At 44.2% G+C, this 72,089-nt stretch overlaps 3 non-coding genes across 3 annotated transcripts; all 3 read left to right on the forward strand.

Moving 5' to 3' along the window:
- Positions 1-13,231: 13,231 nt before the first annotated feature.
- On the forward strand, positions 13,232-13,304 carry Trnak-cuu (transfer RNA lysine (anticodon CUU)). Its single transcript has one exon. It is a non-coding gene; the product is annotated as a tRNA-Lys (tRNA).
- A 5,532-nt stretch (positions 13,305-18,836) lies between these two features.
- Trnak-cuu (transfer RNA lysine (anticodon CUU)) lies at positions 18,837-18,909 on the forward strand. Its single transcript has one exon. It is a non-coding gene; the product is annotated as a tRNA-Lys (tRNA).
- A 12,328-nt stretch (positions 18,910-31,237) lies between these two features.
- Positions 31,238-31,309, forward strand: Trnat-agu (transfer RNA threonine (anticodon AGU)). The gene has a single exon. It is a non-coding gene; the product is annotated as a tRNA-Thr (tRNA).
- The last annotated feature ends 40,780 nt before the right edge of the window (positions 31,310-72,089 follow it).

The following is a 72,089-nucleotide window of genomic DNA, read 5'->3' on the forward strand; positions in this document are numbered from 1 at the left end:
TCGTGGCCGTATAGCCAACAGTATCTGTGATGACGAACAATTAGCGACAGGCGTTTTACTAAGAATTACTCTCAGATGTGATTAAGGCGGATGGCGCAGATAAAGCATTTTTTTTTAACTTTATTTCAACATCAATAATAGTTATATATAATAACCCACTCCCTTAGTTGATTAGTGGGCCTGTATTATAATACAATGATTATTACAAATATGCAGCTCTTAATTCTAAATTGTAAGTGAGCTACAGGTGTTTCACAATAATGGGCACCACTAATATTATTGTCTATACCTACAATTAAATACTACTTCTTATCACTAAGTTCTAACATCTGCAGCGTCACATATGTGCCAACAGAGAGTATAAACCTACTGATAATTGCCTTGCTCTTCGAGCTAAACCCGAAGAGCATGCCCCTGGCACTGGGCAGGCCAAGATGTTATTTCGCTGCACTTTCCTAAACGTAAATATCCTAGTCTAATTCCTACAAACTAAGCTTATCCTAAGTCAAATCCGGTGCTTTCCATTTTGGCAGAGTTGACCCCTACTCCCCCTATTCCTGCACGCGGCGGATCCCAACTATGGTGGAAAGTCGGCCAGTCCGCGCCCAGGCGGTATGGGAACAGGGATCCAGACGAAATCGGTGTATATTTCTGAGTTTATTTTAATTCATGTCCCTCAGATATTCCATCAACACCTTACGTGATACCTCGTTTGCCAGAGTGTTAAGCAGTTGAAAGGTATCTTCGCGTCTTAGAAGTTGGTATGTGTCTTGGTTTGGTAGTCTGTCTCGGAGTGTGGTTGCAACATCATTGAAGAGAGGACACTCGTAGATCACATGTTCAGGAGTACCTTCCGGAACGCCACATTCACACGCGGGCGTTGCCTTCTTCCCAAACCGACATAGGTATGTCGGGTAGGGTCCATGTCCAGTGAGAAAGTGGATCAATCCCCTTGTTGGCTCAAAATACTTCATTTGCAAGCGTTCCCTCACGTCCGGAATGAACTGAAAAGTTCTACGTCCGGTTTCCTCCGTTTCCCAAGTCCCCTGCCATAATTCTTCTCCCCTTCTCATAATTTCCCTCTTATTTGCCACCCTCACCCCCATAATGTCTTCAATTTTGCCTTGATTCCCCTTTTTTGCCCAATACCAGGCTGTTTGCTCCCTTATCTTTATATCTAGTGGGCAGAGCCCCATTATGACTAACAGGGACCCCCCTGGAGACGTTCTATAAGCCCCCACAGATCGTAATATCATACTTCTTTGCACCCTTCTCACTGCCATGACAGGCACAACCCTCGTGAGTCTGTGCGCCCAGACTCCCGAGCCGTAACCCACCACTGAGGTTAAGATACTATTATGATATAGTTTAATGAGGTGTGGAGGGAGGTGAAATCTTTTCTGTCCTATGGAAATGAGATTATTTATAATTTGTAGGGCCTTTTGGGTTACGGTTTCAATGTGCCTCCCGAAGTTCCATTTCTCATCAATGATGACTCCTAAGTATCGTGTGTCACGTCTTCGTAATACTGGTGAACTGTCGATTCTAACTGTCGGGTTCCTGGTTAGTTGTCCTTTCAGCAGTAAGTAAGTTGACTTACTTGGTGAGACTGTCATTTTGGTGGTGTGGCACCACTGTTGAAGTTAGTCTATGGCCCTTTCTATCTTAGGTTCAATTTCATCTCGGCTCCGGCCATCGACCAACAGGAGGAGGTCATCTGCATAGGCTATCACCTCTAGCACATCCTCGCATTGTTGTAGGTTGTCCAATAAAGGCTCCATATGGATGTCCCAAAAAAGCGGTCCAAGGACCGATCCCTGGGGACATCCTTTCGTGATCACCTTACTAACTCTCTCGCTAGAGGATGATAGCCAGACCTCTCGTTCCTCGCAATAGCTCCTCAGGCAACCATATAGCGGCCCTGGACACTCTTTCTCCCGCAAGCAGGAGAAGAGCGAAGGCCACCACAGGTTGTCAAAGGCGCCACTGATGTCCACCATGATGCCCACCACGTATTTATGCGGGGTTGAGCCGCAGACCTCGGCTGCTAGGGCGATTGCATCAGATGCCGATCGCCCCGGCCTGAAACCGAATTGCCTGCTGCTCATCCCGCACAAAACTCTGTGTGCCGCCAGCCTGTCAGCCAGCAACTTCTCTAATATTTTACCAAGCAAGTCCAACAGGCAGATTGGCCTGTATGACTTCACTTCCGCTGGATCTTTATCTTGTCCTTTCTTTATAATGACAACATTTGCCTTTTTCCATCTCCTTGGGAACTGTTGTTGCCTTAGGCATTCATTATATAAATGCGTTAATGGCGCAACCAGCTAGGGGGCCAGGAATTGCACCACCTCCGCCACAATTCCGTCTGGCCCAGGAGCTTTCCCTCTTTTGAGAGATTTTATGTGTGCCGCCACCTCCTCTTCCGAGAAGGGGTAGACCGCTGCATCGTTGTTATATTGCACTTGATCCTCCTCTCGCAGTTGCCGCTGTGCTTCAGTTTCCCCGTCCGCATAGTCATCAGGCAACAGGGACTGGAGGAGGACCCCAGCAGTTTCCTGCCAGGACTCCGTCATCCCGCCCCCGTGCCTGACAGTTGATAGCACCATAGGAGAGCGGATTTTTTCCCTCACTAACTTGTAGGGAAGTCCCCATGGATCCAGCACAAGTTGACTGAGCACGTAGCGTTCCCAGCTCCGCATCCTGACCTCGCGTAGTTCCTTTTGGAACTGTTGCTTGGCCTCACTATACCGCAACTGCCATCTTTGTTTCTCCTGCCAGACGACACTGCGCTGGTAGTACCTCCTTAGCCTTCTGACAGACTGACGCAATTCCTCTAGTTCAGGCGTCCATGGTGACGGAGAGGCCGCCATGGCCCTCTTCCTGGTTGGTACAGCAGCCCTCACCGCTCTAGTTATGGCGGTCACTATGTCGTCAGTTCTGTCGTTTACGTCTATATCTTGTTGTGCGTCCCCTCCCGGTAAAGGAGGAATTTCGCACTCCCTCGCTAGCCGCTCCCAATCTGCTCTATTAAAGTTATATTGCAATTCCCACCCCATGGCCCAGCGGCACTCTCTATCCCCTATGGCGAAAGTTTTTAAATTATGGTCGCTTGTGGTGCCATTCCCTATTTCCTTCCAATTTTGGAGTATGTTTGTAACATTCGGTGTTGTTAGAGTTACGTCAATATTTCTCCCTTGTCTTCCTCCCGCCGTGTAGGTAGGAGGATTGCCCGGCCTATTAGCCACCACAAGTTGTGTTGCCATAATATATTCTTCTACCTTCTCACCATTTGCATCTCGCGTGCCACTGTACCACAGGGGGGATTTGGCATTTATGTCAGCTGTAATTATCAACTTTCTCAACGCAACGGCGTGGTCACTCTCGTTAGGTGATCTAAGTGTGTTTCAATATTATCACTGTACTGAAAGTACATGTTTATTATGAAGACGATTCCAGTTGGGGAATGCAACTCCACGACGTTGCAGTGGGTAGTTGTGAATTGAGAGAGCGTGGTGACTCTCAGGAGCTTATTTGTTATTATTATCGCCGCTTTCGGGACTTCTCCTTTACTAATTATCTGCCATGTTGCGGCAGCAAAAGCGACCTTTCCAGCTTGGGAGTATGGCTCCTGTAGACAGAGCACATCTAATCTCCTCTCCTCCACCTCCCTTCGGAGTTCCTGCATTACGAGTCGGCTGTTATGTGTATTTAGTTGTCCTATGTTAAACTTTGTCATCAAGGGAAGTATGTATGTATGCGGTCATTTGGCCAGGTTTTAGACCAGTCAAATGCAATTCTTCCATTGGCTAGAACTGCCTGCTCGTAAATGTCGTCTAAGTCGAATTTCTCCCCTCTCCTTTCGAAGACTTTTCGTAGCAGGTCCCGCAGGGCTCCGAAGTCGGTGGGGAGATTCACTGATTTTAGTTGGATTCTGTCAACAGCCTCCATCACCGAGAAGGTTACCCTTCTTCCTTCTTCATGTCCTACACGAACCACATGTCTCAGGGCTGTGGTCAGGGTAGCCGGCTGTTCAAGTCTTGCTAGCTGCATAGTATATTCCAAATTAGGGTAGACCCTCACAGGATCCACAGGTGGCAATCTGACCACTGGAGTACTCTGTTCGGTAGAATTTATGCTGGAGCTAGTTACTTCATTTTCTTGAATCGGTTTCTCATGCTTGTTCTGTTTCTCTCCAGAGACTGTTATGGCCGCAGGATGCCCTTGCCGTTTCTGATGTTTTATCGGCTCTGCTCCCCGGCTTTCAGAGGAGGGAGCTGCTGCTATAGGGAGATCTGTTTGTATTGCTATGTTCACCCTTTGGGGCTCAGTTTGAATGGCTATATCTGTTGTTTCAGTTTTTTCGGCGCCCGTAAGTGACCTCAGAAATAACTTGAATTTACTTGCCCTCATAGCGTCCCTCCTCCTCTTGCTCGGGGACTTATGCTTCGGCATCCTGTTCGGTATGCCGAGTTCAGCCATAATCAGTTCTGGAGATTAATCTTTGTTCCAACATTCTGTATTTTGGGCAATTCCGACCTACGGCTCCACAAGACTTCTTCCCTCTGCTTTTGCATGGTATGCAGATTTGTGTACCTTTACAGACCTTGCGATTATGGCCACTTTCTCCGCACTTGGTGCACGCCGGCTCCCTGGTGCACAGCCTTAGAATGTGGTCCAGGTCACCACAGTTGTGGCAACGAGGTACCACGACATAGTCTCTAGTGTTGATGGCATGGAAGCCAACATAGATCCTGCCCATTGTTGTGATATTCTTCCACATCTGTGCTGTCACTTCAGCGACATGATGTACAACATCACGACCTCGTGGACCCGTTTTAAATCTAAGTTTAAAACAATTATTAAATTCTTCAACGCTTAAGTGCTCAAAATTTTGTGCCCTGATTGTCTCTGACAGCTCTTCGTTCATCATAATAGATGGCGCGTCATAAAGTATGACGAGAGGATTTATTTTTCTTGGTGGCTCACATTTCACCACTGAGTTCAGCTTTTGGTTCTTCAACAGCTTTTCTTTATGCTCTTCCGAGGCAACTTCTACGATGACTGAATTCCTACTCGGTTTGATTCTCTTTATCTTTATTTTTTCCTTCACAGGGTCCACGGTTTTCGTGAATAACTCCTGTATTTTCTTTATGCTTGTGTCTTGTCCAGGAAGTGTTCTCAAAAAGACTGCCGTATCTGGCCTCTTAGTTACCTTGTCTATAGTCTCTCTGGTGGTGTTGGGCTTGGTGGGAGCTTGCGCTGCCACTGCCGCCCAAGTTTTCACTGGCTGCTTTCTTAGTCTGTTGTTTTCTTTTACTAGTTCTTCTAGCCTTCCTTCTAGTTTTGCATGGACGATGGCCCAAGCTGCCAATTCATTTTTAATGGCTGACATTCCGGCTTGGCTGATCTTGCCATTTTTTACAGATTGCTCCATGAGCGTAGTTATTCTGGCAAGCCTTTGCATAACTGTCTCATTCTCGACCTGTCCCAGCTCGTCCTGAGGAGAGGGATCAGCCGCAGTAGACGCACGTTGAGGCGCACTCAAATCACTCATAACTGCCGTCGCCATGATTTACGAGTGACCGTGTGGCCTAATGGATAAGGCGTCGGACTTCGGATCTGAATGCTGTCACGCTCGTGTTTTTCCAGTTCTGAAAAAGAAACATACCGTTTTAATGTAGCAATTGAGCAGTAAGAAACCGTCTGAATGTTGCTGTTGACCATTTTTTGCTTGGAGTTGCTCTTGAGCCTGAAACACACACAACAAGACCGGTGTTAACTAGCGAAATGGTCGGCAGGGTGCCGTCACCGCGAGTTTTGACTGGCACTTGCACATCTAAAACAACGGCGGAAAGTAAATCGTTCGGCTTTTGAGTCACATCAAGTATGTGTGTTAATTTTGACGCCACTAGCTCTGCATGTTGTCATGCAATTAGTTTACCTCTCAGAAATGATTATGAAATAAAAGTTAAGTACGTGACGAGTGTGACGTTAGGAAAACATTAGGCAGCATGGAGAGAATCTGTATGGGACCACCCAACCCAAACGAGTACTGTGTGGCGTGCTACCTGGCAGGTATTAACCGAGGCAGCCGGCTAGCTAAGTCGGTAGAGCGTGAGACTCTTAATCCCAGTGTTGTGGGTTCGAGACCCACGCTGGGCGGAACGGAATTTTGTTCCGCTGCAGATGTAAATTACCGTTTTCTGATTAACGTGATATAATGTAAATAGCAACTTTAAACTTTGCCTACGTCTCTGTCAGTCCCAAGGAAACTGTATTTGAACGTGAAGGTGATTTTGTAGACATGTGTGAAAGACATGTTCTGAAATGCAAGTGTTGTTGTTTGGAGAGCACATCGGTTAAGTGTCAGATGTGTAGCCAAGCAGTAATGGGTCGCCATAGCTGCAAATATTAGAAGCTAATATGAAGTGTTGTCAGCTGAAGTCTGATGATGCAGGCGACCGTAAGGCCGAAGTACGCAAGAGTACTGCTAGGCCGCGCCTCTTTAGCTCAGTGGTCAGTTCCGCTTCAGACGCCGTGCAGTGTGGACGTGCCTAGTCTTCCGCTCCGCCGTAGCGTTACGTATAGTGGGATATCGTTTGTTTACGTGTAGTGTTGTACCTTCTGTAAATTTTTCTCCGTCGCTGTTTCGTTCCTTGTGTTACTTTCTGTGTGTATTTCAGTGTTTTTGTTTAGCGGTTTAGACCGCGTAGTTTTTGAAAATGTCGTCTCAGGTTATTCCTCGTCAGGCTACAGTTAGTTTTGCTTTCGACAAGTCCACCCGCCATGTGCAACCTAGTTCCCTTGAGATTCATGATTGGTTAGTAGATACCTTTGGCATTAATTCGGATCAGGTGCACACTGCATATTGTGATACAGAACTCTATGTTTTCTTTGTTAAATTTATGGACCCCCTTCAGGTTGATAAATTTATTTCCAAATTTGGTCATCAGGTTCTCTTTCGGCATCGGGATGATTCTGTCAGTACCGTACTGCTTTCAAATGCTTCCATTACGTACACCAGTGTTCGTGTTTACAACCTTCCGCCGGAGGTGGATAATGTGTATCTTAAGGAGGGTTTACTCAAGTATGGTGATGTTAAGAGTATTCGCCTTGAACGCTGGTCCAGCCAACATCGTCTGCAGTGTTGCAGTGGTATTCGTTCCGTCGAAATGCACGTGAAGCAGAATATTCCCTCGCACCTGCAGATCGGTGGATATCGTGTCCATGTAACATATAGTGGTCAGGTTGGCACCTGTTTCTTGTGTAATGAGAGTGGCCACGTGCGTACCGACTGTCCGCGGAGGGTTTTTGTGTTAAAAAATTCTCTCGAACAGCGTCGCAAGTTAACGGTCGCTGACCTCGTTGCAGGTGGTTCTGCTCTTGGTGTCGAACAGTCCAGTGGTAGTAGCGCCCAGTCGCAGGTTTTGCACGCCCCTGACACAGAATTTCCTCCTTTACGTGCCAAATCTGATGTTGTTCCGTCGGTTCCTCAGGTGGGTGTGCCGCTTTTGAATAATAAACGGCGTCGCGCACAAGATGGAAATAGTACGGATGAGGATCTCCCCGAGATGCCCCAATCCGAGAGACCGACATCCTCCGAGCCACAGAGTAGTGTAGATGCTCCCTGTTCCCCTGAAGTAGCTGTTCCGGTAGCGGCTGCTGACGCCCCTCCTGCTTCCGACGCGGCTTCTCTCGAGTCGGCTCGTCGGTCGGGCCTGTTGGCGCCTCCTTCCGAACCGACTTCGTTGTCACGACAAGTTGAGCCGCAACAACTTCCTGCTTCGCTGCCCCATACCTCTGCCAGCGGAGCTGCTCCGCCTCCTTCCAACTTAGCAGCTTCGGAGCTTCCTGCTCACGTTTCGCCTCCGTGTAGTCCATGTTTGCCGGAAGCTAGTATTGGTGTAGACCAGTCCGTTTCGTCGGATGTTTCCCCCGCGCCTCCGGACCCTGACTGTGGACCGGCGCGGGTGGTGTCGGATACAGAACTTGACCCTCCTACGTCACCGGCTGCTGCCGCTTCCTTGCCCGTCAGCCGACGCAAGTTGCGCGTTCAGCCGAACGTCAATGCTGTTCGTAAAAAACCGAAACGTAAGGGATCCGCGGAAGGGGGTAGCAGTCCCCTTCCCTCGGATGCCTCCGTCTCCCCTGCTATGGACTGTGATGTTGATGCGTCGGTGTAGGTGATTTCCTCTCTCGATTTTCTCTCCATGGTTCAAGCATACACCTTTCTTACCTTAAATGTTAACCGTATTGAGTCCGACGTTCGCATTGCCTCTTTGCGGCAGTTTCTCTACGACTCCTGTGCGGACGTAGTATTTTTGCAGGAAGTATTGTTTTCTGATCTCTCTCTACCTGGATTTCAAACTGTTTTTAATGTCGCACCGGATAATTCAACAGGAACTGCTCTTTTCTTTCGAGAAGGTATTCCTGTTACTGACATTGAATTCCTTGACTCTGGCCGTGGGATTGGTTGTCGTCTTTTTGATCTCTGCCTAGTTGTTTTGTATGCCCCCTCTGGTTCGTGTCGCACTGTGGCTCGATCGCGCTTTTATAAGGAAGACCTTATTTATCTTTTGCGCAAGAGTCCTCGGAGTCTCCTGCTCGGAGGCGATTTTAATTGTGTTTTACGCCCTGAAGACCAGTCCCCCAATTTTAATTATTGCCGAGATTTACATGACTTGGTTCGTACCATGCACCTGCGTGATGTTTGGGAACACAAATATCCATCCCTGGTGATATTTACGTATTTTACCGCGTCCTCATGCAGTAGACTCGTCAGATTCTACTTCTCTGATTTTTTATGTTATAACATTCTTTCTGTCGATGTTATTCCTACTAGTTTTTCTGACCATTGTGCTTTTACTGCAACTGTAAATCTTAGTCACCAACCAGCAAAACTTTATCGTTCCCAGTGGATGTTAAATGTTTCCCACCTTGCCGACAGTGCCATTGACGAAGTTGTAAGTGCAGTGTGGGAGCGATGTCTTCGCTCTGTCCCGCGTTACCCCTCCTTGCTCGTTTGGTGGACTGCGTTTGCCAAGCCCAAGATTCGTCAGTCTTTGATTTTTTACTGTGCCGCAAGGGCGCGTGATTTTAAGAACACGTATGAATTTTACTACTCTGTCCTGCGTGAACTGTATGACGCGGCGGGTCCTTCTCCTCTGCGGATCCATGATGTTCGTCGTATTAAAGCCAAGCTCTTGACCCTCAAACGACGACAGTTGGATGGTCTGCGAGTAAAGTCGAAATCTCACTCTCTTGTTGAAGGTGAACTGACTTCTTTGTACCACCTGCTGCGGCATCAGACTCGACGTCGTCGCACCTTCATCTCGTCTTTTATGGTGGATGATGGACGACAGCTTATTGCACAGGAGGATATGACGCATGCTCTTCATCAGTATTACGCTAGTCTCTATTCTGCCGATGATTCTGGTGCGTCACTTTCTGATGATGTCCTTGAGGATCTTCCTGCGACGATCACGCCTGACGCGAACGGCGACTTTCTCCGGGAGTTCCAGGTAGATGATGTTTTCTATTTTATTCCTCGCTCTCCGTCCGGTAAATCGCCGGGTCCAGACGGCCTGCCTAAAGAATTTTATCTCCGTTTTTGGCCTCTTTTGGGTGGCACTTTTACGCAGATTTTAAATGAGATTGTCAGGGGGATGGATGTGCCAGCCGATTTTAAAGTAGGGAAAATTGTTTTAATTCCGGAGTCCACTGGTCGTTTATCTGCTGCCAATCTTCGTCCGCTCACATTGCTGAACTTTGATTATAAGACAGCTGCTAGAGCGCTCAATAGTCGATTGTCTTCTCTGCTTCGGGGTGTGATTGGTGCACATCAATGTTGTTTTCCTGGTAGATCTATTCTGACCCCAGTAGCCGAATATCGGGATGTTGTCTCGGTTGCGGCGGTTACAAACGTTCATTGTGCCTTTGCTTTCCTCGATTTTTACAAGGCTTTTGATCACGTCAGTCATGTGTTTTTAAATCGTGTTTTAGATACAATAGGTTTTAACGCTTCATCACGTGGTGTTCTTGGTAATTTGTATAGGGGAATAACTGCTCGGGTGTCAGTCAATGGGCAGCTGACGCCGCCCATTGCTATCCGCCGAGGGGTACCTCAGGGTATTCCGCTCTCTATGTCTCTATTCATATTGTCCCTGGAACCGCTGCTTCGGACTCTTGCTTTCAAGCTTCAGGGTATGACCCTCTCTGGTGGGAAGCACACTGTTAAGGCGTACGCGGACGATGTCGTTGTTCTCCTCCGTCAACGTGATGATATCACATTGTTGAAAGGGGCAGTTGATGCATACTGTTGTCTCTGGAGCGCGTCTCAATCAGGGTAAATGTAAGTTCCTTAATATTCGAGGGTTTCGCGATGCTGATGTCCCTTGGGCCACTTTTGTCGATCGCCATACCTCATTGGGGATTAGCATTGATCGGTGTCCCATACAAATGGCGGCTCTTAATTGGAAATCTGTCACCGAGAAGATACAGGGGGCTCTGATGGTCCATAAGCAGCGCTCTGCGGCCATTTTGCAAAAAGTAAGAATTTTAGACACGTACGTGTTATGTAAAGCCTATTATGTTGCTCAGCTGATCCCACTTCCCATAATGGTGGCGAAAAGGTTGCGCCAATTGTCTAGCAGGTTTATATGGAAGGGTCATCTATTCAAGTTGCGTTACGAGGTTATGACGAAACCGCGTATCTCCGGAGGCTTGGGCCTCACTGACATTACTCGCAAGGCATCTGCCTTGTACGTCCGCCGTACGACTCTCATTGTTACGCAAGAAGTGACTTCAATTACATCCAGAATTTTTACTGTTCTGCGTCCGAAGAGCCTTGCTCCACCTGTCGACGTCGGTCGCCTCAATTTTAAGTTGAAACACGTCCGGGAATTTTATATTGCGGTTAGTTACCTCGGTGACGTCTTCTTGCGACGACCGGTGCCAACGACCAAGAGCTTGATTGCCCGTTGTGAGGGGCTGGCCGGTCCCAATCCAATCGAACTGGCGTCTCCATCAGTGTCCTGGAGGAACGTCTGGAAGAATGTTAGTCTGCCGATCAACTCAATGGCTGTGGCGTCCACATGGTATAGGGTAATTAATAATTTGGTCCCCACCAACGTACGACTGCACCGTATTGGTCTTTCTGACACGGACAACTGCACTCGGTGTGGTCTCCTGGACACACTTAGGCATCGATTCACCTGCAGTGGGCACCTTGCTAATTGGCTTTGGCTCAGGAAACAACTGGCTTTTGTCACTAGGACTGCCGAAACCGCTTATACCATTGACATCATCGTACGGCCCGATTCTTCCTTTTATCCGCGAACGAAGCTCAATACCGTTATGTGGTTGCTTGGACACTTCGTACATTTTGTCAATAGTTGTCATGAAGAGGATGAACACCTAACGTTTCGGCAGTACATCGTTACTGCTTACTGGAACCGATTGCGCTTGCCAGGACTCCTTAAAGATTTTGCAAATATGCTTAGCCTGACATTTGAAAGGGAGGGTGTTGGCTAAGGTCACCTGTGTGAGCCGATTTCTTTTACACTGTAGCTGGTTTTGTCGCCTTTATGTAAAATTCTTCTCTACACCTGGACTGAAGTTTACGTGGACCTTTAGGGCGAACAAGAGAAACAAACGTAAGACCAAGAACCAAAACAGTAGGGGAAATTACGACGCCGTTGTACAGGTGCCATTCGGAAAGAGGACGGTGGAATCATCGTGGCCAGGCCTCGGGTTTCGACCCCTGCCCGCTTTGTTTCCGTAGGCCTGAATCTGATTGTCACCCCTAACTTTCAAACAATGGCAGACGAAAACGACACAAAATAATGGTAAAAAAAAGAAAAAACGGGGCAGAGCACTGGTCTTGTAAACCAGGGGTCAATAAAAAAAAAGTGGCTAGGATACCTGGCTCTCACCCAGTATTAAAAAAAAAGTGGTAGAGCACTGGTCTAGTAAACCAGGGGTCGTGGGTTCCATCCTCACAGGAGGAAGACGAATTTTGGAAATCAGTTGCCCATCGTGGCCGTATAGCAAACAGTATCTGTGATGACGAACAATTAGCGACAGGCGTTTTATTAAGAATTACTCTCAGACGTGATTAAGGCGAATACAAAAAAAAAAAAAAGAAAAAAGTGGTAGAGCACTGGTCTAGTAAACCAGGGTCGTGAGTTCCATCCTCACAGGAGGAAGACGAATTTTGGAAATCAGTTGCGCGACGTGGCCGTATAGCAAACAGTATCTGTGATGACGAACAGTTAGCGAAACGCGTTTTATTAAGATGTGATTAAGGCGAATGGCGCAGATAAAGCATTTGCCAAAGCGGTACAGCATAAGGTGGGACGAGGCAGTCTGAATTACATTTTATAGATGCATTTCTCACATATCTCAGAGCTTCTCGCGGTCGTCGTCGTCGTCGTCGTCATCGTCGTCGCCGCCGCCGCTTCTGCAGAAGTAGCAAATGGCCATCGTAGCAAATGCGGCGAGGGACGCCCTGCCTTCGATTCCGAATGCACAAAGTTTGTGTTCTTGTTTCCCAGTCTATAGTTGGTCGGTCTCGTAAGAGGTTAAATGTAACTAATGGGTGGGAAAGAGCAAGGGGTAGCAGCTGTGTAGAACGAAAACACAAATTCTCAGGGGTGTGAGCGTTTCGAGATGAGTCGTATACAAGTTATACTTGGTCGTCAGGGACCGTGTGGCCTAATGGATAAGGCGTCGGACTTCGGATCTGAAGATTACAGGTTCGAATGCTGTCACGCTCGTGTTTTTCCAGTTCTGAAAAAGATACATACCGTTTTAATGTAGCAATTCAGCAGTACGAAACCGTCTGAATGTTGCTGTTGACCATTTTCTGCTTGGAGATGCTCTTGAGCTTGAAACACACACAACAAGTCCGGTGTTAACTAGCGAAATGGTCGGCAGAGTGCCGTCACTGCGAGTTTTGGCTGGCACTTGCACATCTAAAACAACGTCGGAAAGTAACTCGTTCGGCTTTTGAGTCACATCAAGTATGAGTGTTAATTTTGACGCCACTAGCTCTGCATGTTGTCATGCAATTCCTTTACCTCTCAGAAATGATTATGAAATAAAAGTGAAGTACGTGACGAGTGTGACGTTAGGAAGACATTAGGCAGCATGGAGAGATTCTGTATGGGACCACCCAACCCAAACGAGTACTGTGTGACGTGCTACCCGCTAGGTATTCACCGAGGCAGCCCGGCTAGCTCAGTCGGTACAGCATGAGACTCTTAATTTCAGGGTCGTGGGTTGGAGCCCCACGCTGGGCGGAACGGAATTTTGTTCCGCTGCAGATGTAAATTACCGTTTTTGTGATTAACGTGATGTAATGGAAATAGCAACTTTAAACTTTGCCTACGTCTCTGTCAGTCGCCAGGACATCTTTCGATTGTCAGTAGCACCGTTTTCGTTAAATTAGCGAGATCCGACATGTGCGAGAAAATTGTTGCATCTTGTGGTGGTATCCTAACGTTTAAACATAGCGATGGAAATGTGGGAGAAGTTGTTGTTTCGCATGCCGGCCTAGGAATACTGACTGTTCGAATTTTTGAACTTCCATGTAAAATAACCAGTGAACAGATAAACGCAGTGCTTTGTCTTTACGGTAAAATCATAAGCAATATTGCGGAACGCTGGTCTAGTGCACATAAATTCCCAGTTCTTAACGGGGTGCGGCAATTAAGAATCGAGCTGCAGAAGCACATCCCGTCTTATGTTCACGTTTGCGGGTATCGTGCGATAGTAATGTACGATGACCAGCCTCGAACATGTGCAGCATGCAACTCGACAGGTCACGTGCAAGCCGAATGCATGCAGAGGAGAGTGGCGCAGCTGCCTATCGGCGGGGCTGCCACGCCCCCCTCAATGACAACACTGTCTGTAACGTATGTGGCCGTGGCGCGTGGGCTTTCGGCTACACCCACGGTCCCACAAGTTAGTGAAACCACTTAACTGCCTGCGACTGTGAGACGAATAGAGACTGCTGAAACGCCTGATCAGAGTCAACCTAAACCAGCAGAAATATCGACGTCTATCGTAGTCACCGAAGAACGGGCATCTGCGTTGCAAACGGCTGCGTCTCCACCGGCCGATGCTACTCCACGGGGGGAATCTCAAGCAGGTGATGATAAAAGCCCACAAAAGTGTGCATCTCCCAGAAAAACTAAAAAACGGAGAGTTGCCCGCCAGGATGCCGAACTGATTGCACCGGTTCTGCGCGAAAAGGCTAAACAGATCGGTGAACAAATCAGTGCAAAAGCATCTGATAGCACAAACCATGATCATCCCTCAGCTAGTTTACCATCAGTCCTTGACAATGTCTCAGATGCTCTACCTCTGAACCCCGAACAGTCAGCTACACTTCGAGCCGACCGTGATAACCACATGATCGACCTCTATCCTGTTGAAGCGTCAATAACCACCTCGACAGGCCCACAGCCAACTAGTTGGGCAGACGATACAGAATCCAATGTCGAAGTAGACAGTATGGATACTTCAGAAACGGTGACAGCCATAACTTCGGTCCCCAAGGACGACGATGTTAATGAGAAAGGTAACGCCTCGACAGAAACTACTGTGCAAAAAGAACTCGCGACTGATCCATTTTCAAACGGAGAATATTTTTAACTCTGCCTTTACAGTGACTGTCCATAGATGTTTTTAAATTGCTTGCACAGTGCATTTTCGACGTGGTTTGCTTTTCCAGCGCTATTTATGATTGATATTGGACGGATTTTAGGCATTGCTTTTGTTTAGTCACCCACAATTCAGCCACAGGCCTATCGACTTGCTACTCTAAATATTAATAAGATACGTAGCGCTTGTAAATTACAACATTTAAAGGACTTTTTATATGCAGCTGATGTAGACATTTTATTTGTCCAAGAAGTAACAGAGGTCGGACTTGATTGCATACCAGGTTATAATGTGATTACTAATCCTGGAGCCGGTTGTGAACTAGGTACAGCTTTTATTGCCAAGGAAGGTATTATTATCACTGACGTCACAGAATTGCCGAACAGTAGGGGCATTGCGGGCACTTTTTATAACAACAGACTAATTAATGTATATGCCCCATCCGGTTCCAGTAATAGACGTCAAAGAGCAGATTTTTTTAAAGGAGAAATAGTTCCAATCTTTGGCGTCCGCCACGACAATGTTATCTTCGGAGGTGACTTTAACTGTGTCATCAGTGCAAAGGACCAGACTCCCAATCTTAACAGATCACTTGAACTGGAACGAATTGTACGAGACTTAGGCTTAATTGACTCTTGGGAGCTCAAGCATGGGGCTGCACCTGGGTTTACCCATATTACGACCCATTCGGCAAGCCGTCTCGATCGAATTTATGTCACACCTAATTTGAGGAATAACATTCTGCAGTCAGAAGTATGGCCAGTGGCGTTCTCAGATCATGCTGCATACATCTGTACTATCACTCTAGACCGACAACGAACGTATCGATACAGGGGCCTGTGAAAATTAAATATTTCACATCTTCAAGACTCGGCGTGTCAAGAAGCCTTCCTCCAAACCTGGCGAGAATGTGAACAGAGATTTGCCTCTTACAATACAGCCATTGATTGGTGGCTCAGGTGCGCCAAACCTAAAATTAGGTGGTGTTTCATGAACTACGCACGGGAAAAGAGCTTTTGGCTTCACAGGACGATCCATTTCTATTTTCATTGTCTGCGGGAACTGTATGCGCTCGGCACTTCGGCCGTCGAGCAATGTAAACGAATTAAGAAAATCCAGGCCAAAATCCTAACCCTAAGGAGGACGCAGCTAGAAGGCTACAAAGTCAGGTCGCGGGTCCAGACTACTGCACACCAAGAACTCACCTCAGTCTACCATATGATCCAAGAAAGTAGGAAAGGATCCCGTAAAATTCTGACGGAGTTAACTGCTGAGGATGGCGCAACGCTGACTACGCACAATGAGATTAAGGCGGCGGTGCTTAACTACTTCACCACCTTGATGTCAAAAATAGAAGTTAACGTGCAAGTGCGGGACGATCTTTTGAATAATTTGCACAACAGAGTCAGTCTCGCGAACGCGGAACAGCTATTAGCCGTGGCAACCGAAGACGACGTGGGATATGTCATCTGGGAAAGTGCTAAGAATAAATCCCCCGGACCTGACGGAATTCCCGCCGAATTCTATCAAAAATTCTGGAACACCATAAAGGCGAAGATCACTTGCATGTGTAACGAACTTCTAGACCACAACAACGTGATCCCCACCAGCTTCTGTGAAGGCGCAATCGTTCTAATTAAAAAAACTCAGGCGGTGCCAACGTAAAAAATCTAAGACCGATAACGCTGCTCAACAGCGACTATAAAATCTTTGCGAGACTATTGGCCCAAAGGCTTAAATCCACGATGACCAGCATCATTGGCCCTTACCAGACCAGCGTGGGCAAGGATCGGAAAATTCAACAGACTCTATGCGACTACCGTGATTTAATCTCCATTGCGGAAGTCTGTAAACTGAAATGTGCCATCATGTCCTTAGATTTCGACAAAGCCTTTGACAGGGTAAACCACCAGTATCTCTTTCGTACCATGTCTGCGATGGGTTTTCCACCTGGGTTCGTTGCCATTATACAACAGATGGTAGCGACTAATTCATCCAGAATCATCATCAATGGCCAGCCTACCCGAGCAATAGAGATAGTCAGTTCCGTCAGGCAGGGCTGCCCAATGTCCATGGCGCTTTTTGCGATTGCCATTGAGCCTTTGTTAGCTACCCTGACGAAAAGTTTACAGGGCATCGTCATACATGGATCCCGAGTTGTGTGCAAGGCGTATGCAGACGATGTCGGTTTCCTTATCATAAATAGAACTGAAGTGGAAACCGCACTACAGACAGTCAGGCAATATGAGCAAGCGTCCGGTGCACAACTAAACTGGACAAAGTCTGGAATATTCAATATTGGCCGCGGCCTAGGATCGCGCCCTCACAGGCAACTACGTTAGCTGAAGATCTTCAAGTGTCTTGGAATTGATTTTCAGCGTAATATCCGGCACACAATTGCAACCAACTATAGAAAGCTTCTACAGACTATTCGTGCCGGCATACGGTAACACAGTGTACGAAAACTAAATGAAATTCAGAAAGTCACGGTCGCAAATGTATATCTCACCTCAAAACTCAATTATATCGCTCAAATTTTACCAATGTCTGCACACACTGCAAAACGAATTATGTCAGCATTAGGACAGTTTGTCAGCCATCGTCACATTTTTAAAGTTCAGTTTGACACCTTAACGCTGGCCACAAAAAATGGTGGCTTAAAGCTTGTCGATGTTGGAAAGAAGGCGCAAGCTTTATACATATCAAAAACTTTCCACCAATGGAAACACTCAGCAGATAGTCTCGCTGCTCACCTGCTTACTGAGATAGCTCCGGCAAACCTCAGTCCACCCATCACGGTGCAACATATTCCAAACGGACTTTATCATTTAAAACGGTTTTTATTGGAGTACAGTTATGCACAGACAAGGATCCCCGTACAAGCAATGACGGCAGTGAAACGCGTGTACCAGGAACTCATGAAAGATAAGAAGCCAAATAACGTCGAAGACAAATACAATTTTTACGACTGGAAGGTAATCTGGTTGAACATCCATTGTCCACACTAGCCGTCAGCAATGCAAGCCACTTGGTATTTCGCAGTTAACAGAAAATTGGCCACTAACTCCAAACTACATAACATACACCTCGCAGAATCACCTTTATGCATCACGTGTAATTTAATAGATACTGATGAACACAGATTTGTGTGCGACAAAGTAAAAGATATATGGGCATATATCACGAACAAGTTGGCGCTCATCAGCAGAACATCTCCCAGATATATAACGCCTGCTGCCTTTCTAACGCCGGATGATACTCCGTACCCACGGACGAGAAGGAACGCACTAAACTGGTTAAAATCCGCTACAGTACACTACTTATTTACAAAAGAAGAAAAGAGTAAAGAAGACTTCTGGGTCTATCTTACAACTCAGCACCATCTGCTAATGAAAACACAAAACTACAAGGATCACTTCGCCAACTACCTGCTCAAAACTGTGACGTAAAATAAAGAAACTAACAGGTCAACTGATTGAATTTCATGTTACTGAAAGTTCAGCAGATATTCACTGCAAAAAGGCGGACCATCTATAAGGCGAATAATATATCATGTTGACCGACTCCCAAGTTACAACCACACTGAAGGATTCGATTGGCAAGATTTTCAAGCTTCATTTCGTAAGCAGAAGAAAAATAATAATAATAAAAAAAATGGATAAGGCGGCGGTCTTCGGATCCAAAGATTGCAGGTTCAAATCCTGTCACGGTCGTTTTTTTCCAGTTCTGAAAAAGAAACATACCGTTTTAGTGTAGCAATTGTGCTGTACAAAAACCGTCTGAATGTTTCTGTTGACCATTTCCTGCTTGGAGATGCTCTTGAGCTTGAAACACACACAACAAGACCGGTGTTAACTAACGAAATGGTCGGCAGAGTTCCGTCGCCGCGAGTTTTGACTGGCACTTGCACATCTAAGACAACGTCGGAAAGTAACTCGTTCGGCTTATGAGCCACATCAAGTATGTGTGTTAATTTTGACGCCACTAACTCTGCAGGTTTTCATTCAATTCCTTTACCTCTCAGAAATGATTATGAAATAAAAGTGAAGTACGTGACGAGTGTGACGTTAAGAAAACATTAGGCAACATGGAGAGATTCTGCATGGGACCACCCAACCCATACGAGTACTGTGTGACGTGCTGCCCGGCACATATTTACCGAGGCAGCCCGGCTAGCTCAGTCGCTAGAGCATGAGACTCTTAATTTCAGGATCGTGGGTTCGAGCCCCACACTGGGCGAACCGGAATTTTGTTCCGCTGCAGATGATAATAACCGTTTTTCTGATGAACGTTATGTAATGGAAATAGCAACTTTAAACTTTGCCTAGGTCTCCGTCAGTCGCAAGGAAACTGTATTTGAAGGTGAAGGCGATTTTGTAGACATGTGAGAAAAACATTTTCTGAAATGCAAGTGGTGTTGGTTAGAGAGTACATCGGTTACGTGTCAGATGTGTAGCCAAGCAGTAATGGTTCGCCAAAGCTGCAAATATAAGTCGGTGATATGAAGTGTTGTCAGCTGAAGACTGATGATCGAGACGACCGTAAGGACGAAGTACTCAAAAGAACCGCTAGGCCGTGCCTCTTTAGCTCAGTGGAAGTCGCGCCTGTGACACCGTGCTGATCGGACGTGTAAAGTGCTCCACTCCGCCACGTGTTTACAAGTCGTGATAACAACTTAAGTGTTCTCTTTATCGTGAAGTGTTTTTATTTAGTGTATATTGTTCTTGAGTTTGATTTTCATTCTTGTGTTCTTCTAGCGGTTCCTTTGCTAGTTATCGTTTTGCAATGTCCAGGTTATTTCCGAGAAAGTGTACACTCTGATTTGAATTTGACAAGTCTACCGTTCTGTGCAGCCTAGTGCCTTGGAAATACCAGATTGGGTTGTGGATGTCATTGGAATTACCTCTGATCAAGTGCACACGGCGTATTATGATACCGAGGAATATTGCTTATTTGTAAAATTGCTGAATCCTGTATTACTGGAAGAGATTCTGACGAAACACGGAGGGAGAGCTGTTTTTCGACACCGGGACGAGTCTGTAAGTACTGTGCTCATTTCCAATGCCGATGTGGAGTATACCAATGTGCGTATCTTTAACCTACCCCTTGAAGTAGAAGATTGTTATCTGAAGGAAGTTCTGTCCAAATTCGGGGATATCAAGCAGATTCGTAACGAACGGTGGTCAAACCAGCACAGGTTACAATGTTACAGTGGCGTCCGATCAGTAGAAATGCATATAAAGCAGAATATACCCTCGCATGTTACCGTTTGTGACTATAGGGCTCATGTTACTTACAGTGGCCAAACTCCCACATGCCATATATGTAATGAGAGTGGTCACCTGCGTCATGACTGTCCCAGGCGAATGTTTGTGCTAAAAAATTCGCTACAGAAGCGTAAAAGTCTTACGTTGGCTGATGTAGTTTCGGATAACCCTATCGTAGAGGGTGAGGTCCCTAGTTCTGCCGTACCTTCGGAAGAGCTAAAAGAATTTCGCCCTGAAGAGTTTCCAGCTCTGGTAAGGAGAGACAATGGTGCTAAGCCACCCGCGAAGGTCGATGCCACGACTAATAAGAGGCGTTGAACTTGTGACAGCCGTGACTCTGATGATAAAACCTTCAGTGCGCACGAGACCGCGGAATCGGTCGTACGGGGGATCGCTTCGGGTACTAAAGTTATAACCGGTGCAGCGATTGTGGACGATTCTTCTACCGCAATTTCAAGCGTCGATACTTCCGTCGACGCCGTTCAGTTACCACAGGCTCATGTCTCAGAACTTCCGCAACAGCACACTCAGGAAAGTCAACAAGTAGATATGGCTCACGTATCTACTGGAAGTACTCACATCGCGGCTCGCCGTTATGGTATACAAACAATGTCTCCGGGAGCGGACGGTACACAACACGTGGCAACTGCTCCGACCCTAGCCTCAGAACAACATGAATGTCATCAACTCCGCGACGGTATACAAACACAGCAGCCTGGGACTGTCAGTGACAACAAACAACTTCGGGCAGCGAGTGTTGCCAAACAAGCTGATAGTGAAAGTGGTGGCTCAGCTGATCGCTCGCCAGCGGTTTCGGCGCATGCGCTCCCGGCGCAAGATGTGTCGGGAGAGACGATTGACATCACCCAAGACCCTCCCACACCTCCGACTGCAGCGGTGCTGCAGAGTGTCCGTCACAGGATCCAAGTACCACCAAATGTTAATGCTGTCCGGAAAAAGAGTAAAAACAAAGATGCAAGAGATCAACTCAGTGACGCTCCAGACAGGAATTGCGCGGCCGCTACTCACATGGAATGGCATGGAGATGTGGGCAATTAACGGCAGTTGATCCCTCCTTCTCTCAGACGTCCTGTTATTATGTCACAGGCCTATACGATCACGACCCTCAATATTAATAAAATTTGATCAGAAGTGAAACTGCATGCATTAAAACAATATCTATATGAGCCCGGTACTGATATACCACTTTTGCAGGAGGTGTCGATGCCACAATTTACTCTTCCTGGGTTTGTCGGCATTGCAAATTTTTCCCTGGAAACGACCGTGGGCACCGCAGTCTTAATTAGAGAAGGGATTCCAGTTACTCAGATCGACAAATTGGAATCGGGTAGAAGGATCGGGATCACTGTTTTCGGCGTCACCATCATCAACTTGTACGCACCTTCTGGCAATACCTATAGAGCGGAACGAGCTACTTTTTTTCTTTCGGAAAAATCCCCGACACATTATCATTGGTGGTGATTTTAATTGTGTCTTATCCAGGAAATATCAGTCCCCAACTTTTAATTATTCGTCTGAATTAAAGCGCCTCGTGACCGACCTCAAACTTAAAGATGCGTGGGAAATTAGGTACCCGACATTGGTACGCTTCACTCACATCGTCGCATATTCCTGCAGCAGAATCGACCGGATTTATGTTTCCGATGTTATCGAGAATGATTTATTAAAAGTAGAGACGATCCCCTCCAGTTTCTCCTATCACAGTGGTGTCATCGCGTGCTTGAAATTACTTCCCCAACCCACGCGATGGTATAAAGATCAATGGAACCTGAATGTGTCTTTGTTATCGGATGTTTTGCTGGAGGAGGGGGTGCGTCGTGCTTGGGAGCAGTGCTTGCGCGCTACTCACAAGTTTCGCAGCACTATAGAGTGGTGGACTCTGCAGGCAAAGCCGAAACTGCGAAAAGTTATCATGTCATTCGGAATTGAAAGGGCGGCGGAAATCAAAAAGACGATGGAATTTTATTACACAATCTTACGGGACCTGTACGATCGTGCAGACGCGACGGCCACCAGAATTGACGACATTCGGAAAATAAAGGCAAAATTAATCAATCTGAAGAGGATGAAACTGGACGGCCTTAAGATAAAATCTAAAGTGACGTCGGTCAGAGATGATGAAGCAGCGACTCTGTACCACCTCCTCAAACATACAAGGAACAGGAGGCGGACTTTTATTGACGCCCTGAAACTCGAGGATGGAACAACGGTTGACACATAACGAGAGATTGTCACAGCACTGCACAACTATTTTGTCAAAACCTACGCATCAGTGATTCTACACGATGACTGCTATGATGGACTGTTTAGTGCCATTTCATCTACCGTAACTAGGGAAGACAATGACTCTATCTCGTTGGCCTTCAGTAATAAAGATGTTGTGGGGGTTGTCTGCAGTTCGCCGATTGGGAAATCGCCGGACCCTGATGGCTTACCAATTGAATTTTACAAGCAATATTGGCACATCATCGGGGACAAAATCACTCACGTCGTGAACGAAGTCTTGCAAGGAACGTCTGTCCCACCCTTCTTTAAGGAATGTAAAATTGTGCTTCTCCCTAAAAACAGAGGTACTAAAACTATCACCAATTTCCGGCCAATATCGTAGTTAAACTCGGATTATAAGATCGTGGCTCGCGCAATTAACATGAGACTCACGCCACTCACTGCTAAAATCATTGGCCAACAGCAGACATGCGCCTTCAGGAGAACAATTCTGCAAACGGCTGCTTTTTACCGCGACGTCATTGCGTTAACGAACGCTAGTAACATGAAATGTGGGCTGATCTTTCTTGATTTTTTAAAGCTTTTTATCTCGTAAATCATGCTTACCTTCTCGAGACTATGCAAAGATTGGGCTACTCTCGGAACACGATTGACATGATTAAAAACGCGGCCATGGGAATCACTGCAAAACTTTCTGTCAACTCACGACTGACGCGACCAATACCAATCAACCGAGGGGTTCCACAAGGGATCCCTCTGTCTATGTTGCTTTTGTACTTTTCCTTGAACCTCTGTTACAACAGTTGCAGACGAAACTCACTGGGATTACAATTTCTGGGGTAAAAAGTGTAATCGGAGCTTATGCCGACAATGTGGGTGTAGTGATTCGCGATGTCGATGATGTCACCGTATTAGAGGCTGAACTTCGGAAATACTGTCTGGTGTCAGGAGCGCAGTTAAATGAACACAAAAGCAAATTTCTGAACCTCTGTGGCCTCCAGCATTTGCGTGTTGATTATGCTAAACAAGTCAGAGAACACAAGGCTCTGGGGATCATGTTGATGGCGTCCTCTCTACAGATGATAGCGGCAAACTGGCGAGATGTAGCACGTAAAATAAATGGAGCCCTAATTGATAATTACCATCGCAGCCTCAACCAATTTGATCGCATTCAACTTATCAATGCCTGTATCTTATCAAAAGCCTACTACATGGCGCAGCTCCTGCCGCTCCCTGCTGTCATTGCTAGAAATACTATGTCGACGATAACAAATTTTATTTAGCGCGTGGAAATTTTTCGTGTATCTGCCAAAACTGCTACACTCCACCCCCTGAACGGAGGGATGGGCTTAGTCGACATCAAGAAAAAGGCAGCGGCTCTCTATGTCACAAGGACGGTCTCTATCCTTACCAACTGCCCTTCGGGCATTACGGCGCAATTATTCTATGCTGTCAGGCCGCAAAGCCTTGACCCCCCGCTGAACATTCAGACCATCAGTTACAAGCTCAAATACATCCGCGACTATTTCCTTGCATGCAGCTACATCAGTCAAGAGCTTAAATTCTCGACATTTAGCAGCTACAGCAATATTGGCATACTGGCGACAACATGAAGGACCAAATCCAATTGTTACGAAGTGCAGTGGCATCAACTGGGATATAGTGTGGCGTAATGTCAGTTCCAGGATCCTTACTTCAGCCGCTCGAACTGCATGGTACAAAGCAATCAATGAAGTGATTAGTACAAGTGAGAGGCTACATAAAATCGGACTCAGTGATACAACTCTGTGCCATAGCCGTCAACTGGTGGATACCGTTATGCACAGTTATACCTGCGGAGAACGTGCACGAAATTGGAGTTGGCTGAGAGAAAAACTAGCCATCATTACGAGGACCACAACCACCAACATACCTTCAACTATGTTGTCTCGACCCGACGTGCGATTTTATCCGCCGTCGAAAAATAATGTAGTTATGTGGTTGCTGGGCACCTATTCCAGCTATGTTTTTAATAAACTTGGTGGTGACGATCACTTAGAATTCAAGCTGTTTATGGACATCGAATTCGCAAAAACCTGCGGATATCCTAATCATGGCAACATTTTCGGCAATATGCTTAAATTAACATTTAATAGAATGGGTATAGGGTGAGACATGTGAGTGTAAGTGGGTGGGCCCGGGCCGCAGGACACCAGTGGTGCCGCGAAGAGGCCCCACTGCTTCTGTGACGCGTCCTGGTTCCCACCCCCGCCACTCGCAGACTCCAGTACGCCGGAAAATGAGGACAATTCTTGTGTTAGCAACGGAGCTATTTTTTTTCTATACTTCTCCAGAAGCAATCAGAGACAAGCAAAGAAGAGTGTTTTAGTTGTTGATAAAAAAAAGCTCAGTTGGGAGAGCGTTAGACTGAAGATCTAAGGGTCCCTAGTTCGAACCCGGGTATCGGCATGCGACCTTTTTGAAGCTGACGCCTATGGAATTGCTCTGCCTTTGTGACAATGCAATTACCGCTGAGGATGTGAATTACTCCGCCCTGTAGCTGTTCTGATTGTCTAGTGCTTACAACAAGAGGGATATAGTACACACAGTCTGTAAAAAAATAAAAATAAAAAAAATAAAAGTGGCGGAGCGCTGGTCTAGTAAACCAGGGGTCGTGAGTTCGATCCTCACAGGAGGCAGACGAATTTTGGAAATCAGTTGTGCATCGTAGCCGTATAGCAAACAGTATCTGGGATGACGAACAATTAGCGACAGGCGTTTTATTAAGAATTACTCTCAGATGTGATTAAGGCGAATAGCGCAGATAAAGCATTTGCCAAAGCGGTACAGCATAATGTGGGACGAGGCAGTCTGAATTATATTTTATAGATGTATTTCTCACATATCTCAGAGCCTCTCGCGGTCGTCGTCGGCGGCGGCGGCGGCGGCGCCGCTGCTTCTACAGAAGTATCAAATGACCATCGTAGCAAATGCGGCGAGGGACGCCCCGCCTTCGATTCCGAATGCACAAAATGTGTGGTCTTGTTCCCAGTCTATATTTGGTCAGTCTCGTAAGAGGTTGAATGTAACGAATGGGTGGGAAACAGCAGCTTGGCGTCGCCCGCAGCTGTTGGTACTGTAAGTAGTACTTCAAGAAAGTGATGGAAGATGTGTTGAGACGTTACACGCTACGATTTGGATTTCCGTATGGATATGCTTGACCTCAGGTTCATGAACTCGTTGACTGGTTTTACGATCGTTTAGGACTGCGAGATGAAGTAGTTCTTGGCTTTTCATATGATTTTCTTGCGAACGCTGTGTATGTAAAATTTGTTAGTGACGATCCTTGCGTTCGTATTATGACCCTCACGGAGGGCACAGCGGATTTTGTGAATTCTAAAGGCGAAATATGCAGTGTCTGTTAGTCATGCTGGCCTAGGGCTTCGAAACGGCCGGATATTTAATCTGCCTTTCGAAGTTAGCTTCGATAGAATTCGGCAAGCTTTGTCTCCCTACAGTAATGTCCTGCAAATTCATGCCGAGCAGTGGAGGGGTTACAGACATTTCAATGTAGATAATGGCTTTAGGAATGCGAAAATTGATTTGACGAAGCACATCCCGTCCAACATTTTGGTGCAGGGTTTTCGAGCGGTGGTGATGTACGAAGGACAACCGAGAACTTGCGTAATTTGTGGTTCTACCGACCATTTAAAATCTGCTTGTCCCCGTGTCCGGGCGGGTCGACGAAGAATGCAACATCGTCTTACGCCTCTCGATGGGCAAGATGACAATCGGTTGTCTTACGCCCAGACTCTGATGGAGTCGCCTGTGACACACCCGACGCTCCACCAACCGGCTGCGGTGACCCCAGACGCCGGCGCAGTTGTTGTCAACAACTCTGCGACAACCCCCCAATGTCCCGTTCGTAGTGATGTCACCGATGCCGACAGCCACGCTGCACACCTGCAGGTTTCCACGACTGTCGGCCGTCGTGCCGACCATGCAGGACCGACTCCCGTCATTACTCCAACCATGTACGCTGAGCTGAAAAAGTTGTCGGATGGTGGCGACAGGTCGCGCATTTCTTGCACCCCTGACGTTGCGCCCCACACACCCCTCCCTCCCGGCAGTGACCAATCTGAGGAAGGCTCTACGCACAGCCTCTTGACGGATACCAAAACCGTTTCTGACGCCGACGCACCTCCCCAAAGAACGGGGAAATCTAAGCGGGCGGCACGGAAGCAGAGTGAGGAGGAGATACGCACTGGAAAAGAAACTGCAGCGCACCATAAAGCAGATCCGAAAAGACGGCAGTGACCGCGGCAGCACAGATGAAATGGGTTCCGTCGCCCGCCACGTGGGGGAGGCCGATATGGACATGCATGTCGACCGTCCGAGTCCTGAGCTGATGGATACTGGCCATCAGCATACGCCATCCGAAAAGTCTTGGGCCGACGACAGTGAATAAAACGGACCCTTTCTATCCCCACCATGCAAGATTACACACTTGCCACAGTTAATTTAAATCGGATCGCATCCGATGTCAAACTTAAATGTTTGACCGACTCTCTACATGCAGCAGATATCGATATAGTTTTCTTCCAAGAAGTTGTGTCACCCAAGGTTAGAGAAATACCTGGGTATGATGCCATATTAAATCTAGGCACTGAGACGGGAACTGCGATTTTATTCAAAGCTGGCATCGCTTACCAACCTACAGCGATCTTAGAAACGGGACACGGCATTGCCGTCCAATTAGAGGATTTGCTTCTCCTGAACGTGTGCGCCCCGACAGGGTCCGCTGGCAGACGGGACAGAAGTGATTTTTTTAGGGCTGAAGTTGTGCCATTATTAACAAACATTCGTCTGAAGATCATCCTGGGTGGGGATTTTAACTGCGTTTTGCGAAAAGCAGATCAACGTCCGAATTTTAATTTTTGTCCCGAGCTACTAATGTTAACAGATGGACTGCATTTAAAAGATAGTTGGTGTCACCTTCGACCACACACGATGGGATATACCTATGTGAGCGCTGCTTCTTCCAGCCGTCTGGATAGGTTTTATGTTTCTCAAGATCTTTTAAATACCATTCGTGATTTTGAACTATGGCCGCTCAGTTTTAGTGACCACTCCGCATACCACATAACGTTACGGCATTTGCGACAGAAGACATTTTTGGGACGCGGCACGTGGCAGCTGAATGTCTCTCTGCTAGAAGAAGCGGACTTAAGGCGTTGCCTCGTTGCCACGTGGCAGCAGTGTCTCCAGAGGCAAGCTCGGTATAGGGAGCGCATCCTTTGGTGGACGGATTTTGTTAAGCCGCGGATTCAGAAATGTCTTTGCCAGTTTGCCAGGACCAGGGCTTATTGGAGGAAACAGTCTCTAGAATTTTATTTCCTCGGTTTACGCCAGCTGTACAGCGATCCCTCCGCATTGTCCGACAACCTGATCCGCATCAAGCGTATCAAAGCAAAACTTACAGCTTTAGTTCGTGAAGCACTTGTTGGTAATCGGGTACGATCGCGCTCTTCTGATGACGTTTCCCACGAGTCCACATCGTTATTCCATATCATACGGGAAAAGAAACGTGGTAAACAAAAACTTATTGCTCATCTTACGGATGCTGGGGGGCATCTGTACAATGAGCAGGGTGCTATCAAGGCGTATGTCTTCAATTATTTTCGAGAACATTATTCTGAGTCAGATACCGATCTATCGGCGGGGGATGATTTTTAACCGACATCGCCTCCACAGTGGATCAGGATGATAACGCTGATCTCTTGGCCAATGTCACCTACTCTGAAGTTAAGTCCATTATTGCGTGCGCTGCCAAGAACAAAGCTGCCGGCTTAGACGGCTTACCGGTCGAATTTTATTCACGGTATTGGGATGTGATCGGCGACGAATTGACCCAAATGTACAATGAATTGCTCTCGCATGCTGCCTTCCCCCCGCAGTTCACGCAAGGAATGGTTGTCCTGGTTCCTAAAACATCAAATCCGACTATGTTAAATGATTTTCGGCCCATTACGTTGCTTAACTCCGATTTCAAGATCTTGACTAGGATTATAAGCAACAGGCTTAAAGTGCTTCTTGGCAAAGTACTTGGCCCTTATCAGACGAGTGCAGTCAGTGGTCGATCTATGTTAAATGCCCTGTGTGAATATCGTGACCTGGCTTATTTAACTTGGATTACCAACACTGATTTGGCGTTACTGTTTCTCGACTTCGATAAGGCGTTTGACAGAATTAATCACGGATTTTTATTGCGCACAATGAGTAAAATGGGATTCAGTCAGCGTTTTCGACAGCTTATTAAGAAATGTATCTGCGGAACGTCTTCACGCGTGAAGGTTAACGGCCAGTTAACCGCCCCTGTGCCTATACGACAAGCAGTACGACAAGGGTGCCCCCTTTCCATGACTTTATTCTCGATTGCTATAGAGCCACTTCTTAAAAAGTTTTACATAACTTTACATGGGTTGCAAACGTTAAACAACAAAACGGTCTGCCACGCCTATGCCGCCGATATCAGTGTGATTATTACTACCACCGAAGAGCTGGGGTCAGTTCGTCGGATTGTCCATCAGTACTCTGTCGCTTGTGGTGCCAGACTTAATGAGCGAAAGTCCAAAATCATGCCGTTGGGTCGTAATCCGAACTCCATCGATATTTCTTGGTTGGAGAAGACCGAACATCTGTGGCATTTAGGCCTGGTTATATCACCACATCCCCAGGCAATGCTCAACGCGAATTGGGAACGCAAGCTTACCATCTTACGTGCGGTGATCAAAGAACATAACATGCGGTCTTTAGACCGGATGCAGAGGGCACAGTTTATTAATAGTTACGTTTTCAGTAAGCTCTATCATACTGCCGCTGTTTTACCAATCCCAACAGCCATTGCGAAAAAATTTTTAGCACTTGCTTGCTGGTATGTCTGGAGAGGGAACATCTTTAAAGTTTCCTTTAAAGCTACCTCGTTACTTCGTTCCCGAGGTGGCTTAGGCGTCAAAGACCTTGAATCCCAATGTGTGGCTACTTTTTTAACTCGTACTTCCCGCATACTACACAGTAACCAAAATAGCCTTACGGAACAGCTTTTCAAGACCTTACGTCCAAAGGAGTTGTCTGCGCCAACGTATGTGGGACACATTCATCCCGAGCTCAGCTATGTCTGGCGATATTATGTGGAGCTCAGCTATGTTCAGGATAACCCGCATCCGTTCCACACGGCGGAGATCTATCGTGCTCTTACTAAACGGCAGCTGAATAACCCAATTGAGAAGAAACATTTAGGCATAAACTATAGAAATATATGGAAGAACATTAGTTATCCGTTCCTTCGTTCCAGAGTTCGATCTGTTTGGTATGACGCTGTCAATAAGGTGATTCCCACTGGAGAGAAATTGCACAAAATCAAGCTGCGGCCCACCCCGTTTTGTGCCAAGTGTAACCTAGTGGAAACCCTGCCGCATCTCTTCCACTGCAGGGATCAAACACAGATATGGCAGTGGACACGAAAGAAACTCGCTGTCATTAATAGGACGTCGGATACTTCCATTCAACTTCAAGACGCGCTCCGACCGGACTGGCAGCTTTATCCTCAATCTAAGAATAATAGTTATGTCTGGCTCATGGGCCAGTTCGTCTATTACATGCTCGTCCATACAACGGCAACGCTACACGATTATCAGATGTACCTCATCGAAGAGTACTATGCGATTAAGAAATTGCGACAGTATAAAGACCAGTTCCAATATTTTCTCACTATTGCTTTAAGTGATGGAAGAATTTAAGTTTCTAAATCCATTGGGCGGAGTTTTTCTTTTTTTTCACTACTTTGTTATTATTGTTATTGTTTCCATGGATTGGTCTGCTCCGCACCGTCAGATGTGGGTGATTTGCATCATGGATCAATAGACGGTACAGAGTACATCGTGCACTCGGCCTCGAACATTTAATTGTATTTTGGTGTTCCTTTTCGTTTTGCAATGAAAGCACTTTACTTTTGGTTCCGCAGTGCGACACCCTGAAGAGGATCCTCATTTGTTTACTTTCATTTCGCATTATCTTTCATCAAAGCTGCACAAAGATTTAGTAAGAACCAGAAGTTTTCTGCAGCTTCTATTATTCCTATCAAGAGGACTTATAATACGGGAAATGGTTGTTTGGCATGTCCCTGCTCTATGGTGCCCCCACGTTACCAGCGCGCATCTTCAAACGCATAGCATGCTCAAGGTTTTGAGAAGCAGGAATCCACAATCAACCATCTGGCAACAGAATTCACCATACCAATAAACGACATGGAAACTGGGAAAATTATTTGTACGCGAAGACCAACTTAGAGTATCTGCTGTGCTGGATTTCATAGTGTGCTGCGTAATCCTAAGACCAGACATGGATTTATTTTAACATTCTGTTTATATGTATAAAAACACTGGCGCACATGATGCCACTTTAAAAATTAATACAAAAATGAATAATACACAAATAGCCATAACATAAAATCACAAAACCATGCGAATGAGTGCGGGGTATTGCAGTGACATCGTGGCCAGGCCTCAGGATGCGACGCCTGCCCGCCTTGCCGCCGACTGCCTAGCGCTGAGATGCATAAAAAAATAAACAATTAAAAAATTAAAAAAAAAATTTAAAAGGCAGCCCGGCTAGCTCAGTCGCTTGAGCATGATACTCTTAATCTCAGGGTCGTGGGTTCGAGCCCAACGCTGGGCGGAACGGAATTTTGTTCCGCTGCAGATGTAAATTACCGTTTTTCTGATTAACGTTATGTAATGGAAATAGCAACTTTAAACTTTGCCTACGTCTCTGTCAGTCGCAAGGAAACTGTATTTGAAAGTGAAGGTGATTTTGTAGTCATGTGTGAAAGACATGTTCTGAAATGCAAGTGTTGTTGTTTGGAGAGCACATCGGTTACGTGTCACATGTGTAGCCAAGCAGTAATAGGTCGCCAAAGCTGCAAATATTAGTCGGTGATATGAAGTGTTGTCAGCTGAAGACTGATGATCCAGACGACCGTAAGAACGAAGTACGCAAAAGAACAGCTAGGCCGCGCCTCTTTAGCTCAGTGCCAGAGTACTGGTCTAGTAAACCAGGGGTCGTGAGTTCGATCCTCACAGGAGGCCGACGAATTTTCGAAATCAGTTGCGCGTCGTGACCGTATAGCAAACAGTATCTGGGATGACGAACAATTAGCGACAGGCGTTATATAAGAATTACTTTCAGATGTGATTAAGGGGAATAGCGCAGATAAAGCATTTGCCAAAGTGGTACAGCATAAGGTGGGACGAGGCAGTCTGAATTATATCTTATAGATGTATTTTTCACATATCTCAGAGCCTCTCGCGGCCGTCGTCGCCGCCGCTTCTGCAGAAGTAGCAAATGGCCATCGTAGCAAATGCGGCGAGAGACGCCCTGTCTTCGATTGCGAATGCACAAAGTGTGTGGTTTTGTTTCCCAGTCTATATTTGGTCGGTCTCGTAAGAGGTTGAATGTGACGAAAGGGTGGGAAACAGCAAGGGGCAGCGTCTGTGTAGAACGAAAACACAATTCCTCTGGGGTGTGAGCGTTTCGAGATGAGTCGTATATAAGTCAGTGACCGTGTGGCCTAATGGTCAGTCTGCTTTCCGCAGCGCTGCGGCGAGGACGTCTTGTTTACGTCCCGTCCGCGTGGTCGCGAGTGCTCGTAGTTGTTTACTACTGCGTTGTCGCCTGTTTGGAGTCCATCACTACAGACGCACCATGGCACATTCATACAGACAAACCACCATCAAGATCAGTTTTCAACCCGATCATGCACGACCGCGAGCTTTTGAAGTGGAACGTTTCTTACGTGACGACGTTAAAATTTTCCCGCGAGACATAATTGGTATCCATCTCTCTATCACGAGCAGTGTTGTCTACGTCAAGCTAGTAAATGACGAGGTGTGCAACAGAATCGTGAGCGCACATGCGAACGGTCTTAAATTCAAACATTCTGATGGCCATATTGGGGCGGTCTCTATCGATCACGCGGGGCTTGGCCTACGTACGATACGCGTCTTCGAACTCCCTTTTGAAGTACCACCGGACGTAGTCGGCGCGGCTTTCCAGCCCTACGGCGGAGTGATCAGCCATATGGCAGAAGAATGGACCACCTTTACAACGTACCCCGTTAAGAACGCGGTACGACAGATTAAAATTGAATTGACCAAACATGTTCCGTCCTATCTTGTCATCGGCGGATGTAGGGCGATCATTATGTATGACGGTCAGCCACGCACTTGCTCTGGTTGTGGCCAAGTAGGGCACGTCCGTTCGGATTGTCCCCGACGACGGCTTACTCAAATCCCGACAGGTGAATCTATGACTCCTTCTACGGTGACGACCCTTCCTCTCAATTACGCCGAAGTTACACGGGCAGCAACCTTTACCGATACTGACGACATTAGTCCGATAGCCGCCCCCGACGGCGAGAACATAATGGCTTCTACAGTACAGGATCCGGTCTCTACAACGGCACCCCCACCTGAAGATAATCGCCGACCGACCTTGCAAGAAGGCGTGGATGCCAGGATGGACATTGACCCACGGGTTGTGCCGACAGCGGCTTTTCTTCCAGACACCGGAGCAGCTGAAGAAATCCACCCACATTCAGATACTGAAGCACACGACCGTAAACAGCGTTCCCCGCGAAAACACAAGAGACGGCGGCGTGCTCCATCGGAGGAGTGTTTGCAGCGATCGTCTGACATGGACAGTGGAAATTCCGACGACGGTACCGGCGGTACAGAGGCCGCTGTAACTTCAAACTCAACAGATCGCCGTGGTGACGGCTTCAGCCCCTCCGACCCCACAGAACAGCAGGATAACAAGCAGGCAGCCGCTGCCGATTCCCAGCCAGAAGAGCCGATGGAGTCAGCGCCGAGTGCCGCAGCAGCCACTAACAGCCACCAACAGCCGATGGTATTTCATGGCGACTGGGCAGACGACTGTGAGGCACACTCCTTGCCCATCGTGTCGGACGACACGGGGGGAAATTTATCCCACCAGTGCTGACCCTTTCCCGCCATCAGTTAGAGTGACGAGACAGCCTTACAGGGGTACTGATGGTCAACACGGATGCTGTGGATAGACCTCAAACTTATCACATTGCAACTATAAACATCAACACTATACGGACGCGCGCTAAGTTATCCTTGCTTCAGGATATGTTGAACTCTGCTTCCATCGACATAGCCCTCCTCCAGGAAGTGTACGTCAACGACTTTCCAGGCATGTACGGTTACGATGCTTGCGTCTCTCCAGCTTCCCCAACATGCAGCGGTGTCGCTGTACTTCTTCGGGAAGGGATAGTGGCGGACGATATGATGTTTCTGCCTGGGGCAAGAGGAATGGCACTCACAGTACTGGGTGTCCGCCTTATCAATATCTACGCACCTTCCGGGACGGACAAACGTCGCGAACGTTCACGATTCTTTGCGGAAGACGTCGCCCCGCTCTTCCAAGGCCCCCACGACCGTCTGTTGTTTGGAGGTGACTACAATTGCGTACTGGCGCCCAGAGACCAACTACCACGTCATAATCCGTGCCCGGAACTCGAGACGCTAATTCGAGACCTGCAGATGGTGGACACTTGGGAACATCTTCACGGCCACCGACCGGGATTCACGCACTTCACGAGTCACTCTTCCAGTCGTATCGACAGGATTTATGTCTTACGCTCTCTCGCCGCTGGAACACAGGATGTGGAACTGTGGCCTGCAGCATTCTCGGACCACTCAGTTTACATTCGTGCCGTCACCCTGCGGCGGCGACAAATGTGGAGAAGCCGCAGCCCGTGGAAATTAAAAATCGCTCACCTGTCGTACCCGGATTGCCGCCAAGCCGTTGAGGATACGTGGCATTCGTGTGAAAATCGCCTCCGTGCGTATCCCACAACGATCCGCTGGAGGTTGGACTGCGCCAAACCGGCACTGAGGCGAACGTTGATAATCTACGGTCGCGACCATGCTACTTGGCGAAGACATACACTCGACTTTTACTTCCGGGTCTTGCGCACCTGCGATGCTATGGCGCCGTCTCCGGAACGACAAACGGCGGTCCACCGTGCCAAGGCTCAGATCCTCGCTCATATGCGACGCCACCTAGAGGGGGTAGTCATCCGCTCGAGGACGCAGGATCGGATACCTAGCGAACGCCCGTCAATGTTCCACGTCCTTCGTGAACGTAAACGACGCCAACGAGCGCTGATACGCTTCATCGATACGGAGGACGGTCATCGCCTCACCACGCAACAAGACATAAACACAGCGTTCTACAATCATTATGCCCAGCTCTATTCCGCTCAGACCCGTGATCCGACAGCACTGGAGGACGTCTCTCAGACGATTTACGGCACCGTCACCCCGGTAATAAAAGCGGCCTTGATGGAAGAAATTACAGAAGAAGAAGTGATCAACGCCATTAGAAAAGGAGCTGTCAACAAGTCTCCGGGTCCTGATGGCCTCCCCTTGGAATTTTACCGGACTTTTCAATATTTATTAGCCTCCCGATGGACGGACATCTGTCGCGAACTACTATCCCCGGACGTGCCGCTCCCTGCGGCCCTTGTGGAAGGGATGATTATTCCTATTCACAAACCGTCTGGTGGCTGACGACTGCAGGACTACCGCCCGTTGACGCTATTGAACTGCGACTTTAAGATCTTTTCTCGACTGTTGGCGGCGCGGATACGCCAGACCCTACGCAATGTTATCTCACCCGATCAGACGTCATTGGGAGGCGACAATAATATTGAAACAGCACTCAGCGAATATCGTGACTTGATCTCACTGGCGAGGGCATGTCGTCTGAAGGGTGCACTGGCGGCCATCGATTTTAGTCAAGCTTTCGACCGAGTGGACCACAACAATTTGGAAGCGGTCCTCCAACATATGCGGTACCCACAGCCATTCGTCACTGTCGTCATGCGACTACTCCGTGGCGCGACGTCCAAGGTGATCGTCAACGGCCGACCTTCGCAGCCCCTCACAATTTCTCGATCGATACGCCAAGGCTGCCCTCTGTCCACTTTACTTTACGCTGTGGCCATGGAACCTCTCCTCTGCGGCCTGCGCCAACGACTAACGGGTATGACGTTACGAGGCCACACTTTCCGATGTAAAGCGTACACTGACTACCTGCTGATTGTCATCCGCAACGGTGACGACACCGCTAGCGCACTAACTTGGATAGCGAAATATGGCATGGCCACTGGTAGTCGTATCAACGTCGCAAAATCGGTGGCGATGAACATCGGGGTCGGATTGTCTGAGAACAGTGTCACCCCCTTACAGCTCAGTGATAGTTTGAAATGTCTAGGCATTGATTTTACAGACGATATACGACGGACTGCTGCTCACAACTTTCGACGGCTTTTACGAAATGTTCGGACTGCAATTGCCAACAACCACCTACGAGACCTGGATATCGTCCAACGGTCTCAGTATGTCAACACACATTTAGCGTCACACATTCCGCACTACACCCAGATATTACCTATACCGGTGATGTTAGCTCGCCGTATACTTGCGGCTTTTGGGTCCTTCGTGAGTTCTAGAATGCTTTTCAAGATCAAATGTGAGACTCTCACCCTTCCCCCGGATCGGGGAGGGCTTGGCCTTTATCACGTTTATGACAGAGCGGTTGCCCTATTTGTGAGCACATTAGTCAAACTATGGCACCGCCGTCCGGACAGTCTGACCAGTTTGTCAATAGAAGAACTAGCACCGCCCTCCCTGTTGCCGCCTGTGCCGATACACCACGTCCCCTCTTCGCTCTTATACATCGGTGTCTTTTACCTCGAACTCAGTTACTTTCGACTTGCCTTACCAGCGACTCAACTGGCGTCGGCAAAGACGGTTTGTAGGGTCCTGCAACGTGGACGACCCGACAACGTAGTGGAGAGGAAGCACCCGAACGTCAACTGGAGGGTAGTGTGGAGGACAATTCACCACGTAACACTAGACACTGACGTCACGGCGATGTGGTATATCACTGTCAACGGTAAGCAGGTGACCAGATCAAGGCTACATGCGATCCACATGGTAGACTCACCCACGTGCACGAGCTGTGGCGTTCAAGACAACGATGAACACCGTCTTAGCTGTGGCTAGTCCACAGCAGTGTGGCACTTAGTGAGGCAAATGTCAGCATACTTCCTTCCGGTAACGCCAAATCATATCGCCCCTAAGACTACCTTATACCCGGATGAAACGTATTACCCACGGACTAAAACTAATGCAATGACGTGGTTTCGTGGACATGCAGTGCATTATTTGTTTCAAGACGGCACTAAGGACACTTTAGACTTTTGGAACTATTTGCAGGAACGACATTGCAAGATCCTCCGTAACCCAAAGTAGCGACAATATTTTTCCAATTTTTTGTGGAGTGCGTTCCACGACCCTCCACGTAGCTGGAACGTCACGGATAAGAGAAGCTAAAATTACAATACGATAATAGAACACTACACGGTACAACGTGGGATTTACTTTCATCATTACGAGAAGTCATACGTGGATGATACAGCAGATGGAGAGTTTCGTTGTGAACCCTCACACTCTGTAGCAGTATTTGTCCCGTTTCCTCTTTTTGTCCCCGGTGCGAAAAGGTCTTCGCAGTTTTAGTTATCCCATCCGGTGCAAGATGTAGCACTGGTTAATTGTGGTATGGATTCCACCCTTCAGTTTTGTTTCATGGTTTCCTTAGCCCCGCACTTTGCTCTCTTTATTTATGCCTTTTTCTACAACTATTAGCATGGTTTTAGTTACGTGCGTCCCCAACTCGACGCAAGGAGTGCACTTACTAGTTTTCTGTTCCTCACTGTTAAAAAAAATAAAAATAAATAAATGAATAAATAAAAAAATCACAATAATACACCAACTGTATCCTTTGTACCACATCACATCCCCAGGATGGGAGGGGGCAGGCATCGTGGACAGGCCTTGGGTCGCGACCCCTGCCCACCTTGCCTCCGCCAGCCCCCTCCCTGCTCCATCAAATAAATAAATAAATATAAATAAAAATAAAAATAAATAAAAAAATAAAATGGATAAGGCGTCGGACTTGAAGGTTCGAATCCTGTCACGGTCGTGTTTTTCCAGTTCTGAAAAAGAAACATATCGTTTTAGTGTAGCAATTGAGCAGTACGAAACCGTCTGAATGTTGCTGTTGACCATTTCCTGCTTGGAGATGCTCCTGAGCTTGAAACACACACAACAAGACCGGTGTTAACTAGCGAAATGGTCTCGACAGCACGGTAGCTCAGCGTGTCCGGACACAGTGTTAGCTGCCCTCTGCAATAAAAAAAAAAATAAATAAATAAAAAAAATAAAAAAATAAAACTGAGTTAATGGATCAACGACGAACTGAAATGGACGTCTTACGACGTGCACAACGAGCAGATGAAACGAACAATACGATATTTTTGCCTGCACGGTAACTCAGCGTGTTCGGTCAGAGGGTTACGTACCCTCTGTCATAAAAAAACTGAGTTAATCAGTCATCAATGAACTTCATCGGATGTCTTACAACGTCAGCCCCGAGCAGATACAACGGAGAAAAGCACACAAAATGAGAGCTAAAAAAAAAAAAATCTGGATAAGGCGTCGAACTTCGGATGCGAAGATTGAAGGTTCGAATCCTGTCACGGTCGTGTTTTTCCAGTTCTGGAAAAGAAACATACCATTTTAGTGTAGCAACTGAGCAGTACGAAACCGTCTGAATATTGCTGTTGACCATTTCCTGCTTGGAGATGCTCTTGAGCTCGAAACACACACAACAAGACCGGTGTTAACTGGCGAAATGGTCGGCAGCGTGCCGTCGCCGCGTGTTTTGACTGGCACTTGCACATCTAAGACAACGTCGGAGAATAACTCGTTCAGCTTATGAGTCACATCAAGTATATATGTTAATTTTGACGCCACTATCTCTGCAGGTTTTCATGCAATTCCTTTACCTCTCAGAAATGATTATGAAATAAAAGTGAAGTACGTGACGAGTGTGACGTTAGGAAAACATGGGCAGCATGGAGAGATTCTGTATGGGACCAATCAATGCAAACGAGTACTGTGTGACGTGCTACCCGGCACGTATTCACCGAGGCTGAGAGAATGTGGGTTTGGTAATATATTCATATACATACGGCCTGGGAAATCAATAAAAAAAATTCAATGTTACTTTACAATCAATGTGAGTGGCGGCAATCGCAAGAGGCCTAGAACTATCTGCCCCTGAAATCCTTGCCGCCACCTGCCTGGCCCGCTCGATATATGTAGAAAGAGAGTGTTGGTTTGGTGATATGTTCATATACATATGGTCTGGGAAATCAATAAAAAAAATTCAATGTTCCATTTCAATCGTTGTGAGTGGTGGTGAGTATGAGGGGGGCACTGGATCCAGGCCTAGCACTATCTGCCCCTTAACTCCGTGCCGACATCTGCCTTGCCCGCACGATATATCTAAAACGAGAATGTTGGTTTGGTGATATGTTCATATACATATGGTCTGGGAAATCAATAAGGAAAATTAAATGTTTCTTTACAATCAATGTGAGTGGTGACCGGTATGAGGGCAGCTCTGGAACCAGGCCTAGAACTATCTGCCCCTGAAATACTTGCCGCCATTTCCCTGGGCCCTTCGATATATGTAAAAATAGAATGTTGGTTTTGTTATATGTTCATATACATGTGGTTTGGGAAATCAATAAACAAAATTCAATGTTCCACTACAATCAATGTGAGTGGTGACGAGTATGAGAGCAGAACTCGAACCAGGCCTAGCACTATCTGCCCTTAACTCCGTGCCGCCATCTGCCAGGCCCGCTCGATATATATATAAATAAAATGTTGGTTTGGTGATACGTTCATATATATATATGGTGTGAGAAATCAATGTAAAAACTTCCATGTTCCTTTACAATCAATGGGAGTGGTGTTGGGTATTAGGGAGGCACTCAGACCAGGCCTAGAACTATCTACCCCTGAACTCCTTGCCGCCATCTGCCTGGACTGCTCGATAAATGTAAAAAGAGAATTTTGGTTTGCTGACATGTTCTTATTCATATAGTGTGGGAAATTACTAAAGAAAATTCAATGTTCCTTTACAATCAATGTGCGAGATGGCAGGTATGAGGGCAGCACTGGAACCAGGCCTAGAGCTATCTACCCCTGAACTCCTTGCCGCCATCTGCCTGGGCCGCTCGATATATGTATAAAGATAATGTTGGTTTGGTGATATGTTCATATACATATGGTCTGGGAAATCAAAAAAAGAATGTTCAATGTTCCTTTACAATCAACGTGAGTGGTGATGAGTATGAGGGCGGCACTGGAACCTGGTCTAGCACTATCTGCCCCTTAACTCCGTGCCGCATTCTGCCTGGCCCGCTTGATATATGAATAAAGAAAATGTTGGTTTGGCGATATGTTCATATACATATGGTCTGGGAAATCAATAAAGAAAATTCAATGTTGCTTTTCAATCAATATGAGTGGTGACAGGTATGAGGGCGGCACTGGAACAAGGCCTAGGTCTATCTGCCCCTAAATCCTGCTGCCATCTTAATGGCCCGCTCGATATATGTATAAAGAGAGTGTTCAGTTGGTGATATGTTCATATACATGATGATGATGATGATGAGTCCCATACTCCGTTTACCGAGCGTAGGGGAGCGACGCGGGAGACCCGCGCCGCCATACTAGGCAAGGTCCTAGTGGAGGTGGTTTGCCATTGCCTTCCTCTGACCGTAATGGGGATGATTGATGATGATGATGAAGACGACACAAACACCCAGTCATCACGAGGCAGGTGAAAAATCCCTGACCCCGCCGGGAATCGAACCCGGGACCCCATGCTCGGGATGCGAGAACGCTACCGCGAGACCACGAGCTGCGGACCTGGTCTGTGAAATCAATAAAGAAAATTCAATGTTCCCTTACAAACAATATGAGTGGTGACAGGTATGAGGGCAACACTGGAACCAGGCCTAGAACTATCTGCCCCAGAAATACTTGCTGCCACCTGCCTGGCCCGCTCAAAACATGTATAAAGAAAATGTTGGTTTGGTGATATGTTCATATACATATGGTCTGGGAAATCAAAAAAAGAAAGTTCAATGTTCCTTTACAATCAACGTGAGTGGTGATGAGTATGAGGGCGGCACTGGAACCAGGTCTAGCACTATCTGCCCCTTAACTCCGTGCCGCATTCTGCCTGGCCCGCTTGATATATGAATAAAGAAAATGTTGGTTTGGCGATATGTTCATATACATATGGTCTGGGAAATCAATAAAGAAAATTCAATGTTGCTTTTCAATCAATATGAGTGGTGACAGGTATGAGGGCAACACTGGAACCAGGCCTAGAACTATCTGCCCCAGAAATACTTGCTGCCACCTGCCTGGCCCGCTCAATATATGTATAAATAAAATGTTGGTTTGGTGATATGATCATATATATATGGCCTGGGTAATCAATATAAAAAATTCAATGTTCCTTTACAATCAATGGGAGTGGTGTTGTGTATTAGGGAGGCACTCAGACCAGGCCTAGAATTATCTGCTCCTGAACTCCGTGCCGCCATCTGCCTGGACTGCTCGATAAATGTAAAAAGAGAATTGTGTTTCCTGACATGCTCATATACATATGGTGTGGGAAATTAATAAAGAAAATTTAATGTTCCTATACAATCAATTTGAGTGAAGACATATACGAGGGCGGCACTCGGACTAGGCCTAGAACTATCTGCCCCTGAAATCCTTGCCGCCATCTGCATGTCCCACTCGATATACGTATAAGGAAAATATTGGTTTGGTGATATGTTCATATACAAATGGTGAGGGAAATCAATAAAGAAAATTCAATGTTCCTTTACAATCAATGTGAGTGGTGACAGGTATCAGAGCAGCACTCTAACCAGGCCTAGAACTATCTGCCCCTGAAATCCTTGCCACTATCTGAATGGCCCCCTCGATATACGTAAAAAGAGAGTGTTGGTTTGGTGCTATGTTCATATACATATGGTCTGGGAAATCAATAAGGAAAATTCAATCTTCCTTTACAATCGATGTGAGTGGTGACACATATGAGGGCAGCACTGGAACCAGGCCTAGAACTATCTGTCCCGGAAATCCTTGCCCCCATCTGCCTGGCCCGCTCAAAACATGTATAAAGAAAATGTTGGTTTAGTGATATGTTCATATACATATGGTCTGAAAAACCATAAAGGAAATTCATTGTTCCTTTACAATCAATGTGAGTGGTGACACGTATGAGAGCAGCAGTGGAAACAGGCCTAGAATTATCTGCCCCTGAAATCCTTGCTGCCATCTGCCTGGCCCACTCGATATATGTAAAACGAGAATGTTTTTTGGTGATATGTTCATATACATATGATCTGGGATATCAAGAATGAAAATTCAATCTTCCTATACAATCAATGTGAGTGGTGACGGGTATGAGGGCGACACTGGAAATAGGCCTAGCAATATCTGCCCCTTAACTCCGTGCCGCCATCTGCCTGTCCCGCTCAATATATGTGTAAAGAGAGTGTTCGGTTGGTGATATGTTCATGTACATATGGTCTGTGAAATCAATAAAGAAAATTCAAAGTTCCTTTACAATCAATGTGCGTGATGCCAGGTATGTGGGCAGCACTGGAACCAGGCCTAGAACTATCTACCCCTGAACTCCTTGCCGCCATCTGCCTGGGCCGCTCGATATATGTATAAAGATAATGTTGGTTTGGTGATATGTTCATATACATATGGTCTGGGAAATCAAAAAAAGAAAGTTCAATGTTCCTTTACAATCAACGTGAGTGGTGATGAGTATAAGGGCGGCACTGGAACCAGGTCTAGCACTATCTGCCCCTTAACTCAGTGACACCATCTGCCTGGCCCGCTCAGAACATGTATAAAAAAATGTTGGTTTGGTGATATGTTCATGTTCATATGGTCTGGGAAATCAATAAGCAAAATTAAATGTTCCTTTACAATCAATGTATGTGTAACAGGTATGAGTGCTGCACTGGAACCAGGCCTCGAACTATCTGCCCCTTAACTCCGTGCCGCATTCTGCCTGGCCCGCTTGATATATGAATAAAGAAAATGTTGGTTTGGCGATATGTTCATATACATATGGTCTGGGAAATCAATAAAGAAAATTCAATGTTGCTTTTCAATCAATATGAGTGGTGACAGGTATGAGGGCGGCACTGGAACAAGGCCTAGGTCTATCTGCCCCTGAAATCCTGCCGCCATCTTAATGGCCCACTCGATATATGCATAAAGAGGGTGTTCAGTTGGTGATATGTTCATATACATATGGTCTGTGAAATGAATAAAGAAAATTCAATGTTCCCTTACAAACAATATGAGTGGTGACAGGTATGAGGGCAACACTGGAACCAGGCCTAGAACTATCTGCCCCAGAAATACTTGCTGCCTCCTGCCTGGCCCGCTCAATATATGTATAAATAAAATGTTGGTTTGGTGATATGATCATATATATATGGCCTGGGTAATCAATATAAAAAATTCAATATTCCTTTACAATCAATGGGAGTGGTGTTGTGTATTAGGGAGGCACTCAGACCAGGCCTAGAATTATCTGCTCCTGAACTCCGTGCCGCCATCTGCCTGGACTGCTCGATAATAGTAAAAAGAGAATTTTGTTTCCTGACATGCTCATATACATATGGTGTATGAAATTAATAAAGAAAATTTAATGTTCCTATACAATCAATTTGAGTGAAGACATATACGAGGGCGGCACTCAGACCAGGCCTAGAACTATCTGCCCCTGAACTCCTCTCCGCCATCTGCCTGGCCTGCTCGATATATGTATAAAGAGAATGTTGGTTTAGTGATATGTTAATATACATATGGTCTGGGAAACAATAAAGTAACTTCATTGTTCCTTTCCAATCTATAGGAGTGGTGACGGGTATTAGGGAGGCACTCAGACCAGGCCTAGAATTATCTGCTCCCGAACTACTTGCCGCCATCTGCCTGGCCTCCTCGATATATGTATAAAGAGAATGTTGGGTTGGTGATATGTTCATATACATAGGGTCAATAAAGAAAATTTAATGTTCCTTTACAATCAATGTGAGTGGTGACAGGTATGAGAGCGACACTTGGACCAGGCCTAGAACTACCTGCCTCTTAATTCCTTGCCGCCATCGGTCTGGCCCGCTCGATACATGTAAAAAGTGAATGTTGGTTTGATGATATGTTCATATACATATGGTCTGGGAAATCAATAAAGTAAATTCAATGTTCCTTTATAATCAATGTGAGTGGTGACGGGTATGAGGGCGGCACTTGCAAGAGGCATAGAACTATCTGCCCCAGATATCCTTGTCACCATCTGCCTGTCCCGCTCGATATACGTAAAAAGAAAATGTTGGTTTAGTGATATGTTCATATACATATGGTCTGGCAAATCAATAAAAAAATTCAATGTTCCTTTACAAACAACGTGAGTGGTGACGAGTATGAGAGCAGCACTCGGACCAGGCCTAGAAATCTCGGTCTCTGATCTCCTTGCCGCTATCTACCTGGCCCGCTCGATATATGTAAAAAGAGAATGGTGGTTTGGTTTTATGTTCATATACATATGCTCTGGGAAATCCAAAAAAATTGAAGTGTTCCTTTACAATCAATGTGATTGGTGACGGGTATGAGGGAGGCACTCGGAAAACACATAGAACTATCTGACCGTGAACACCTTGCCGCTATCAGCATAGCCCGCTCAACTTATGTATAAGGAAAATGTTGGTTTGGTGATAGGTTCATATACTTATGGTCTGGGAAATCAATACAAAAAATGAAGGGTTCTTTTACAATCAATGTGGGTGGTGACGGTTTAAGAGGGCGGCACTCGGACCAGGCCTAGAACTATCTGCCCCTGAACTCCTTACTGCCATCTGCGTGGCCTGCTCAATATATGTATAAAGAAAATGTTTGTTTGGTGATATGTTCATATACATAAAGTCTGGAAAATCAATAAAGAAAATTCAATGTTCCTTTACAAATAATGTGAGTGGTGACGGGTATGAGGGCGGCACTGTGATCAGGCCTAGAACAATCTGCACCAGAACTACTTACCACCATCTGCCTGGCCCTCTCGATAAATGTATACAGAAAATGTTGATTTGGTGATATGTTCATATACATATGGTCAATGAAATCAATAAAGACAATTCAATGTTCCCTTACAATCAATGTGACTGGTGACGGTTATGAGGGCACCACTAGGTTCAGGCCTAGAAGTATCTGCCAGTGAACTCCTTACTGCCATATGACTGACCCGCTCGATATATGTATAAAGAAAAACTTTGTTTGGTGATATGTTCAGATACATTTGGTCAGGGAAATCAAAAAAGAAAATTCAATGTTCCTTTACAATCAATGTGTGTGGTGACGGTAAAGATGGTGGCACTCGAACCGGGCCCAAAACTATTTGCACCTGAACTCCTTGCCGCCATCTTCCTGGCCCGCTCGATATATGTATAAAGAGAATATTGTTTTGGTGATATATAAATATATATATGGTCTATGTAATCAATATAGAAAATTCAATGGTCCTTTACTATCAATGTAGTGGTGACGGGTGTGACGCGGCACTGATTCTAGGCCTTGAACTATTTGCACCTGAACTCCTTAGTGCCATCTGCCTGGCCCTCTCAATAGATGTGTAAAGATAATATTTGTTTGGTGATATGTTCACATACATATATTCTGGGAAATTAATAAGAGGAAATTCAATGTTCCTTTACAGTCAATGTGAGTGGTGACTGGTATGAGGGCGGCACTGGGACCAGGCGTAGAACTATCTGCCACTGAACTCCTTACTGCCATCTGCTGGCCCGCTCTATATATGTATAAAGAAAAAGTTGGTTTGGTGATATGTTCATATACATATGGTCTGGGAAACCAAAAAAGAAATTTCAACGTTCCTTTACAATCAATGTGTGTGGTGACGGTATTGATGGTGGCTCTCGGACATGTCCCAGAACTATCTGCACCTGAACCCCTTGCCGCAATCTGTCTGGCCCACTCGATATATGTATAAAGAGAATGTTGGTTTGGTGATATGTTCACATACATGTAATCTGGGAAACCGATAAAGAAAATTCAATGTTCCTTTACAATCAATGCTAGTTTTAACGGGTATGAGGGCGCCACTAGGGACAGGCCTAGAACTATCTGCCCCTGAAATCTTTACTGCAATCTGTCTTGCCCGCTCAATATATTTATAAACAAAATGTTGGTATAGTGATATGTTCATATACATATGGTCTATGAAATCAAAAAGAAAATTCAATGTTCCTTTACAATCAATGTGAGTGGTGAGGTGTATTAGGGCACCACTAGGACCAGGCCCAGAACTATCTGCCCCTGAACTCCTAACTGCCTTCTGCCTGGCCTGCTCGATATATGTATAAAGAAAATGTTTGTTTGGTGACATGTTCATATACATATAGTCCCAATAAAGAAAATTCAATGTAACTCTAGAATCAATGCGAGTGGTTACGGGTATGAGGGTGGCACTGGGACCAGGCCTAGAACTATCTGCCCCTGAACTCCTTACTGCCTTCTGCCTGTCCTGCTCGATATATGTATAAAGAGAATATTGATTTTGTGATATGTTCATATACTTATTGTCTATAAAATCAATAAAAAAATTCCATGTTCCTTCAAAATCAATGTGACTGGTGACGGGTATGAGGGCACTACTAGGACCAGGCCTAGAACTATCTGCCCCTGAAATCCTTACAGCCATCTGTGTGGCCCGCTCGATATATGTATAAAAATAATGTTGGTTTGGTGATATGTTCATATACATATAGTCTGGGAAATCAATAAAGAAAATTCAATGTTCCTTCACAAATAATGTGAGTCGTAACGGGTATGAGGTTGCCACTGGGACCAGGCCTAGAACTATCTGCCCCTGAACTCCTTACTGCCATCTACGTGGCCCGCTCAGTATATGTATAAACAAAATTTTGGTTTGGTGATATGTTCATATACATGTAGGGTGTGAAATAAATAAAAAAAATTCAATGTTCCTTTACAAGCAATGTGAGTGGTGATGGGTATGATGGAGGCAGTGGGACCAGGCCGAGAACTATCTGCCCCCAAACTCCTTACTGCCATCTGCCTGGATCGCTCGATATATGTATAAAGAAAAAAGGAAATATTGGTTTGATGATATGTTCATAAACATATAGTCTGGGAAATCAATAAAGAAAATTCAATGTACCTTTACAATCAATGTGAGTGATGACGGGTATGAGGGCACCACTAGGACAAGGCCTAGAACTATCTGCCCCTGAACTCCGTTTTGCCATTCGCCTGGCCCAATCGAAATATGTATAAAGAGAATATTGGTTTGTTGATATGTTCTTATACATATGGTCTATGAAATCAATAAAGAAAATTCAGTGTTCCTTTACAATCAATGTGAGTGGTGAGGGGGATGAGGGCGACACTGGGCCAGGCCTAGAACTATCTGCCCCTGTACTCCTTACTGCCATCTGCCTCGCCCTTCGATATATGTATAAAGGGAATATTGGTTTGGTGATATACTCATATACATATAGTCTGGGAAATCAATAAAGAAAATTCAATGTTCCTTTACAATCAACGTCAGTGGTGACGGGTATGACTGCGGCACTGGGACGAGGCATAGAACTATCTGCACCTGTACTGCATACTGCCATCTGCCTGGGCCGCTCGATATATGTATAAAGAGAATATTGGTTTGGTGATATGTTCTTATACATATGGTTAATGAAATCAGTAAAGAAAATTCAATGTTCCTTTACAATCATTGTGAGTGGTGACGGGTATGAGGGTGGCACTGCGACCTGGCCTAGAACAATCTGCCCCTGAACTCCTTACTGCCATCTGCCTGGCCCACTTGATACATGTATAAAGAAAATGTTGGATTGGTGATATGTTGATGTACATATGGTCTATAAAATCAATAAAAAAAAATTCAATGTTCCTTTACAATCGATGTGAGTGGTGAGGGGTGTGGGGGCGGCACTGCGACCAGGCCTAGTAACTCCTGCTCATGAACTACTTACTGCCATCTGATGGCCCTCTCGATATATGTATAACGAAAATATTGGTTTTGTGATATGTTCATATACATATGGTCTATTACATCTATAAAGAAAATTCAATGTTCCTTTACAATCAATGTAAGTGGTGAAGGGTATGTTGGCACCATTAGGACCAGGCCAAGAAACATCTGCCCCTGAACACCTTACTGCCATCTGCCTGGCCCACTCGATATATGTATAAGGAAATGGTTGGTTTGGTGATATGTTCATATACATATAATCTGGGAAATCAATAAAAAAATTCAATGTTCCTTTACAATCAAAGTGAATGGTGACGGGTAAGAGGGCGGCACTGGGACCAGGCCTAGAACTATCTCCCTCTGAACTTCTTACTGCCAACTGCCTATCCCGCTCGATATATGTATAAAGAAAATGATGGTTTGGTGATATATTCATATTCATATCATTTGGGAAATCAATAAAGAATAATTAATGTTCCTTTACAATCAATGTGGTGGTGACAGGTATGAGGGTGGCACTGAGACCAAGCCTAGAACTATCTGTCCCTGAACTCCTTACTGCCATCTGCCTGTTGCGCTCGATGAATGTATAAAGAAAATTTTGGTTTTGTGATATGTTCATATACATGTGGTCTATGAAATCAATAAAGAAAATTCAATGTTCCTTTACAAACAATATGAGTTGTGATATGTATGCGGGTGGCAGTGGGACCAGGCCTAGAACTATCTGCCCCTGAAATCATTACTGCAATCTCTCTTGACCACTCGACATATGTATAAAGAAAATGTTGGTTTGGTGACATGTTCATATACATATAGTCTACGAAATCAATAAAGAAAATTCAATGTTTCTTTACAATCAATGTGAGTGGTGACGGGTATGAGGGCGGAACTGGGACCAGGCCTAGAAAAATCTTCCCCTGAACTACTTACTGCCTTCTGCCTCGCACACTTGATATATGTATAAAGAAAATGTTAGTTTGGTGACATATTCATATACATATAGTCTGGGAAATAAATAAACAAAATTCAATGTACATTCACATTCAATATGAATGGTGACGCGTATGAGGGCGGCACTGGATCCAGGCCTAGAAATATCTGCCCCTGAACTCCCTACTGCAATCTGCCTGGTCTGCTCGATATATGTATAAGGAAAACCTTGGTTTGTCAATATGTTCATATACATAGGGTCTGCGAGATCAAAAAAGAAAATTCAGTGTTCCTTTACAATCAATGTGGGTGGTGACGGGTGTGAGGGCGGCAGTGGGACCAGGCCTAGAACTATCTGCCATTGTACTAATTACTGCCATCTGTCTGTCGAGTTCAATATATGTATAAAGAGAATATTGGTTTGGTGATATGTTCATATATATACAGTCTGGCAATTCAATAAAGAAATCTCAATGTGCCTTTACAATCACTGTGAGTGGTGACGGGTATGAGGGCGGAACTGGGACCAGGCCTAGAAAAATCTTCCCCTGAACTACTTACTGCCTTCTGCCTCACACACTTGATATATGTATAAAGAAAATGTTAGTTTGGTGACATATTCATATACATATAGTCTGGGAAATAAATAAACAAAATTCAATGTACATTCACATTCAATATGAATGGTGACGCGTATGAGGGCGGCACTGGATCCAGGCCTAGAAATATCTGCCCCTGAACTCCCTACTGCAATCTGCCTGGTCTGCTCGATATATGTATAAGGAAAACCTTGGTTTGTCAATATGTTCATATACATAGGGTCTGCGAGATCAAAAAAGAAAATTCAGTGTTCCTTTACAATCAATGTGGGTGGCGACGGGTGTGAGGGCGGCAGTGGGACCAGGCCTAGAACTATCTGCCATTGTACTAATTACTGCCATCTGTCTGTCGAGTTCAATATATGTATAAAGAGAATATTGGTTTGGTGATATGTTCATATATATACAGTCTGGCAATTCAATAAAGAAATCTCAATGTGCCTTTACAATCACTGTGAGTGGTGACTGGTATGAGGGCGGCACTGGGAACAGGCCACGAAATATCTGGCCCTGAACTCAATACTGCCATCTGTCTGGACCGCTCGATATATGTATAAAGAAAATGTAGGTTTAATGATATGTTCATTCTCATATAGTCTGCGAAATAAATAAAGAAAATTTAATGATCCTTTACAATCAATGTGGGTGGTAATTGGTATGAAGGCGGAACGGGTCCAGGCCTAGAACTTTCTGCCCTGAACTAATTACTGCCATCTGCCTGGCACGCTAGATATATGTATAAGGAAAACGTTGGTTTGGTGATACGTTTATATACATATTGTCTATGAAATCAATAAAGAAAATTCAATGTTCCTTTACAATCAATGTGAGTGGTGAGGGGTATGAGGGTGGCACTGCGACCAGGCCTAGAACAATCTGCCCCTGAACTCCTTACTGATATCTGCCTGGCTCACTCGATACATGTATAAAGAAAATGTTGGATTGGTGATATGTTGATGTACATATGGTCTATGAAATCAATAAAGAAAATTCAATGTTCCTTTACAATCAATGTGAGTGGTGACGGGTATGAGGGCATTACTAGGACCAGGCCTAGTAACACCTGCTCATGAACTACTTACTGCCATCTGCTGGCCCTCTCGATATATGTGTAAAGAAAATGTTGATTTTGTGACATGTTCATATATATATATGGTCTATGAAATCAATAAAAAATATTCAATTTTCCTTTTCAATCTATGTGAGTGGTGACGGGTATGAGGGCGGAACTAGGACCAGGCCTAGAACTATCTGCCCCTGAACTCCTTACTGCCATCTGCCTGCCTCGCTCGATATATGTATAAAGAAAATGTTGGATTGGTGATATGTTGATATACATATGGTCTATGAAATCAATAAAGAAAATTCAATGTTCCTTTACAATCAATGTGAATGGTGACGGGTATTAGGGTTGCACTTGGACCAGGTCTAGAACTATCTGCCCCTGAACTAATTACTGCCATTTGCCTGCCATGCTCAATACATGTACACTCCTGGAAATTGAAATAAGAACACCGTGAATTCATTGTCTCAGGAAGGGGAAACTTTATTGACACATTCCTGGGGTCAGATACATCACATGATCACACTGACAGAACCACAGGCACATAGTTGCAGGCAACAGAGCATGCACAATGTCGGCACTAGTACAGTGTATATCCACCTTTCGCAGCAATGCAGGCTGCTATTCTCCTATGGAGACGATCGTAGAGATGTTGGATGTAGTCCTGTGGAACGGCTTGCCATGCCATTTCCACATGGCGCCTCAGTTGTACCAGCGTTCGTGCTGGACGTGCAGACCGCGTGAGACGACACTTCATCCAGTCCCAAACATGCTCAATGGGGGACAGATCCGGAGATCTTGCTGGCCAGGATAGTTGACTTACACCTTCTAGAGCACGTTGGGTGGCACGGGATACATTGCGGACGTGCATTGTCCTGTTGGAACAGGAAGTTCCCTTGCCGGTCTAGGAATGGTAGAACGATGGGTTCGATGACGGTTTGGATGTACCGTGCACTATTCAGTGTCCCCTCAACGATCACCAGAGGTGTACGGCCAGTGTAGGAGATCGCTCCCCACACCATGATGCCGGGTGTTGGCCCTGTGTGCCTCGGTCGTATGCAGTCCTGATTGTGGCGCTCACCTGCACGGCGCCAAACACGCATACGACCATCATTGGCACCAAGGCAGAAGCGACTCTCTTCGCTGAAGACGACACGTCTCCATTCGTCCCTCCATTCACGCCTTTCGCGACACCACTGGAGGCGGTCTGCACGATGTTGGGGCGTGAGCGGAAGACGGCTTAACGGTGTGCGGAACCTAGCCCAGTTTCATGTAGACGGTTGCGAATGGTCCTCGCCGATATCCCAGGAGCAACAGTGTCCCTAATTTGCTGGGAAGTGGCGGTGCGGTCCCCTACGGCACTGCGTAGGATCCTACGGTCTTGGCATGCATCCGTGCGTCGCTGCGGTCCGGTCCCAGGTCGACGGGCACGTGTACCTTCCGCCGACCACTGGCGACAACATCGATGTACTATGGAGACCTCACGCCCCACGTGTTGAGCAATTCGGCGGTACGTCCACCCAACCATCCGCATGCCCACTCTACGCCCTCGCTCAAAGTCCTTCAACTGCACATGCGGTTCACGTCCACGCTGTCGCGGCATGCTACCAGTGTTAAAGACTGCGCTGGAGCTCCATATGCCACGGCAAACTGGCAGACACTGACAGTGGCGGTGCACAAATGCTGCGCAGCTAGCGCCATTCGATGGCCAACACCGCAGTTCCCGGTGTGTCCGCTGTGCCGTGCGTGTGATCATTTCTTGTACAGCCCTCTCGCAGTGTCTGGAGCAAGTATAGTGCGTCTGACACACCGGAGTCAATGTGTTCTTTTTTCCATTTCCAGGAGTATATAAAGAAAATGTTGTATTGGTGATATGTTCATATACATATAGTTTGGGAAGTCAATAAAGAAAATTCAATGTTCCTTTAAAATCAATGTTAGTGGTTACGTCTATGAGTGCGGCACTAGGAACAGGCCTAGAACTATCTCACCCTGAACTCTTCACTGTCATCTACCTGACCTGCTCGATATATGTATAAAGAAAATGTTGGTTTGTGGATATATTCATATACATATAGTTTGGGAAATCAATAAACAAAATTCAATATTCTCTTACCATCAATGTGAGTGGTGACTGGTTTGAGCGCTGCACTAGGACAAGGCCTAGAACCATCTTCCCATGAACTCCTTACAGCCATCTTTATGGCCCGTCGAGGTATGTATAAGGAAAATGTTGGTTTGGTGATATGTTCATATACATATATTCTGGGAAATCAATAAAAGAAACTCAATGTTCCTTTACAATCAATGTGAATGGTGACGGGTAAGAGGGCGGCACTGGGACCAGGCTGAGAACTATCTGCCCCTGAACTTCTTACTGACAACTGCCTATCCCGCTTGACATATGTATGAAGAGAATATTGGTTTAGTGATATGTTCATATACATATACTCTGGGAAATCAATTAAGAAAATTTAATGTTCCTTTACAATCAATATTAGTGGTGACGAATATGAGGGCACCACTTGGACCAGGTCTATAAATTTCTGCCCGGAAACTCCTTACTGCAATCTGCCTGGCCCGCTCGATATATGTATAAAGAAAATCTTGGTTTGGTGATATGTTCATATACATATAGTCTGGGAAATCAATAAAGAAAATTTAATGTTCCTTTACAATCAATGTGAGAGGTGACGGGTATGAGTGCTGCACTGCAAACAGGAATAGAACTATCTGCCCCTGAACTCCTTATGGCTATCTGCCGGGCCCGCTCGATGTATGTGTAAAGAAAATGTTGGTTTGGTGATATGTTCATATACATATAGTCAGTGAAATCAATAAAGAAAATTCAATGTTTCTTTACAATCAATGTGAGTGGTGACGGGTATGAGGGCACCATTAGGAACAGGCCCAGAACATTCTACCCCTGGACTCCTCACTGCCATCTGCCTGCCCCGCATGATATATGAATAAAGAAAATCATGGTTTAGTGATATGTTCATATACATATAGTCTGAGAAATCAATAAAGAAAATTCAATATTTCTTTACAATCAATTATGGTGGTGATGGGTATGAGGGCGGCACTGGGACCAGGACTAGAACTATCTTCCCCTGAACTCCTTCTTGCCATTTGCCTGGCCCGCTCAATGTGTGTACAATGAAAATGTTGGTTTGGTGATATGTTAATATACATACGGTCTATAAAGTCAATAAAGAAAATTCATTGTTCCTACAATTAATGTGAGTGGGGACGGGTATGAGTGTGGCACTGGGACCAGGCCTAGAACTATCTGCCCCTGAACTCCTTACAGCCATCTGTCTGGCCCGCTCGATATATGTACACAGAAAATGTTGGTTTGGCTTTATGTTCATATACATATAGCCTAGGAAATCAATGAAGAAAAATCAATGTTCCTTTACAACAAATGTGAGTGGTGATGGGTATGAGGGCGCCACTGTAACCAGGCCTAGAACTATCTGCCCCTGAACTCCTTAATGCCAGCTGCCTGGCCCGGTTTATGTATGTATGAAGAAAGTGTTTGTTTGGTGATATGTTCATATACATATAGTCTGGGAAATCAATAAAGAAAATTCAATGTTCCTTTACAATCAATGTGAGTGGTGACGGGTATGAGGGTATCATGGGACCAGGCCTAGATCTATCTGCCCTTGACCTCCTTACAGCCATCTGCATGGCCCGCTCGGTATATATATAAAGAACATGTTTTTATGCCGATATGTCCATATACATATAGTCTGTAAATCAATAAAGAAAATTCAATGTCCCTTTACAATCAATGTGAGTAGTGAAGTGTATGAATTCGGAACTGGTACCAGACCTATAGCTATCTGCCCCTGAACTCCTTACTGCCATCAGCCTGGCCCACTCGATATATGTATAAAGAAAATGTTGGTGTAGTGGTATGTTCATATACATATAGTCTGCGAAATTAATAAAGAAAAATAATGTCCATTTACAACCAATGTGAGTGGTGATGTGTATGAGGGCGGCACTGGGACCAGGCCTAGAACTATCTGCCCCTGAACACCTTACTGCCATCTGCCTGGCCCGCTCGATACATGATTAAAGAGAATATTGGTTTCGTATTATGTTAATATACATATGGCCTATAAAATGAATAAAGAAAGTTCAATGTTCCTTTACAATCAATGTGAGTGGTGACGGGTATGAGGGCACATACATCACCAGGCCTGGGACTATCTGATCCTGAACTCCTTACTGCCATCTGCCGGGCCAGCTCGATATATGCATGAAGAAAATATTTGTTTGGTGATATGTTCATATACATATAGTCTGGGAAATCTATAAAGAAAATTCAATGTTCCTTTACAATCAATGTGAGTGGTGAACGGTATGAGGGTGGCACTGGGACCAGGCCCAGATCTCTCTGCACCTGAACTCCTTACTGCCATCTGCCTTGCCAGCTCGATATATGCAAGATGAAAATGATGGTTTGGTGATATGTTCACATACATATAGTCTGGGAAATCAATAAAGAAATTTCAATGTTCCATTTGAATCAATTTGAGTGGTGACGGGAATGAGAGCATCACTAGGACCTGTCCTAGAACATTGTGCATCAAAAATCCTTACTGCCATCTGCCTGGGAAGCTCAATATATGAATAAAAAAATGTTGGTTTGGTGATATGTTCATATAAATATAGTCTGAGAAATCAATATAGGAAATTCAGTGTTCCTTTACAATAAATGTGAGTGGTGACGCGTATGTAAGCGGCAAGGGGAACAAGCCTAGAACTATCTGCCCCTGAACTCCTACTGCCATCTGCCTGGCCCGCTCAATATATGTATAAAGAAAATGTTGGTTTGGTGATATGGTCATATCCATATAGTCTGGGAAATCAATTAAGAAAATTCAATGTTCCTTTATAATCAATGTGAGTGGTGACGGGTATGTGGGCACCACTAGGACAAGGCCTAGAACTATTTGCCCCTGACCTCCTTACTGCCATCTGCCTGGAAAGCTCGAAATATGAATAAAAAATGTTGGTTTGGTGATATGTTCATATACATATAGTCTGAGAAATCAATATAGAAAATTCAATGTTCCTTTTCAATCAATGTGAATGTTGACAACTATGAGGCGGCACTGGAACCAGGCCTAGAACTATCTGCAGCTGAACTCCATACTGCCATCTGCCTGGGATGCTTAATATATGTATAAAGAGAATTTTGGTTTCGTGTTATGATAATATACAAATGGTCTATAAAATCAATAAAGAAAATTCAATGTTCCTTTACAATCATTGCGAGTGGTGACGGTTATGAGGGCGGCACTTTGACCAGGCCCAGAAATACCTGCCCCTGAACTTCTTACCGCCATCTACCTGGCCCACTCAACATATATATAAAGAAAATGTTGGGTTGGAGATATGTTCATATGCATATGGTCTATGAAATGAATAAAGAAATTTCAATGTTCCTTTACAATCAATGTGAGTGATAACGGGTATGTGGGCGGCACTGGGAGCAGGCCTAGAACTATCTACCCCTGAACTCCTTACTGCCATCTGCATGGCCTGCTCAATATATGTATAAAGAACATGTTTTTATGCTAATATGTTCATATACATATAGTCTGGGAAATCAATTATGAAAATTCAATTTTCCTTTACAATCAATGTGAGTGTTAACGGGTATGAAGGCGTAACTGGGACCAGGCCTAGAACTATCTGCCCCTGAACTCCTTTCTGCCATCTGCCTAGCCCGCTAGATATATGTATTAGGATAATGTTGTTTGGTGATATGTTCATATACACATTTTCTATGAAGTCAATAAAGAAAGTTCAATGTACCTTTACAACCAATGTGAGTGGTGTCGTGTGGGAGGGCACCACTAGGACAAAGCCTAGAACTATCTGCCCCTGAACTCCTTACAGCCATCATCCTGGCCCACTCGATATTGTATAAAGAAAATGTTGGTTCGGTGGTACGTTCATATACTTATAGTCTGGGAAATTAATAAAGAAAAATAAAGTTCCTTTACAACCAATGTGAGTGTTGACGGGTATGAAGGTGGCACTGTAACAAGGCCTAGAACTATCTGCCACTGAACTCCTTACTGCCATCTGCATGGGCCACTCGATATATGTATAAAGAAACTGTTATTTTGGTGATATATTCACATACATATAGTCTGGGAAATCAATAAAGAAAATTCAATGTTCCTTTATAATCAATGTGAGTTGTGATGGGTATTAAGGCACCCCTAAGACCAGTTCCAGAACTATCTCCCCTGAACACCTTACTGCCATCTGCCTGGCCCACTTGGTATATGTATAAAGAAAATGTTGGTTTGGTGATATGTTCATACATATATAGTGAGGGAAATCAATAAAGAATATTCAATGTTCCTTTACAATCAATGTGACTGGCGACAGGTATGAGGGCAACACTGGAACCAGGCCTAGAACTATCTGCCCCTGGTCACCTTACTGCCATCTGTCTGGCCTGTTCGACATTTGTATAGAGAAAATGTTGGTTTGGTGATATGTTCATACACATGTAGTCTGGGAAATCAATAAAGAAAATTCAATGTTCCTTTCCAATCAATGTGAGTGGTGACAGGTATGAGGGTCGCACTGGGACCAGGCCTAGAACTATCTGCCCCTAAACTCCTTACTGCCATCTACCTGCCCCCTCGCTCGATATATGTATAAAGAAAATGTTGGTTTGGTGATAAGTTCATATACATATGGTCTATGAAATCAATAAAGAAAATTCAATGTTCATTTACAATGAATGTGAGTGGTGACGGGTATGAGGGCGGCACTGGGTCCGGGCCAAGAACTTAATGCCCCTGAATTCCTTACTGCCATTTGCCTGGCCTGCTCGATATATGTATAAAGAAAATGTTGGTTTCGTGATATGTTCATATACATATAGTCTGGGAAATCAATAAGGAATATTCAATGTTCCTTTGCAATCAAGTTGAGTGGTGACGGGTATGAGGGTGGCACTGGGATAAGGCCCAGAATTATCTGCCCCTGAACTCCTTGCTGCCATCTGCCTTTCCAACTGGATATATGTATAAAGGAAATGTTTTTTTTTGATATGTTCATATACATATGGTCTATGAAATCAATAAAGAAAATTCAATGTTCCTTTACAATCAATGTGAGTATGAGTGCGGCACTAGGACAAGGCCCAGCTATAACTGCCACTGACTGCTTGCCGCAATCTGCCTGGCTCACTTGATATATGTATAAAAAGATAGTTGGTCTTTTTGATATTTTCATATACATATGGTTTGGGAAATCAATAAAAAAAATTAATTGTTCCTTTACAATAAATTTGAGTGGTGACGGGTAAGAGGGGGCACTGGGACAAGGCCTAGCACTAACTGCACCTGCCCCCTTGCCGCCATCTGCCTGGTCCACTTGATATATGTATGAAGAGACAGTGGTATTTTGATATGTTCATATACATATGGTTTGGAAATCAATAAAAAAATTCAATGTACATTTTGAATCAATGTGAGTAGTGATGGGTGTAACGGTGCACTGGACAAGGCCTAGCACTAACGGAAAATGACTCCTCGCCGCTATCTGCCTGGTACAATTGATATATGAATAAAAAGAAGGTTAGTTTGGTGATATGTCCATATACATATGGTCTGGGAAATCAATAAAAAGTATTCAATGTTCTTTCACAATCAATGTGAGTGGTGACGTGTATGAGGGCGGCATTTGACAAGGCCTAGCACTAACTGCCCATGACGCCTTGCAGCGATCTACCTGGCCCACTTGATATGTGTATAAAGAGAATGTAGGTTTTTTGGTTATGTTCATATACATATGGTTTGGGAAATGATAAAACAACTTCAATGTTCCTTTACACACAACGTGAGTGGGATGAATATTAGGGCGGCACTAGAACCAGGCCTAGCACTAACTGCCCCTTACTCCTTGCCACAATCTGCCTGGCACACTTGATATATGTTTAAAGAGAATGTTGGTATTTTTTTTATACGTTTATCTACATATGGTTTGGGAAATAAATAAAAAAAATTCTTTGTTTCTTTAGAATCAATGTGAGTGTGACGGGTATGAGGGGGCACTGGGACAAGGCCTAGCACTAACTGCAAGTGACTCCTTGCCGCCATCTGCTGGGGCCACATGATATTTGTATAAAGAGAAAGTTTTTTTTATATATTTTCATATACATATGGTTTGGAAAATAATTAAAAAAAATTCAATGTTTCTTTAGAATCAATGTGAGTGGTGACAGGTATGAGGGGCCACTGGGACAAGGCCTAGCACTAACTGCAACTGACTCCTTGCCGCCATCTGCCTGGCCCACTTGATATGTGTATAAAGAGAATGCTGGTTTTTTTGCTATTTTCATATATATATGTTTTGGGAAATCAATAAAAAAAATCAATGTTTCTTCAGAATCAATGTGAGTGGTGACGGGTACGAGGGGGCACTGGGACAAGGCCTAGCACTAACTGCCCCTGACTCCTTGCCACCAGCTGCCTGGCCCATTTGATATATGTACAAAGGGAAAGTTGGTTTCTTTGATATGTTCATTTACATATGGTTAGGAAAATCAATAAAAAAAATTCAATATATCTTTAGAATCAATGTGAGAGGTGACGGGTATAAGGGGGCACTGGGACAATGTCTAGCACTAACTGCCCCTGACTCCTTGCCGCCATCTGCCTAGCCCACTTGATATATGTATAAACAGAAAGGTGGTTTCTTTGCTATTATCATATGCATACGTTTTGGGAAATCAATAAAAAAAATTCAATGTTTCTTTAGAGACTATGTGAGTGTTGACGGGTGTGAGGGGGCACTGGGACAAGGCCTAGCACTAACTGCCCCTGAAGCCTTGCCGCCATCTGCCTGACCCTCTTGATATATGTATAAAGAGAAAGTTGGTTTTCTTGATATTTTCATATACATATGGTTTGGGAAATCAATAAAAAGAATTTAAAGATTCTTTAGAATTAATGTGAGTGGTCAGGGGTATGAGGGGGCACTGGAACAAGGCCTAGCAGTAACTGCATGTGACTCCTTGCCACCATCTGCCTGGCCCATTTGTTATATGTACGAAGAGAAAGTTGGTTTTTTTGATATGTTCATATTCATACGGTTTGGGAAATCAATAATAAAAATTTAATGTTTCATTAGAATCAACGTGAGTTGTGTTGGGTATGAGGGGGCACTGGGACAAGGCGTTGCACTAACTGCCCCTGACCCATAGCTGCCACCTGCCTGGCCCATTTGATATATGTATAAAGAGAAATTTGTTTTTTTTATAGGTTCATTTACATATGGTTAGGGAAATAAATAAAAAAAATCAACTTTTCTCTAGAATCAATGTGAATGGTGACGGGTATGAGGGGGCACTGGGAAAAAGCCTTGCACTAACTTCCCCTGTTCCATGCCGCCATCCTCCGGGACCCCTTGATATATGTATAAAGAGAAAGTTGCTTTTTTTTTAATATATTCATATACATATGGTTTGGGAAATCAATAAAAAAATTCAGGGTTTTTTTAGAATGAATGTGAGTGTTGATGGGTATGAGGGGCTCTGGGACAACGCCTAGCACTAACTGCGCGTGACACATTGCCGCCATTTGCCTGGCCCACTTGATATATGTATCAAGAGAAAGTTTGTTTTTTTGGCTAATTTCATATACATATGGTTTGGGAAATCAATAAAAAAAATTCATTGTTTCCTTATAATCAATGTGAGTGGTGACGTGTATGAGGGGGCACGGGTACAAGGCCTAGCACTAACTGCCCGTGACTCCTTGCCGCCATCTGCCTGGCCCACTTGATCTATGTATAAAGATAAAGGTGGTCTTTTTGCTATCTTCATATACATACGGTTTGCGAAATCAATAAAACAAGTTCATTGTTCCTTTAGAATCAATGTGAGTGGTGACGGGTATGAGGGGACACTGGGACAAGGCCTTGCACTAACTGCCCGTGACTCCTTGCCCCCACCTGCCTGGCCCTCTTGTATATGTATAAAGAGAAAGTTGGTTTTCTTGTTATTTTCTTGTACATATGGTTTGAGAAATCAATAAAAAAAATTCAATGATTCTTGAGAATCAATGGGAGTGGTGACTGGTATGAGGGGGCGCTGGGACAAGGCCTAGCACTAACTGCCACTGACACATTGCCGCCATCTGCCTGGCCCACTTGATGTATATATATAGAGAAATTTGTTTTTTTTTTATATATGTTCATATACATATGGTTTGGGAAACCAATAAAAAAAATTCATTGTTTCCTTATAATCAATGTGAGTGGTGACGTGTATGAGGGTGCACTGGTACAAGGCCTAGCACTAAATGCCCGTGACTCCTTGCCGCCATATGTCTGGCCCTCTTGATATATGTATAAAGAGAAAGTTGGTTTTTTTGATATTCTCATATACATATGATTTGAGAAACCAATAAAAAAAGTCATTATTTCTTTAGAGGCAATGTGAGTTGTGACGGGTATGAGGGGGCACTGGGACAAGGCGTAGCACTAACTGCCGGTGACTCCTTCCCGCCATCTGCCTGGAACGTTGGATACAGGTAAAAAGAGAAAATTGGTTTTTTGATATGCTCATTTACATATGTTTTGGAAAATAAATAAAAAAAATTCAATGTTTCTTTAGAATCAATGTGAGTGGTGACGGGTGTGAGGGGGCACTTGGACAATGCCTAGCACTAACTGCCCCAGACTAATTACCGCCATCTGCCTGGCCCACTTGGTATATGTAAAAAGAGAAAGTTTGTTTTTTATATGCTCATTTACATATGGTTCGGGAAATAAATAAGAAAAATTCAATGTTTCCTTCAAATCAATGTGACTGGTGACTTGTATGAGGGGGCACTCAGACAAGGCCTAGCACTAACTGCCCCTGACTCCTTGCCGCCATCTGCCTGGCTCATTTGATATAGGAATAAGGAGAAAGTTTGTTTTTTTATATGTTCATTTACATATTGTTAGGAAATAAATAAAAAAAATTCAATGTTTCTTTAGAATCCATGTGAGTGGTGACGGGTGTGATGGGGGCACTGGGACAAGGCCTAGCACTAACTGCCCCTGACTCCTTGCCTTCATCTGCTAGCCGACTTGATATATGTATAAAGAAAAAGTTAGTTTTTTTTATATGTTCATTTACATATGGTTAGTGGAATAAATAAAAAAAAAACTCAATGTTTCCTTAGAATCAATGTGAGTGGTGACGGTTATGAGGTGGCACTGGGACAAGGCCTAGCACTAACTGCCCGTGAATCCTTGGCTCCAACTGATTGGCCCACTTGATGTATGTATAAAGAGAAAGTTTTTTTTTATATGTTCATTTACATATGGTTTGGGAAATCAATAAAAAAAATTCAATGTGTCTTTTTAGTCAATGTGGGTGGTGACGGGTATGAGGGCGCTGGGACAAGTCCTAGCACTAAATGCCAATGACTCCTTGCCGCGATCTGCCTGGCCCACTTTATATATGTATAAAGAGAAAGTTCGTCTTTTTGCTATTTTCATATACATGTGGTTTTGGAAATCAATAAAAAAAATTCAATGTTTCTTTAGAAACAATGTGAGTGGTGACAGTTATGGGAGGTCACTGGGACATGGCCTAGCACTAACTGCCCTTGAACACCTCGCTGCCATCTGCCTGGCCCACTTGATTTATGTATAAAGACACAGTGGTGGTTTGATATGTTCATATACATATGGTTTGGAAATCAATAAAAAAATGCAATGTAACTTTAGAATCAATGTGAGTGGTGATGGGTGTAACGGTGTACTGGTCAAGGCCTAGAACTAACTGAAAATGACTCCTCGCCGCTATCTGCCTGGTAGAATTGATATATGATTAAAGAGAAAGTTGGTTTGGTGATATGTCCATATACATATGGTCTGGGGAATCAATAAAAAGTATTCAATGTTCTTTTACAATCAATGTGAGTGGTGACGTGTATGAGGGCAGCAATTGACAAGGCCTAGCACTAACTGCCTCTGACGCCTTGCAGCGATCTACCTGGCCCACTTGATCTGTGTATAAAGAGAATGTTGGTTTTTTGGTTATGTTCATATACATATGGTTTGGGAAATGATAAAACAACTTCAATGTTCCTTTACACACAACGTGAGTGGGATGGGTATTAGAAAGGCACTAGAACAAGGCCTAGCACTAACTTCCCCTTACTCCTTGCCACAATCTGCCTGGCACACTTGATATATGTATAAAGAGAATGTTGGTTTTTTTTTATACGTTTATTTACATATGGTTTGGGAAATAAATAAAAAAAATTCTTTGTTTCTGTAGAATCAATGTGAGAGTGACGGGTATGAGGGGGCACTGGGACAAGGCCTAGGACTAACTGCCCCTGACTCCTTGCCGCCATCTGCCTGGCCCATTTGAGATATGTATAAGAGAAAGTTGGTTTTTTTTATACGTTCATTTACATACGGTTTAGGAAATAAATAATAAAATTTCAATGTTTTGTTAGAACCAATGTGAGTGGTGACAGGTATGAGGGGGCACTGGGACAAGACCTAGCACTAACTGCCCGTATCTCCTTGCCGCCAGCTGCCTGGCCCATTTGATAGATGTATAAAGGGAAAGTTGGTTTCTTTGATATGTTCATTTACATACGGTTTGGGAAATCAATAAAAAAATTCAATGTTTCTTTAGAATCAATGTGAGTGGTGACGGGTATGAGGGGGCACTGGGACAAGGCCTAGCACTAACTGCCCCTGACTCCTTGCCGCCATCTGCCTATCCCACTTGACATATGTATAAAGAGAATGTTGGTTTTTTTTGATATTTTCATATACATATGGTTTGGAAAATCAATAAAAAAAATTCAATATATCTTTAGAATCAATGTGAGAGGTGACGGGTATGAGGGGCTACAGGGACAAGGCCTAGCACTAACTGCCCCTGACTCCTTGCCGCCATCTGCCAGATATATGCCTTGATACATGTATAAAGAGAAAGTTGGTTTTTTGATATGTTCATTTACAAATGGTTTGGGAAATAAATAAAAGAAATTCAATGTTTCATTAGAATCTGTGTGAGTGGTGACGGGTATAAGGGGGCACTGGGACAATGTCTAGCACTAAATGCCCCTGACTCCTTGCCGCCATCTGCCTGGCCCACTTGATATAGGTATAAAGAGAAAGTTGGTTTTTCTTTGAAATATTCATATACATGTGGTTTGGGAAATCAATAAAAAAAAATTAAATATTTCTTTAGAATGAATGTGAGTTGTGGCATGTATGAGGGGGCACTGGGTCAAGGCCTAGCACTAACTGCCCGTGACTCCTTGCCGCCATCTGTGTGGCCCACTTGATATGTGTATAATGAGAAAGTTGTTATTTTTTTATAAGTTCATATACATATGGTTTGGAAATCATTAAAAAAAATCTATGTTTCTCTAGAATCAATGGGAGTGGTGACTGGTATGAGGGGACACTTGGACACGGCCTAGCACTAACTGCCCCCGACTTCTTGCCGCCATCTGATTGGCCCACTTGGTAAATGTATAAAGGGAATGTTGGTTTTTTTTATATGTTCATTTACATATGGTTAGGAAAATAAATAAAAAAATTTAATGTTTCTTTAGAATCCACGTGAGTGGTGACGGGTATGATTGGGGCATTGGGACAACGCCTAGCACTAACTGACCCTGACTACCTGCCGCTATCTGACTGGTCCACATTATATATATATAAAGAGAAATTTTTTTTATGTGTTCATTTACATATGGTTTGGGAAATCAATAGAAAAAATGTATGTTTGTTTAGAATCAATGTGAGTGGTGGGGGGTATAAGGGGTCACTGGGACAAGGCCCAGCACTAACTGCCCCTGACTCGTTGCCGCCATCTGCCTGGCTCTCTTGATATGTGTATAAAGAGAAAGTGTTTTTTTTATATGTTCATATACATATGGTTTGGGAAACCAATAAAAAAAACTTCAATATTTCTTGGGAATTAACGTGAGTGGTGTCGGGTATGAGAGGGCACTGGGACAAGGCCTAGCACTAACTACCCGTTGCTCCTTGCCGCCATATGCCGCTCCCACTTGTTATATGTATAGAGGGAAGGTTGGTTTTTTTAATATGTTCGTATACATATGGATTTAAAAACCAATAAATAAACATCAATATTTCATTAGAATCAATGTGAGTGGTGACGGGTATGAGGGGGCACTGGGACAAGGCCTAGCACTAACTGCCCCTGACTATTTGCCGCCATCTGCCTGGCCCACCTGATATATGTATAAAGAGAGAGTTGTTTTTTTTTTTAATATGTTCATATACATATGGTATATGAAATCAATAAAAGATATTCAATGTTTCCTTAGAATCAATGTGAGTGGTTACGGGTTTGAGGGGGCACTGGAACAAGAGCTAGCACTAACTGCCTGTGACTCATTACCGCCACCTGAATGGCTCACTTGATATATGTATAAAGAGAAAGTTGTTTTTTTTTTATATTTTCATATAAATATGGTTTTGTTAAATCAATAAATAAAATTCAATATTTGTTTATAGTCAATGTGCGTGGTGAAGGGTATGAGGGGGCACTAGGAAAAGGCCTAGCACTTACTGCCACTGACTCCTTGCCGCCATCTGCCTGGCCCACTTTATATATGTATAAAGAGAAAGTTGCTTTTTGATATTTTCATATACATATGGTTTTGGGAATCAATAAAAAAACTTCAATGTTTCTTTAGAATCAATGTGAGTCGTGACGTGTATTAGGGGGCACTGAGACAAAGCCTAGCACTTACTGCCCCTGACACCTTGCCACCATCTGCCTGGCACAATTGATATAAGTATAAAGAGAAATTTGTTTTTCTTTGATATGTTCATTTACATATGGTTAGGGAAATCAATAGAAAAAATTGTATTTTTCTTTAGAATCAATGTGAGTGGTGGCGGGTATAAGGGGGCACTGGGACAAGGCCCAGCACTAACTGCCCGTGAATATTTGGCGTCATCTGATTGGCTCATTTGATATATGTATAAAGAGAATTTAGTTTTTCTTGATATGTTCCTTTTCATATGTTTGGGAAAATAAAATAAAAAAAAATACAATGTTTCATTAGAATCAATGTGAGTGGTGAAGGGTATGAGGGGGCACTGGGACAAGGCCTAGCACTAACTGCCCCTGACTACTTGCCGCTATCCGCCCGGCACATTTGAAATATGTATAGAGATAAAGTTGGTTTCTTTATATTTTCATTTACATACGGTTTGGTAAATAAGTAAAAAAAAAGTCGTAGTTTCTTTGGAATCAATGTGATTTGTGACGCGTATCAGGGGGCATTGGGACAAGGCCTCTCACTAACTGCCCCTGACTACTTGCACGCCATCTGCATGGCCCATTTTATATATGTACAAAGAGAAAGTTGATTTTTTTTTATATGCTCATTTACATATGGTATGGGAAATAAATAAAAAAATTCAATGTTTCTTTAGAATTAATGTGAGTGGTTACAGGTTTGAGGGGGCACTGGAACAAGACCTAGCACTAACCGTCTGTCACTCCTTACCGCCATCTGAATGGCCCACTTGATATATGTGTAAAGAGAAAGTTGGTTTTTTTGATATTTTCATATAAATATGGTTTTGTTGAATCAATAAAGAAAATTCAATATTTCTTTATGGTCTATGTGCGTGGTGAAGGGTATGAGGGGGCACTAGGAAAAGGCCTAGCACTTACTGCCACTGACTCCTTGCCGCCATCTGCCTGGCCCACTTTATATATGTATAAAGAGAAAGTTGCTTTTTGATATTTTCATATACATATGGTTTGGAAATCAATAAAAAAAATTTCAATGTTTCTTTATAATCAATGTGAGTCGTGACGTGTATTAGGGGGCACTGAGACAAAGCATAGCACTTACTGCCCCTGACACCTTGCCGCAATCTGCCTGGACCATTTGATATATGAATAAAGAGAAAAGTGGTTTTTTTTGGTATGCTCATTTACATATGGTTTTGGGAAATTTATAAAAAAAATTCAATGTTTCTTTAGAATCAATGTGAGTGGTGAAGGGTGTGAGGGGCACTAGGACAAGGCCTAGCACTAACTGCACCTGACTCCTTGCCTCCATCTGCTGGCCCACTTGATATATGTATAAAGAGAAAGTTGGTTATTTTATATGTTCATTTACATATGGTTAGTGAAATAAATAAGAAAAATTCAATGTTTCCTTAGATCAATGTGAGTGGCGATGGGTATGAGGGAGCTCATGGGCAATGCCTAGCACTTACTGCCCCTGACTCTTTGCCGCCTTCTGCCTGGCCCACTTGATATATGTATAAAGAGAAAGTGGTTTTTTTTATATGTTCATATACATATGGTTTCGGAAACCAATAAAAAAACTTCAATGGTTCTTTAGAATCAATGTGAGTGGTGACGGGTATGAGGGGGCACGGGGACAAGGCATAGCACTAACTGCCCCTGACTCCTTGCCGCCATCTGAATGGCCCATTTGATATATGTACAAAGAGAAAGTTGATTTTTTTGATATGCTCATTTACATATGGTTTGGGAAATATATAAAAATAAATTCAATGTTCCTTTAGAATCAATGTGAGTGGTATGGGTTTGAGGGGGCACTGGAACAAGACCTAGCACTAACCTCCCGAGACTCCTTACCACCATCTGAATGGCCCACTTGATATATGTATAAAGAGAAAGTTGTTTTTTTTTATATGTTCATTTTCATATGGTTGGAGAAATAAATAAAAAAAATTCAATGTTTCATTATATCAATGTGAGTGGTGAAGGGTATGAGGGACTACTTGGACAAGGCCTAGCACTAACTGCCATGACTCCTTGCCGCCATCTGCCAGGCCCACTTGATATATGTATGAAAAGGAAGTTGATTTTTTTGGTATTTTCATATACATATGGTTTTGGGAAATCAATAAAGCAAATTCAATATTTCTTCTGAGTCAATGTGAGTGGTGAAGGGTATGAGGGGGCACTAGGACAAGGCCTAGTACTTACTGCCCCTGACTCCTTGCCACCATCTGCCTTGCCCACTTGATATATGTATAAAGAGAAAGTTGGTATTTTTGATATTTTCATATACATACGGTTTATTAAATCAATAAAATAATTCAATGTTTCTTTAGAATCAATGTAAGTTGTGACGTGTATAAGGGGGCACTGTGACAAGGCTTAGCAAAAACTGCCCCTGACTCGTTGCCGCCATCTACCTGGCCCACTTGATTAATGTATAAAGAGAAAGTTGTTTTTTTAATATGTTTATATACATATGCTTTGGAAATCAATAACAAAATTCAATGTTTCTTCAGAATCAATGTGAGTGTGATGGGTATGAAGGTGCACTGGGACAAGGCCTAGCACTAACTGAATCTGACTCCTTGCCGCCATCTGCCTGGCCCATTACATGAATGTAAAAAGAGAAAGTTGGTTTCTTTCACATGTTCATTTACATACGGTTTGGGAAATAAATAAAAAAAATTCAATGTTTCTTTAGAATCAATGTGAGTGGTGACGGGTATGAGGGGGCACTGGGACAAGGCCTAGCACAACTGCCCCTGACTCCTAGCCGCCATCTGCCTGGCCCATTTGATATATGTAGAAAGAGAAAGTTGGTTTTTTTGATATAGTCATTTCCATACGGTTTAGGAAATAAATAAAAAAAAAATTAATGTTTCTTTAGAATCAATGTGAGTGGTGACGTGTATGAGGGGGACTGGGACAAGGCCTAGCACTAACAGCCCGTGACCCCTTGCCGCCATCTGCCTGGCAAATTTGATATATGTTTAAAGAGAAAGTTGGTTTTTTTGATATGTTCATATACATATGGTTTGCGAAATCAATAAAAAAAATTCTATGTTTCTTTAGAATCATTGTGAGTGGTGACAGGTATGAGGGCGCAATGGAACAAGGCCTAGCACTAACTGCCCCTGACTCTATGCCCCCATCTGCCTGTTCCATTTGATATATGTATAACGAGACAGTTGTTTTTTTGATATGTTCATTTACATATGGTTTGGGAAATAAATATTAAAATATTCAATGTTTCTTTAGAATCAATGTGAGTGTTGATAGGTATGAGGGGGCACTGGGACAAGGCCTAGCACTAACTGCCCCTGACTCCTTTCCGTCATCTGCCTGGCCCATTTCATATATGAATAAAGAGAAAGCTTTTTTTTATATATGTTCATTTACATACGGTTTTGGAAATAAAAAAAATTCAATGTTTCTTTAGAATCAAAGTGAATGGTGACGGGTATGACGGCGCACTGTTACAAGGCCTAGCGCTAACTGCCCCTGACTCCTTGCCGCTATCTGCCTGGACCACTTTATATATGTATAAAGAGAAAGTTGTTTTTTTTTATATTTCCATATACATATGGTTTGGGAAATCAATAAAAAAAATTCAATATTTCTTTAGAATCAATGTGAGTGGTGACAGGTATGAGGGGCACTGGGACAAGGCCTAGCACAACTGCCCCTGACTCCTTGCCGCTATCTGCCTGGCCCATTTGATATATGTATAAAGAGAAAATTGGTTTTTTTGATATAGTCATTTCCATACGGTTTAGGAAATAAATAAAAAAAATTAAATGTTTCCTTAGAATCAATGTGAGTGGTGACGGGTATGAGGGAGCACTGTGATAATAACTAGAGCTAACTGCCCCTGACTCCTTGCCGCCATCTGCCTGGCCCATTTAATATATGTATAAATAGAAAGTTGTTTTTTTTATATGTTCATTTACATATGGTTTGGGAAATAAATAAAAAATTTCAATGTTTCTTTAGAATCAATGTGAGTGGTGACGGGTATGAGGAGGCACTGGGACAAAGCCTAGCAAAAGCTGAACCTTGACTCCTTGCCGCCATTTGCCTGGCCCATTTGATATATGTATATAGAGAAATTTGGTTGTTTTGATATGTCCATTTACATATGGTTTGGGAAAGAGATAAAAAAAATTCATTGTTTCTGTAGAATCTATGTGAGTGGTGATGTCTGAGGTGGCACTAAGCCTAGCAAAAATTGCACCTGACTCGTTGGCGCCATCTGCCAGGCCCACTTAATATATGTATAAAGAGAAAGTTGGTATTTTTGATATTCTTATATACATATGGTTTGGGAAATCAATAAAAATATTCAATTTTTCCTTAGAATCAATGTGAGTGGTGACGGGTATGAGAGGCCACTGTTACAAGGCCTAGCACTAATTGCCCCTCACTTCTTGCCGCCATCTGCCAGGCAAACTTGATATATGAATGAAGAGAAAGTTCGTTTTTTTGATATCTTCCTATACATATGGTTTGGGAAATCAATAAAAAAAATTCAGTGTTTCTTTTGAATCTATGTGAGTGGTGACAGGTGTGAGGGGGCCTGGGACAAGGCCGAGCAGTAACTGCCCCTAACTCTTTACCGCCATCTGCCTGGCTCACTTGATATATGTATAAAGAGAAAGTTGTTTTCTTCATATGCTCATTTACATATGGTTTGGGAAATAAATAAAAAAAAATCAATGTTTCTTTAGGATCAATGTGAGTGGTGATGGGTGTGACTGGGCACTCGGACAAGGCCTAGCCCTAACTGCCCCTGACTCCTTGCCGCTATCTGCCTGGCCCACTTGATATATGTATAAAGAGTAAGTTGGTGTTTTTGATATTTTCATAAACCTATGGTTTGGGAAATAAGAATTGAAATTTCAGTGTTTCTGTAGAATCTATGTGAGTGGTGACGTGTCTGAGGTGTCACTAAGACAAGGCCTAGCAAAAACTGCCCCTGACTCGTTGCTGCCATATGCCAGGCCCACTTAATATATGTAAAAAGAGAAAGTTGGTTTTTTGATATGTTCATTTACATATGGTTTGAGAAATAAATAAAAAAAGTTCAATGTTTCTTTAGAATCAGTGTGAGTGGTGACGGGTATGAGGGGGCACAGTGACAAGGCCTAGAACAAACTGCCCCTGACTCCTTGCCGCTATCTGTCTGGCCCTCTTGATATATGTAAAAGAGAAAGTTGATATTTTTTTTTCATATTCAAATGGTTTGGGAAATCAATAAAAAAAATTGAATGTTTCTTTGAATCAATGTGAGTGGTGACGGGTATGAGGGGGCACTGCGAGAAGGCCTAGCACTAACTGCCCCTGACTCCTTGCCGCCATCTGCCTGGCCCACTTGACATATGTATAAAGAGAAAGTTGTTATTTTTGATATTTTTATATACATATGGATTGGGAAATCAATAAAAATATTCAATGTTCCTTAGAATCAATGTGAGTGGTGACGGGTATGAGGGAGCACTGTGATAAAAACTAGAGCTAACTGCCCCTGACTCCTTGCCGCCATCTGCCTGGCCCATCTAATATATGTATAAATAGAAAGTTTTTTTTTTATATGTTCATTTACATATGGTTTGGGAAATAAATAAAAAATTTCAATGTTTCTTTAGAATCAATGTGAGTGGTGACGGGTATAAGGGGGCACTGGGACAAAGCCTAGCAAAAGCTGAACCTTGACTCCTTGCCGCCATTTGCCTGGCCCATTTGATATATGTATATAGAGAAATTTGGTTGTTTTGATATGTCCATTTACATATGGTTTGGGAAATAAATAAAAAAATTCATTGTTTCTGTAGAATCTATGTGAGTGGTGATGTGTCTGAGGTGGCACTAAGCCTAGCAAAATTTGCCCCTGACTCGTTGCCGCCATCTGCCAGGCACACTTAATATATGTATAAAGAGATAGTTGGTATTTTTGATATTCTTATATACATATGGTTTGGGAAATCATTAAAAATATTCAATTTTTCCTTAGAATCAATGTGAGTGGTGACGGGTATGAGAGGCCACTGTTACAAGGCCTAGCACTAATTGCCCCTGACTTCTTGCCGCCATCTGCCTGGCCCACTTGATATATGTATAAAGAGAAAGTTGCCTTTTTAAATATGTTCATTTACACATGGTTTGGGAAATAAAAAAGAAAATTCAATGTTTCTTTAGAATCAATGTGAGTGGGGACGGGTATGAGGGTGCACCGGGACAAGGCCTAGCAAAAACTGCCCTGACTCCTTGCCGCCATCTGCTTGGCCCACTTGATATATGTATAAAGAGAAAATTAGTTTTCTTATATGTTCATTTACATATGGTTTGGGAAATCAACTAAAAAAATTCAATTTGTCTTTAGAATCAATGTGAGTGGTGACGGGTATGAGAGGGCACTGGGACAAGGCCTACAACTAAATGCCCTGACTCCTTGCTGCCATTTGCCTGGCCCACTTGATATATGTATAAGGAGAAAGTGGTTTTTTTTATATGTTCATTTACATACAGTTTGGGAAATAAATAAAAAAATTTCAATGTTTCTTTAGAATCTGTGTGAGTGGTGACGGGTATCAGGGGGCACTGTGACAAGGACTAGCACAAACTGCCCCTGACTCCTTGCCGGCAACTGCCTGGCCCACTTGTTATATGTATAAAGAGAAAGTTAGTTTTGTTTATATGTTCATTTACATATGGTTTTGGAAATCATTAAAAAAAATTCAATGTTTCTTTAGAATCAATGTGAGTGGTGACGTGTATGAGGGGGCACTGGGACAAGGCCTAGCACTAACAGCCCGTGACCCCTTGCCGCCATCTGCCTGGCGCATTTGATATATGTTTAAAGAGAATGTTGGTTTTTTATATGTTCTTTTACATATGGTTAGGGAAATAAATAAAAAAAAAATCAGTGTTTCTTTTGAATCAATGTGAGTGGTGATGGGTATGAGGGGGCACTGTGATAAAAACTAGCACTAACTGCCCCTGACTCATTGCCACCATCTGCCTGGCCCATTTAATATATGTATAAATAGAAAGTTTTTTTTATATGTTCATTTACATATGGTTTGGGAAATAAATAAAAAAATTCAATGTTTTTTTAGAACCAATAGGAATTGTGACGTGTATGAGGGGACACTGTGACAAGGCCTAGCACTAACTGCCCCTGAATCCATGCCACGATCTGACTGGCCCACTTGATATATGTTAAAGAGAAATTTGGTCTCCTTGATATTTTCATATTCATATGGTTTGGGAAATCAATAAAGAAAATTCAATGTTTCTTTGGAATCAATGAGAGTGGTGACGGGTATGAGGGCTCACTGGGACAAGGCCAAGCACTAACTGCCCCT

Source organism: Schistocerca gregaria, chromosome 7 (genome assembly GCF_023897955.1).
Source record: "Schistocerca gregaria isolate iqSchGreg1 chromosome 7, iqSchGreg1.2, whole genome shotgun sequence".
Classification (NCBI taxonomy): domain Eukaryota; kingdom Metazoa; phylum Arthropoda; class Insecta; order Orthoptera; family Acrididae; genus Schistocerca; species Schistocerca gregaria.